General features: G+C 34.6%; 6 protein-coding genes and 1 non-coding gene across 12 annotated transcripts; 4 read left to right on the top strand and 3 right to left on the bottom strand.

Annotated features, from left to right (window-relative positions):
- The first annotated feature begins 1,735 nt into the window (after window positions 1–1,735).
- On the top strand, window positions 1,736–4,396 carry LOC140841196 (subtilisin-like protease SBT1.4). Its single transcript, XM_073208453.1, has one exon. The coding sequence runs from the start codon at window positions 1,779–1,781 to the stop codon at window positions 4,119–4,121; it is 2,343 nt and encodes a 780-aa protein (XP_073064554.1). The 5' UTR covers window positions 1,736–1,778; the 3' UTR covers window positions 4,122–4,396.
- Window positions 4,397–7,317: 2,921 nt separating this feature from the next.
- Window positions 7,318–7,399, top strand: TRNAS-GCU (transfer RNA serine (anticodon GCU)). Its single transcript has one exon. It is a non-coding gene; the product is annotated as a tRNA-Ser (tRNA).
- A 2,840-nt stretch (window positions 7,400–10,239) lies between these two features.
- On the top strand, window positions 10,240–10,795 carry LOC140840398 (uncharacterized). The gene has a single exon (XM_073207600.1). It carries the CDS (start codon window positions 10,373–10,375, stop codon window positions 10,697–10,699), a length of 327 nt encoding a protein of 108 aa, XP_073063701.1. The 5' UTR covers window positions 10,240–10,372; the 3' UTR covers window positions 10,700–10,795.
- A 9,484-nt stretch (window positions 10,796–20,279) lies between these two features.
- On the bottom strand, window positions 20,280–22,208 carry LOC140841195 (serine/threonine-protein kinase RIPK-like). The gene is made up of 5 exons (XM_073208452.1): window positions 21,797–22,208; window positions 21,487–21,622; window positions 21,266–21,402; window positions 21,055–21,178; window positions 20,280–20,892 (listed from the first exon to the last, which is right to left on the bottom strand). The coding sequence occupies exons 1-5, from the start codon at window positions 22,169–22,171 to the stop codon at window positions 20,405–20,407; spliced, it is 1,260 nt and encodes a 419-aa protein (XP_073064553.1). The 5' UTR covers window positions 22,172–22,208; the 3' UTR covers window positions 20,280–20,404.
- A 16,109-nt stretch (window positions 22,209–38,317) lies between these two features.
- On the bottom strand, window positions 38,318–54,696 carry LOC140841194 (exportin-T). 5 transcript variants are annotated; one of them, XM_073208449.1, is made up of 15 exons: window positions 52,502–54,696; window positions 52,292–52,381; window positions 52,125–52,214; window positions 51,850–51,945; window positions 51,507–51,566; window positions 50,953–51,015; window positions 50,787–50,882; window positions 49,948–50,115; window positions 49,545–49,718; window positions 49,352–49,417; window positions 49,182–49,280; window positions 39,724–39,870; window positions 39,039–39,220; window positions 38,888–38,937; window positions 38,318–38,796 (listed from the first exon to the last, which is right to left on the bottom strand). In XM_073208449.1, the coding sequence occupies exons 1-13, from the start codon at window positions 54,230–54,232 to the stop codon at window positions 39,131–39,133; spliced, it is 2,970 nt and encodes a 989-aa protein (XP_073064550.1). In that variant the 5' UTR covers window positions 54,233–54,696; the 3' UTR covers window positions 38,318–38,796; window positions 38,888–38,937; window positions 39,039–39,130. The 5 variants fall into 5 exon arrangements, with proteins under 5 accessions (XP_073064550.1, XP_073064551.1, XP_073064548.1 ...); XM_073208450.1 differs by having other exon boundaries at window positions 38,318–38,788; XM_073208447.1 differs by having other exon boundaries at window positions 38,888–39,220.
- Window positions 42,643–46,199, top strand: LOC140841193 (uncharacterized). Of its 2 annotated transcripts, XM_073208446.1 has the most exons (5): window positions 42,643–42,697; window positions 43,336–44,276; window positions 44,371–45,180; window positions 45,261–45,379; window positions 45,483–46,199. In XM_073208446.1, the coding sequence occupies exons 2-5, from the start codon at window positions 44,150–44,152 to the stop codon at window positions 45,978–45,980; spliced, it is 1,554 nt and encodes a 517-aa protein (XP_073064547.1). In that variant the 5' UTR covers window positions 42,643–42,697; window positions 43,336–44,149; the 3' UTR covers window positions 45,981–46,199. The 2 variants fall into 2 exon arrangements, with proteins under 2 accessions (XP_073064547.1, XP_073064545.1); XM_073208444.1 differs by lacking the exon at window positions 42,643–42,697 and having other exon boundaries at window positions 43,228–44,276.
- Window positions 54,697–63,088: 8,392 nt separating the features above from the next.
- Window positions 63,089–63,619, bottom strand: LOC140840674 (uncharacterized). Its single transcript, XM_073207844.1, has one exon. The coding sequence runs from the start codon at window positions 63,617–63,619 to the stop codon at window positions 63,089–63,091; it is 531 nt and encodes a 176-aa protein (XP_073063945.1).
- Between the last annotated feature and the right edge of the window lie 8,470 nt (window positions 63,620–72,089).

Raw genomic sequence — 72,089 nt, 5'->3', positions numbered from 1 at the left:
AACAATTATTTGAAGAAATTTTTGCAACGCTTCAACATGCAAGATTGTAAACCAAATTCGACACCTCTTCCTGTTAACTTCAAGTTATCTTATATGTGTCCTAGTAGTTAAGCAAAGATAATAGAGATGTCTCGAGTACCTTATGCATCAGCAGTGAGAAGTTTGATGTTCACCATGATATGTACATGATCAGACATTGTACAAGCAGTGGGAGTAGTTAGCCGGTATATGGCGAATCCTAAACGAGAGCATTGGAGCACCATAAAGAGGATCCTTAGATACATTAAGGATACCTCAAATGCTGCATTATGTTATGAATTATCTAACTTTACACTCAGAGGCTATATCGATTCAGATTATGCAGGTGATCCTAATAAGAGAAAATCTACAACTAGTTTTGTGTTTACACTTATAGAGGGAGCAGTAAGTCGGGTTTCAAAACTGCAATCAGTTATGGCGTTATCTACAACAGAGGCAGAATATATGACATCTACTCAAGCTTTCAAGGATGCAGCATTGATTAAAAAGTTATTGAAAGAGATCGTGCACAGACAAGAGAAGGTTCATTTGTTTTGTGATAGTCAGAGCGCTTTGCACATCGCAAGAAATCCAACATTTCATTCCAGAACTAAACGCATTGGATTTCAATTTCAATTTGTTCGAGAAATAGTAGAAAAAAGAATTGTGGACATGCAGCAGATCTATATAAAGGATAACAATGTTGATGTTCTGACCAAGCCAGTGAACCACTCTTTCTTTATCATATTATACGGTAATATAACATAGGAGTTTTAATTGATTAAGAAAGGTTATGCAACTATTAGAAGCAAAAAAAAAAATGATTTTTCGCTTTTGACTTAAAAAAATCATTATTATGTGTTTCTTAAATCCAAATTCTGATTTAGCTTCTGTTAAGATTGATACTTGGATCTAAGTCACTCTCAAAAGCTAGCTCAACGGGAGAGGATTTTCCAAGTCTATATATGCAACTCAAATGGATTTTATCTAACATATGTTGGACAACTAACACACCTCTTCATGCTCAGGAATGAACATCTGGAGCATGAATTTTACAAGTGGCTCAACTATAGACAGAACGAGTGACACAACTATGGACAGTCCAACGCATAAAGGTGGAACTTGGGCTCTGATACCATGTTAAAATTAAGACTTGGATCTAACTCGATCTCAAAAGCTAGCTCAATAGATGCATATTTTCCAAGTCCATATATGTAACTCTCAGATATTTTATCTGACTGATATTGTACTACTAACATCCTCTTCTTAATTTGATTGAAATATATAAGATTGTGAGATGCTAGTTTTTCTTCTACAAAATTGATTTTAGTAAAAAAGTATATGTTAGAATCAATTATTTATCAATCACTAATAAATTATTTATAAATCATTCTTTTATATTCTATCAATTTAATTACATTTAAAATTCTCATCAAAATTATGTGAGTTTGAACTCCATACCCCAACGACTTGTAGATATCATCGTATTATTTTATTTAGTTTAAAAATGAACTTATTTAAAATTCAATTAAAGTAAAATTGAACATAATTTGGATAACTTACAATTTCATTTCTCAGCACGATGTTGTAATAAATAAATAAAAAAATATCTTCCAATAAAAATACGAGGACAAATAGAAATTCGGAACGTGGTCCAATGAAAACCCACCGATCAGTAAACGGTCCAAATTTCTTGGCCCTTTATTTTGCCACCACCAGCGCGAGATTCTTCTTCAACCCCACACTCCACTCCGCTTTCCATGGCCAAACGGAAGCTCTGTCCGATGCCTTTTTTCTCTCTCTTCTGTCTCTACTTTCTCTGTCTCCTCCCCGCCGCTTTCTCATCCGATGGCCAGGAAACCTTCATCGTCCACGTGTCCAGATCCGACAAGCCCGCTTCCTTCTCCACCCACCACCACTGGTACACCTCCATCGTCCGATCCCTCCCTCCGCATCACCGCCCTTCCAAAATACTGTACAGCTACACCCGAGCTGCACGCGGTTTCTCGGCCCGCCTGACCGCGGCTCAGGCCTCAGCACTCCGCCGAGTTCCCGGTGTTCTCTCGGTGGTCCCCGACGCCGTCCGTCACCTCCACACTACCCATACTCCGCGCTTCCTTGGTTTAGAGGATTCGTTTGGCCTGTGGCCTAACTCCGATTACGCGGATGATGTCATCGTGGGAGTTCTTGACACCGGAATCTGGCCGGAGAGGGCGAGCTTCTCCGATGAAGGGCTGTCTCCAGTGCCTTCATCCTGGAAGGGTTCCTGCGTGGATGCCCCTGATTTTCCTTCCACGTTGTGTAACAAGAAAATCATTGGTGCTCGATCTTTTTATTCAGGCTACCAAGCTGCGCGAGGTCAAATTATGAAGGAATCGAATGCATCGTACTCTCCAAGAGATACGGAAGGCCACGGGACCCATACAGCGTCAACCGCAGCTGGATCGAAGGTGGCCAACGCTAGTCTATTTGGATTTGCCCAAGGCGAAGCTAGAGGAATGGCTGTGAAAGCGAGAATTGCAGTGTATAAGATTTGCTGGTCTGAAGGGTGCTACGATTCGGATATCTTGGCAGCGATGGAACGAGCTATTGCAGATGGCGTGCATATAATTTCACTTTCAGTTGGTTCTAGTGGCTACGCCCCGCCCTATGCTTTCGATTCCATTGCGATCGGAGCTTTTGGTGCGGCTGAGCGGGGTATTGTCGTGTCTTGCTCTGCAGGGAACTCTGGCCCAGGCTCGTACACGGCGGTGAATATTGCTCCATGGATTTTGACTGTCGGAGCATCGACCTTAGATCGGGAGTTCCCTGCTGATGTGACTCTCGGAGATGGAAGGATATACGGCGGCGTATCCCTGTACTCGGGCAAGTCTCTAAGCGAGGAAAAGCTTCCACTAGTATACGCTGCGGATTGTGGGAGCAGGTATTGCTACAGCGGCAGTCTTGACTCCTCAAAAGTCTCCGGAAAGATCGTGATCTGCGATCGCGGCGGGAATGCAAGAGTTGAGAAAGGAAACGCGGTCCATGTTTCCGGCGGAGCCGGCATGATCCTGGCAAATCTTGAAGATTCTGGCGAGGAACTTCTCGCAGATTCACATTTCATCCCGGCCACCATGGTAGGCCAAAAGGCCGGCGATAAAATCCGTGATTATGCACGCACAGATCCTAATCCCACCGCCACAATCACATTCCGTGGCACAGTCATCAGTAAAGATCCCACTTCTCCGCGCGTCGCATCATTCTCTAGCCGCGGGCCGAACTATCGAACCAGGGAGATTCTTAAACCGGATGTGATTGCTCCGGGAGTCAATATCCTAGCCGGTTGGACAGGATACATCGGACCAACTGATTTGGAAACCGATACAAGAAAGGTTGAATTCAATATTATCTCTGGTACCTCAATGTCCTGTCCTCATGTAAGCGGCTTAGCTGCATTGTTGAGAAAATCTTATCCAAAATGGTCGCCTGCGGCTATCAAGTCAGCTTTGATGACCACGGCTTACAATTTGGACAACTCTGGCTCTAAAATTACGGACCTTGCAACCGGCTCTGAGTCGAACCCATTGGTTCATGGGGCTGGCCATGTGGATCCCAACCGGGCATTGGATCCTGGGCTGATCTACGACTTAGAAACCAACGACTATGTAGCATTCTTGTGCACCATCGGGTACAGTCCAAGGACCATTTCTGTGTTTACTGCGAATTCTTCTGTCGATTGTAATGCAGTGGGGTTAAAAACTCCAGGGAATTTGAATTATCCTTCGTTCTCTGTCGTTTTCTCCGGCAGCAAAAAGGAGGTAAACTACACCAGAGTTGTGAAAAATGTAGGAAAGGAGAAAGATGCAACGTACGAAGTGAATGTGAATGCTCCTCCAGGTGTCAAGATTAGTGTTTCACCTAGCAAATTGGTGTTTAGTGAGGATAATGATACTTTGTTGTATGAAATAACATTTGAGAGCATCAATAGTACTACCTTCGAACTCGAGAACTTGAGCAGCACAAAGGGTTCACACGGATCGATAGAGTGGACAGATGGTGGCAGCCACCGTGTGAGGAGCCCAGTTGTAGCCTTATGGCTTGACAATTCCGTGGAGGCAATGTGAAAAAAACTACTCTGAGATAGGTTCTTTGGTCTCTGTCTCTGAATTCATTGCCGATGCAATTGTTGATCATGTTGTTTGTGTAATAAAGGGGTGGGGATAGAAAATGGTGTAGACTTGGTTTCATGTGTACAATTTTAGATCACATTCATGGGAGAACCCCGAGATTTACTTACTCCACGCAGAAATTATAATTCACTTGTGGGTACGATGTTAAATGTTTTATTGCAATGTTGTAAGGTACAAGCTCTCATTTATCATGTTAATTTTGTGATTTATCTGCACTGCTACGAATGAAAGCTTAGTTGAATTGTAAATTTTCTTGATAATAATATGAAATGAGTCTTGGAGTAGTTGTCCAGCGAGTCAAATTATGGTTCGAGTTTTATTGACTATGTGTAAAAATAATATTTGTTTTAATTATATTTTACGGTTTATCCAATTGTGGTATTTATTTTATCTGTATATTCATCATATAAGCTATATAAATAAAGTTATTAAATATACAGTAGGTGCCATGAGATCTGTCTCGCAAATTAAGATTAAGAAACTATTAAGAAGTGTATTTTATATTTTAAACAGGTTTATAGTCAATTCAGCCGTCTAAAATAAGATTAAAAGTCACTCGAACTTGAGACTAGTATCTGTGATATAAACGTCATGTTTTTCAAATGGAGAGTTTTCTAGTACATGACTCTATACCTGGAGCAGGGGATTCAAATATCTCTAGCACAAATGTTAAGTCGGGATCATCTCTAGATAAGTCGACTGAAACAAAAATTAATACTCCAGATTCTTATCTCGAGTCCTCAAGTCAACCCTTCACCTCAGGGATGAAGAGGAAAAGATCAACTTTATATCGAACACTGACAACGGTAAATCTAATGTTGATACTAATGAAGCTACAACTTCTACATTACAGGTGTACCAACAAAATTGGGATAAATTGAAAACAAGAGTAGGCATTAACCTAGCCACTACCACGGTTGATTTTGCATGAAAATATCATAGAGTATGTATGAAACCAAATTCATATCCAAAGGAGGTCGAAGCTTGGTATGAATTCAGGGCTCTTGTCTCAGTTTATACCACATCACCAAGTTTCCCAGAAATTTCAGGTCTACTGAAATGGATCCAGGAAGCTGTTCATGAAACTTGGGCAAATAACGATTATTTGTCCAGAGGAGATATTCTGGAGCTATACTTTTATCAAAGATCATCCGTCAGAAGAAACACCCCTTGTTGCTTCAATAACTGAAGATGACATTTCCACCAGAAGAGCATGGAGTTTATGGGTTTGTCTTACTGAGATGGACAAATCAAGTTTCGTTTAAATTTTATCATAATTCGGTAAACTGGTTATTCCTGTTAAATACTATGACAGGAAAAACCACAAATTTTGCAGAAGATCTATTCGAAAAGAAAAGAAATCTTATGTGGAATAGTATGTTGTCGGGGAGTAAAGAAACTCGTCGGAAATTATACAATATGGCTCATATGAGAAGATGGTCAGAACAAATCTACTCAAATGCCCAAATCAAAAGGACCAAAATTTGACACTGGCTTCAAACCTAGTTCAGACAAGAAGCATCTTGCAGAGACAGGACCAGGTAGTGAAGGACCACAGTCACATTTTCCTCGGTGACATCAAAAGTTTAAGATTCCTCGACAAAAATAAATGGACATGTGAGCCTAATCACCTTTCCTAGGGAATAAAAAAAATATAAGATTCCTCGATAAAAGATAGTGGGCATATAAATAACCCAGTACATGAAATAGAAAACTGAGACTCAACTTCACCTATAAATAACAAACAAATGGGAACCAGTAAAATACATAAGTCGGAACCTAAAGAAAATGTATTTCACATATATGAAGGTTTCAAGAAGAAACATCAAGATAATAAGAAGAGAGCTGAAAAATTTCAAAGATTTCCATAAAAAGCTGAAGGAATTAGGAAATGAAATATCAGCTGAAATAATACAAACGCATATCTACTGGTTAATCCAGAGGATAAAATCAGAAGAACGAGTCAATTCTAGATTAATGATCTAGAAAAAAAGACAAATCAAGAAAAGTGTAACCACTCAACCAGATAGTGCCAACCACAGCTTGAAGGCATAAAATTATAACAAGAGTTTGAAGTTCGAAATACAAATTCACGAGGGACTTCTACAAATAAGAAATCAGAAGAAAGATGAAGACATTAACCAAACCTCTTCATTTTTTTTTTTTCAAATATTGTAATATTTTCTTTTTATGTGTGTTTTTATTTCAGCTACTTAAACAATTTTCTCATCCTTTACAAGATGTTACTATGTAATAATAGTTCGTATGTTTGAATAAAAGAATCAAGGCTTTTGCTCCTCTCATATATTAGTTTTAAATTGAACTGTTTTACACTACACCCTGAGGTAAGAAACAAAACAGGGTTGTGCTAAGTGTTGCTGAAAAAATCTGCTTCAGAAACCAACGGCTGCAATTGTGTGGTTGGACTGTGAGGAGCAGTCTGTAAAACTCGATGGATATAACCTGGTGACACTTTGGTCAAAAAGTTAAACTGTTCAATTTATCATACAGAAGCATGATGAGCAGTTTACCCAAAAAAAAAATGATCATTTGAATATGGTGTATAGGCTGGAAACCTTGCGTAACTGTATGTTTTGGGGCTATATGCCTTTAAGAACAAGCTTGATAGATATAACAATGTTACGTACCATAATTAGAGGAAAAGTGTATTATTGGTATTTTCAAAAATTGGGGTAGTAAAAACTAAGTTTTGAGGGGATGGATAGTAAAAAAAAGGTTGAAAGGAAAGATAGGTATTTTTAAATAAGTTGCCCTAAAAAAATCATGTACTTGGTAAATTTGAAAAGGGTATAAATTTTTTATTAGTAAACTCTAGAAGAATTTACGTTGAAAATAAAAGTATGAAATTGATAAGACAACAAATAATTGAGGTGATTTAAGTCTCTCTGTTTTACTATGAGGTAAGCAACGTCAGCAAAACACAATCAATTTTTTCCTCAAAAATCCATATTATTATGAAAAGATCCAAGTTATAAATTACAATAAAAATTATTTGATGGAAATTTACTTTTAACATATCATATTATCTTAAATAAAATTAACTTTAAAAAATTTATTATTCTCTTGATTTATAGTATATATAATAAAGTACCCTTCGCATTACAAAATCGTCGCTTTGGCCGAGTGGTTAAGGCGTGTGCCTGCTAAGTACATGGGGTTTCCCCGCGAGAGTTCGAATCTCTCAGGCGACGAGTTAAATTTTTCTCTGCTGTGCTTCCTTTTTATTGGGCTTCGAAAAGATGTAACTGGATTTTAAGAAATCCAACCATTTTTTATATATACTAGCGTGCTGAATATTTTTTATAATATATTTTGGATCAAAATATAATTATATATAATTATAAAAAACGAGAAATTGTACTTTAATTTTGATATATAAATTAAAAAAATAATAATAATAAAAAAAATCCATAAGAATTGAACTTACAAATTAATGATTAGAAAATAAAGCTCTGTCTGCTCATATACATGTGAATTGTTTTAAAGTTTTAACAGTTTATTAATATATATAATTATTAAAACAGATCATGATATCAAAAGTTTAGTTCTGTCTTCTCCCTTATCATCTTTACTCCTTTTCTTAAGTCATGTCAGTTTTAGTTTTGTTTTCTTGCACTATTTTATATTTAGGATAGGTATGACAAAAATTTGTGTGAGACGATTTTACGGGTCGTATTTTATGAGATAGATCTTTTATTCTGGTCATCCATGAAAAATATTACTTTTATATTAAGAGTATTATTTTTTATTGTGAATATCGGTAGAGTTGACTCGTCTCATAGATAAAAATCCGTGAGATCGTCTCACAAGAAACATACTATATATATATATATATATATATATATATATATATATATATATATATATATATATATAAGGCAAAAACTTGTGTGAGACGGTTGCACAGGTCGTATTTGTGAGGCGGATCTTTTATTTGGATCATCCATGAAAAAGTATTGTTTTTCATGCTAAGAGTATTACTTTTTATTGTGAATATGGGTAGGGTTGACCCGTCTCACGGATCTTAATCCGTGAGACGATCTCATATGAGACTCACTCTATATATATATATATATATATATATATATATATATGAAAATTGCCGATCATTACCTTTGTGTTGCAACCATTTCCCTTCTTTTACGGCCCTAAAAACGGCATTCATGTTCTTTATATGATGCATTTATTATCTTTTTATTATTATACTATCTAATTAAACTCGATACTAACCAACTCCTAATTGATTTGGTAAAATTTTATTTAAAATTAATACTATATTCTAATTATATAACTTTTTTTATGACACTTTTTTTATATTTTCCTAAAATATTTCTTTTTAAAATCTTCAATCCTACCTTTAAATTTATTTTAAATATCTAAAATTTTAAAATTTAAAATTGTTATATTAATCCAAATTTTTTTAAAAAATTGAAAAACTCAAAATAACAAAATTTATCATATTTAGATAAATATTTTAAATATACATGCACACAAAGCACAATAGTATTAAATTAAATATAAATCTCTGAGATAATTTATTTATTTGAACTTCAATGATCTATTCCAACCTGATTTTTTTTATTAATATATATATATATATATATATATATATATATATATATATATATATATTTAAAAAAATATAATAGGTTATTTAAGATTTGGATCATAGAGGGGGGTGGATAATTTTTAAAAAAAACATAGATAGGGTGGATATTGAGACCATTGATAATTTGTTTTACTTGTTAGCTGAAATTACTTTAAAATTTCAAAGAGTTCCAGCCTAATTTTATTATATGTAGGGCTTTTGTGAGACGAACTCACGAATTTTTATCTGTGAGATGAGTCAACCCTACCGATATTCACAATAAAAAGTAGAGTTAGTCTCATGTGAGACCGTCTCACGGGTCATAATCCGTGAGACGGGTCAACCCTACACATCTTCACAATAAAAAGTAATACTCTTAACATAAAAAGTAATACTTTTTCATGGGTGACCCAAATAAAAGATCCGTCTCACGAATATTATCCGTGAGACCGTCTCATACAAGTTTTTGCCTAAAAAGTAATACTCTCAGCATAAAAAATAATTTTTTCATGAATAACTCATAAGATATATGTCTCATAAAATATAATATATAAGATCGTTTCACACAATTTTTTGACTTTTATTATTTAACCATTATTGGGTTTGAATATTATTTAAATTATTACAATCCATTACCTATGACTCAAATTTTTAAATCAGGCCCTATACCACGAGGACTTTGAAAACCCTATACATATATAGCTCCAACTCCTCATACTTATCTGACAAGTTCGTTCTAGTTTCCTTTTCAACCACTCTTGTTTTATTGGAAGAATTTTATTGGGCGATCTCTCGTTTAAGTGTTACAAAAGAAGATTTTCATCAAGCATCCAGGGGTCTTCTGACATTTGTTCGTGATGCAGGTGACGACTCCATAAATTTAATTCTTGTTGTTGAATAAATAATCACTCACCACTCGATTTGACTGATTATCCTCATCTTTAGTAATATATTATCTTTTGGCTACAATCAAAATTAATAAACATTCACATTTTCTTCATTTTATATCTGCAGAAACACTTTTGTGAGAGTCTCAAATATCAATTTTGTGAGTCAGATCTATTATTTAGATTATTCATGAAAAAATATTATTTTTATGTCAAAATATTGTTTATTTTATATATATATATATATATATATATATAGAATTGACACGTTTTATAAATAAAAATTCGTGAGATCGTCTCACAAATGACGGACATGCTATTATAGATGAGTATGTCTCTTGTAAAACAATATCACGAATCTTTATCTGTGAGACGGGTCAACTCTACCGATATTCACAATAAAAAGTAATATTCTTACCATAAAAAATAGTATTTTTTCATGGATGATCCAAATAAGATATTTGTCTTACAAAATATAACTCAGTGAGACCGTCTCACACAAATTTTTGTAATTATAGATATGCATTTTTTCTATTTTGGGGCATTCTATATTGAGTACGTGTCTTGGTACATTGTACTTATAGATCATTGAAAAAACAATTGTTCCAACTTTTTCTTCAACCTCACATAGTCGACTGATCAGATTCAACTCTTCCATTTCCCCAAAGAAGACAAAATACCCACGAAAAATGTCTCCTGAGAAGAAGAACAAAAAAGGCCACCCAATCACCATCTGGACACTCCGCCGTGGAAGGAGGCGGACGCCCACCGTCCGCCTGGGAGGGAAGAAGGCCCGTCGGGGGTTGTTTCTGGTGAGGCTCTGCCGGAGGGTGAAACTCAGGTGGCTGAAGCTAAAGTATTTGTGCATCCTTAAAAAGCTGAAAAAGTACTACGACTCATTCGTGTTGGAAGGAAACACTGCAATGGAATCGTTTCAACAGAGAATGCTTTTGGAGGCATCTTTTGCCATCCCTGTGATGGGCCTTTTTCAATCCCACTACTCATGCAATGTTTAATAGGTCGATTGTGAGAAATCTGTTCGTCTCGGGCGTCAATTTTGTACATATTTATAAAAATAAATAATATTTTTACATAAAAAGTTTTATTTATGACATATGATTCAAATAAAAGATTCGTCGTACAAAATTGAAAATTGACTCGTTAGATGTGATCTATGGTTCATGAATCCTTTGTTCATGGTTTTTACTTGTAACCTAATTTTATGTACAAGACACATGAGTTTTCTCATTTTCCCATATTAGTCGGGGCATTGATTGGATTGTCACGACGGATCGATCTTATCGATATTCACAATATAAAGTAATATTTTTTTCATGGATGGTCTAATTTGGGTGTGTAGGCAGCCTTCTACCGTCTATCCCATTGCATTCCATCGTTTCGTAACCTCTCACACACATTTTTGTCTTCTTTATTTTATTTTTTTGGATTTAGTTTTTTCATGTTGATGATAATTGGATTACATTTAAAAAAATATTAAATTTGATCATTATCCTTTACGTATTGTGTGACAAAGTCAAATTGCTTCCTATTGCGGAATAATAAATCAAATAATTGATTAATAATAAGGGGAAGTTGGTGAAAATCTCCGATCATTATATATTTTTGGGTTCATTTTCTACCCACAAAATTATGGTACTATGTCATACAAAATATGGTACACTTCATGTGAAAATGTGGTACTAAAAAAGTACCTATGGACTGAACACAAAAAAACGGTGGCTGGAGACTGAAGGTCAATTTCCCGTAATAATTGGTTTCGAGTTACAAGAATACGTGTCTGTGTATGTGTGAATATAATTTTTTAGCTTAAAAATGGGACATCATCTTACATGCACATGGGCATGAGTAAAATTCAACATATGGCCAGGGATAGTTGGGATTATATAACGTGATAGGCATCTGTTAAGACGTCATATGTTTCATTTTTTTTTCAATATTTTCAGTTTAAGTTATACCAGACTTGTTTAATATAGTTTACTTGATTAATTTGATTTACAGACTATTACGTTAGCTCTTTGAATTTACTTAAAATACATCAAAAGTAGCAGATTTCAACATACCGGAGAGTGCTACTTTTATTGCAGGAAATGTAATTTGCTATCATACCAAGTATAGTAATCATATTTAGTTATGACAAAAACTTGTGTGAGACGATCTCATGGATCGTATTTTGTGAGACGGATATCTTATTTGTGTCATCCATGAAAAAATAATTACTTTTTATGCTAAGAGTATTACTTTTTATTGTAAATATCGGTAGAGTTGACTCGTCTCACAGATAAAGATTCGTGACACCGTCTCACAAGAAACATATTCTTTAGTTATAGTGTAGGCTTCGTGTTTTATGCATTGTTCGATATTTATGCAAAGTTTTAAAATTATATGTGTATAAGAAATGTTTTATGAAAGTCATTCAAAATTTGATCGAAAAACGAATGTTTATCGGAAAAATTATAAAATCGATTACAAAAAGTACTAGTTTAAAAAGTTCGTTGGAATTTATTCGATACGAAATTTATATTATACACACTAAAAAGCACTTGAAATACTAAACAGAATAAGTATTAATTTGCTGATAATTGGAGTAGCGAACTCGGATTCGACAGGCCAATATACATTAACTACTCCATTTCTTGAAGGTTACGAAATTTGAAGCGATATGTTCAAGTGGAAATGACATTATTGATGATTTGACTAATTTAATGAAAGATGCCTTTAATTTTAAAATCTCGACATTAACTACTTTTGGATTATTCTTCACGATTTAAATTAAATATACATTCCCATCGTTTCTCTCTTATCACGTGTATAAAATAATATAGAGTATGTCTCTTGTATGACGGTTCTCACGAATCTTTATCTATGAGAAGGATCAATCCTATCGATATTCACGATAGAAATTAATACCCTTAGGTATAGTTTGGTACATGAGATAAGGGATGGATTGATAAATAATCCTCCTTATCTCATGTTTGGTACATTTTTAAAAGCTCGTGATAATATCATGGGCCCTTGATAAATAATTTTTTAGAAGGATAAGATAACTCTTCTATTAGGTGTGATAATTTTTATTTAAGGATAAAATACACTACAAATGACTTAATTACTCTCAATTTATAAATGATTTTTGTAAATCTATGCTAGTAGGTAGAAATTAAAATCAAATAAATATTTTTATGTATTTTTATAAATTATATAATATGATAACTATATAAATGAATTCGAGATAATTATATAAATAATTTTTATAAATCTTAATAAAATTATTAGTATAATCCGATTAATATCAAAAATTGATATTTGAATTGACTCACAAAATCAAGGGCTCAATTATCATATTATATAATATATAAAATTAGATAAAAATAAATAAATCATGCAAGCACTATCGGCGTATGAACAAATAAAAAATATGAACTCAAACAACAACTTTGAAATTATAAAATTTATTATGATAAGGATAATTTTGTCATTATAATCTAATATATAAATTTAATCACTCTTATTAAAATCATACCAAACATTAAATATAATATCCTACATCTTATTTATCCTTAACTTATCCTTATATTATATATCACATACTTATCCTATCATATGTACCAAACTATGCCTTCATTCATGACCCAAATAAGAGAGCTGTCTCAAAAAATACGACCCGTGAGACCATCTCACATAAGTTTTTGCCAATAATATATAATATGATTTAAATTTATATATAATTATTACACTTATTTTATTTGATTAAAAATACCAACATATATGAATTCAACATTACTATTTCACCTCAAATAAATACCATATTTTTCAGCGATGACATATTTGATGATGTAAATAACCTTTTTATATATAAAAAAAAATTAAAATCCATTTATAACAATAATTTCTTCCTTTTTTCCCTAAAAATATATGATAAATTTTCGTTTTCCCATTATATTCCACAACTTGAGGATTGGGATCGATTTCGTTGAAGAAAAATGTCTCGAGTAGTGAAAAGTGAACCAAACCATCGAATTGGGCAATGCCCATAATGGGCTGAAAGCATTGGCCTCTTTTGATAATTGGGCCTGTAGTTTAATGGACCATGCCCATAATGACACCCAGCTCTATGCCAAGCTGTCAGGTGTGATGAAAATGTATACAATACTGCGTTGTATATGACATTACAAAACAATGGTTGAAATATTTCACATATAAAATTCATAGATTCTATTGAATTCCCAAGATATCATACACAAATAATGAGAATTGTGAAACAGATCAGAATCCTTAGTTTGTATACAATTTTGGGTTATCATCTTCAGTTTGCAGTTTTTTTTTCGAACTAGAGAGTTTTGTTGATGTGATTATGGTTAAAACTTATTAAGAAGAATTAAAAATGGTAATACCTGTAAAATTGATTGGAATGGTAATTGTCTAACATAACTGATATGTTTTGTAATAGTAAATCATGATAAAACAGTGGTTGAGGCATAAGAAGATAAATCATCTTAATTTTATATCAATTAATAATCTTCGCAGATTGAAACTAGCTGATGAATTACATGATATAGATTTGTAAAGGATTATGTATTGCATGCCAGTTAGACAAACAGATCAGATCTAGTTTTAAAAGTAAATGTAGCAAACTGACAACTAAATGCTTAGAACTACTGCATATGGATTTGTTTGAACCTATACATGTAATGAACTCAAGAGAAATGAAATACACACTTGTTTTTGTTGATGATTATTCTAGATTTATATGGGCTATATTCTTAAGTGGTAAATATCATACAAATGCTCAACTGATTAAATTAATTAGACGGATTCAAAATAAAAAAATCAGTTTCAATAATCAAGATTAGAAGTGATCGAGATATTGAATTAATTAACAAAATATTGGATGAATATTTATCATAACAAGGAATTCAGAACGAATTTTCCCCACCTAGGACTCATCGGAAAAATGGAGTTGTTGAATTAAGAAACTAGACCTTGAAGGAAGATGTTTGGACGATTCTTATTGATTCTTGTGTTTCTCAGATACTTTGGACAGAATCAATTAACACTGCCTACTAGACACAAAACAGAACGATGATTAAAAATGAGGCCGATACAACTCTATATGAAATAAGGAATGAGAGTAAGTCAAATCTGTGTTATTTTTATGTATTTGGATGTACATTTTATATTCATAATAATGACAGAAATCATCATGCTTTTGATGCCACGTATAATATTGGTATATTTCTTGGTTATTTTGTTGTCCGTAACAATTTTCATGTGTTTAACAAGAAAACTTTAAATGTTGAGGAAACTATTCATGTTGTATTTGTTGAAAATAATCAGATGAAAGATATATATTTGGAAGATGATAGCAATGGTCATATCAACATGAACAAAAAGATTCATTGTCACCTGGACTAGAAATGCCATATCAGTCAGCCAGACAGACAGGTTGAGGAACAAGAAAACTACGTTGATAATCAGTCTTATCTAAATCAAATTGACTTGAATTAGAATGATGATATCCAAATTGACAACATCCAAGCCACTGAGAACTAAACTGATGATAACTCAACTGAACAGAATCAAACTGGTTATACTACAAACATTGAAAACACTCATCCTGTTGGATTATGCTACAAATGGAGCAAGAAATCTTCACCATCACTGGTGATCGGTAACCCTTCAGCATATCTCAAAACTAGAAAAAATGATTAATGGATTTTTTTCATGCTCCTTTTATTTTGCAATTAGAACCTAAAAAGATAGATGGATGTCCAACTCCTTGCTGATGTTTTAGCCAAACCTTTGTTGACAAGGACAAGTTCCTTTGACGCCTACAATACTAATAAATTCATTGTGATGACCTCCATTTATTCTGGCGTGAATATTAACTAGGCATCAGTGTTGTTTAAAATACTCAAGGCTCTGGTTTCGTCTAAGAGGCAATCACGAGGATTTGTCATTCACTTGAGCTGACTACTTGAAGACGTCGGTGCACCTCTAAGTGATCCTGTGATTCTACACAAAATCAGAACTCTGAATGCACAAAATATTATTTCTACGAGGTCCAAAGTACAAGCATTGAATATCTTCCATGCAGGCCTACTGGAGATCAAGAAAGAGATTGGGGAAGAATTGGTGGTTGTTAAGAAGCCAACTGGTAATAAGAAAAGCAGCAAGGCTCAGGTTTCCAGGCCTAAAAGAAACTATTGCTGCAATCAAGTAATTCTAAGGCCATAAGTATACCTCCAATTTCCAAGAAGCCAAAGACTCTTAAAACGAAGTCAATTTCAACCCTTTGTTTCCAAAGCATATAACAACAATCCAATTTTCACAAGTCTCGAGTGAACAAGTTTTTCCAACCGCTGCAAAAGCTAGTGATAAGACTGTGGCTTCAAAATCTAAAATTGTCATCGTTCTAGCCCATCAAAGAATTATCAGCATACCAATTACTTCATCAGCTCCTCAACCAAAGGTGTGGTGATTAGAGGCCCAATTCAGGCCACCCCGTCAGGTCTTGACAACAAACTTACCAAGCAGTTAGCCTTCGATAAAAGAAAGGAGAATATAGTTATTTTAGAAGAAGAAGAATTGTTTTCAGTAGTTCAGACTCAAATTGATCTACCAATAGATGAGGTCAATGAATATGCTGATGAGGAGATTAACTTCTTTTATGAATGGGTTCATATTAGAATTGTTCATTATCTTAAAAAGCTCAAGAATAAGGTTGTTTTAGACAAATCAGTTGGACAATAGAACATTGTTATGAAGGTCACCAAGACTTAAGATATTTAATAAGCTATTCGAAAAAGATAGTACTTTGTTGATCTAATGAAAATCCAGAAGTTAACCGCAGTCTGTGATGAACAGACTGAAAACTATGATCTTCAATCTTAAACTGTCTTTGATGATATTGTAGTTATTAATCAGTTAGACATGGATCTCCTTTCCCTGAAAATGAAAGTAAAAACTAGCGAAGATGAGCAAGAGTTGGTTGTACCAGTTACAACAGATGTCCATGAGAATAAGGTTGTTGAACCTACAACAGAGCAGTCAAGCTCGCAAACTAAGCAAGCCTCGCCATCTATTCAAGAATCTATTGAAGTAGTTCCACTAATCCCTAGTGTTGATCTTTTAGGAAGTGTGTCTCCCATTGTAATAGTGATAGTTTCTCCTCCACAACCAGAATTTTTGCCATCTACTCTAGTTAGGGAGATCTCTAGAAAATTTCGATGAGATCGTGCAATTCATTGCACAACAGTAACAAGTTGATGATGATGATGATGATAATGATGATGTGTTCATAGGAAAACTTCCTAAATTATCTCATATTATTGAACATATTGAGAATCTTAAAATCCTAACAGAGTCAACAGTTCAGGAAGAAGAGAGTTGTTCTTATTAGATGGTGAAGAAATGGTGTAAGCAAAAGTTGCAGTATTTCCCGAGTTTGTTGAGGCAATACAAAAGTTTGAGATAAATGAACGACCAATACTGATAGAAACAGTAGATATTGATAAAATAAATGTTGAAGTTGTTAATATCAAGCTGATCAGTCAGACTGAGTTAAGGTGTTGATGTTAGAGCAAGAAACTTCAGTGCTAGAGTCTCACGTTGTTGAAGAAGTTAGGTCGGCTGAACTAGTCAATCAAACTGACAATATTTTTTTGATCAAGCAGGTCGGTCCTTCCTCAAAACAAATTTAGGATCTTTCTTTGTTTGTTACTTCTAAAGAATTGTCAAGAATTATGTATTCTCTTGATGTAAAAGTCCCAACTGACCCGCTAGATGATATTGATGCTAGACTTACGTCCACAACATCTAGTTTTTTTAATCTACAGTGTTGATGGTTGGATTCCTACAATGTAGTAGACAATTTCAAAGAGAAGATGCTTTAAGAAGTCTCCTCACTTCCTAACTTTGTCGGAGATGTATTCATGGACCTAGAGCATCTCGAAAATGCATGTTACATCTGCATCAACTCTTGGAGTACAAATCAAGAATAGAAATTTCCAACTTTCCTCCAAGATCGATGAAGTGAATTAGCATCTTAACTCTAGGATGAATGGAGTTAGTGCCCACTTAGGAGAAGTTCTTCAAATATTGAATAACCCCTTGAGTTTTGACAAAATGAGGAAATAAGTCAGAAGAAGACTGCATCAAATTACTCAAAGGCAACTTATCCAAAGAAACTTTTATAATTGTCGAAGTACTCAGGCAGTTACAAAGAACATCATAAAATATAGTACTTGACCAGTTCTTAAATTTCTCTGTTTACCAGTTTATCTGCTTATGTCTATCAGTCTACTTTGAATCTATTTGAAATCTTATGAATTCAGTCTTTCAGTTATTATACGTATTTTTTCAATAACCTAAAAGGAAAATTTTATTGGATAATTTAAGTTTCAGTTATTTAATAAAATTCTACAGATTAAAAAGAATTATTATAAGACGAGCTGAACTGAATTCATAAGGAAAACAAATTATTCATGAGTTAATGTTTCCATATCTGAACTAATCTCAAAGACTAACTGATATCAAATATGTTGATGACAGATAACTGATTCAAGGACAGCTGATGATCATACCTAACTGAATCAACAATGATTTCTAGTAGACTGTATTTGAAGAATTCCATATCATTCTCTAAGGATCAATGCCTAACTAATAAATTGAATAAGATCGTATAACAACTTTATAAGTTCGTTAAATTTTCAGAATTCATGTGCACTATCAACAATGTATGATTTGTCAGAAAAGACGATGACATGGCATAACGACATCTCGATTTGATAATGGCTTCCAGATTCAAATTGTCAGCCATTTGAATCGAATCATATAAATAGAACAGTTGGATGGACTTTCAAGCTCTCCACAATTTTCTGAATCATCGAGTTATCAAGTTCTTGAGAGTTTAACTGATTAAACAATTCTTCAGCACACTTAATAGTTGTATATCTAATAATTGAGAATCAATTTGTACTTAATATTTTGATTTGAAAATACTTGTAATTGACAGTAAGTATCTTACTGATCATTTGTTCAAGTGTGTGAAGTGTTATAGGAGTTCAGTAGGCAAAAGATAAGTCCTACTGAATCAGGTTTTTACAAATTGGTTGTAATCATCAAATTCTTCAAGTGAATATTTTTTGAGTAGAAGAAGAGGTGACGTAGAAGTTTTTCAAATATTCGAAAATCCAAAAACAATTATGTGATTTTCTACTTTATGTTTTCATATCAGTTTGACAGCCAAAACTTTCTTTTTTATTAGTCGTTTTCAATGTTCAAATGTTAACATATTCTTGCATTTCATAACTGATGGTTTATTGATATCCAACTGACGAGGATTCCAATTTTGTGTTGCTAAACCAACCGAGTTAATTTAAAATTGTTGATATTGTTTATTCACCTCTCTAAACCAATCTTTCGAACCCAACAAATGATTTCTAGTCATGCTTGCAAACTAAGACCCTAACCATTGTTTTATTATTTCCAATTTTGCCCCTCAACTAATAAAAAATTTCATGCCGTCCACACAATAACATCTCTGAAAATTAAGCCCTTCAATAAATTCTATAATAATAAATTACACCACGTTAATTCATGATTTATTTAATTGACATTAATAATTTATAATCATAGTTATAGCCCTAAAATTCCAATATGAGAAACTGCATTTTTCGATCGCAAAATGCATATAAAACACATTATATACACATATATATGGATTACATCGATATTTTAACTATTAAAACTCGTATAGATGCATTGCCACACATAAATTATTTTAATTATTTTATGTGGATCCATGCAAATGGATGGCTCTTGAGAATCCCGATGTAGCAACATGGGAGAGGTCGATAGGGGTGAGCAAAATCTCGGTTAAACCGAAATAACCGACCGAACCGAGCCAATTCGGAAATTCGGTTCGGTTATTTCGGAAATTCGGTTTTGGAAGTTTAAAAAAATCGGTTAATTCGGTTAATTCGGTTCGGTTTCGGTTTTCGTAAAAAAAAAATCGGTTAACCGAATTAACCGAATAATAAATTAATTTTTTTTAAAAAATAGATTTATTATATAATTTATAATATTTTTAATGTTTTTATATTTAATTTTATTTTTTAAAAAAAAAATCGGTTAATTCGGTCACCGACCGAATTAACCGATTTTAATTCGGTTAATTTGTGATCGGTTATTAAAACTAATTCGGTCGGTTCGGTTATCAAAATAAAATTCGGTTCGGTTCGGTTATTGGCAATTCGGTTCGGTCGGTGACCGAATTAACCGAATGCACACCCCTAGAGATCGATATGACAATGAGTCAGGGTCTTAATTTCAGAACCATATATTCTTTCGAAAAATTGGCTTTCAGTCCTCAGTCGTCGATTTTTTTTGTGTTCAGTCTCTGAGTACTTTTTTAGTACCACATTTGCACATAAAGTGTACCATATTTTGTATAACATAGTACCACAATTTTGTGGATAGAGAGTGAACCCAAAGAAATATTTTGATTGGAGATTTTTCACCTAACTTCCCGGTATTCTTTTTTTTTCACCCAAAAATAACTACATTTTTGGGTCCACGTTCTTTCAATTTTTCATTTGGGTATATTGAAATAAGCTAGTAAGGCTCTGTTCCGGTGCGTTCTGAGCTTTAGAACACAGAAAAAGTGTAAAGATCAACGTAAAAAATAGCCTAATTTTGTTCCTTTAGGATTCTATTTCATCTCTCGAGGTGTTGTACAAAGCAGTATCCGAGTAAACCGCACGAGAGCTAAGCCTATGGTTGTGCCTATAACCTTTCCTTATGTTTTCTCGCTCTTCACTCGGTGTTTTCTCGATTTTTTCCACAATAGGCGCGACATAAACAAAGTGTCCAGATGGGATATCCGTATATTCCATGACGGATTCCAGGATTTTCACTACATGGTTCATGTTTGGCCTCGATTTTGGTTTATGGTTCAGGCACCGGTGAGCCAGTGCGGCTATTTTCTTGACTCCTTGGGTCGAGTACTGCCCTTCTAGTCGTGGATCCATTAATCTGTTGATCTTGTGGTGATCTTGCATGTAAGGTTTTGCCCATTCCACCAGGTTCTGCTCTCTGGGGTGACGTTTTTTATCCATGGCTCGTTTGCCCGTCAGTATCTCGAGTAGAACCACTCCAAAGCTGTATACATCGTTCATGGTCGTCAAATGACCTGCAACAAAGTTGGTTTTCAAAATATTTGCATATTCTTGTAGTATCATCATGAATGCTCAGCAGGCAGGAGATGTGTGGTTGAGAGCATGAGATTTGGCCACGTAGTCGTAGTAGCGATGGTGTAGCCCAATTCTAACACAACATGGATAGGTCATACTACCTGTCATGACATATTCTGGTGCAGCGTATCCATGCGTGCCCATAACACGGGTTGATACATGCGTGTCGTCTCCCTCGGGGCCATCCTTAGCTAGCCCAAAGTCAGAAAGTTTGGCGGTGTAATCCTAGCGACAGAAAATTATTTCAATGATGTAGAAGCAGCCCAAATATGATGGTAAAGATTGAATCAAGGATGAACGAGAGGTCATTACAGTGTCGAGTAAGATGTTTGAAGTCTTGAAATCGCGATAAATCACCGGTTTCTCTTCTCCGTGAAGAAAAGCCAGACCTTTCGCTGCACCAACTGCGATCTTTATCCTTGTTAACCAAGACAACGAACTGGTGTACCCTGTAATAGTTCACAATTTTTGTTTAAGAATCGCTACTGTCCCAAAAGGTGAGGTTAGCATACATAGCGTCGAGAAAATCTTACGCCTGAAGAGTTGATTTTCTAAATTGCCTCTCGCCATGTATTCATAAACAAGAAGCCTGTGCTCATCTTCACAACAATAGCCAATCAACCTCACAAGATTGGGGTGCCTCAGTTGCCCCAGAAGGACTACTTCCGTCTATAGTCGAAGGCAAAAGATTACATGAAATCAATATGAATAAGCATAATGATCAAACTAACAGAGCTTCCAGATTTTGTTTTATGTTGAGTGAATACTCTTTTATATCGTGAATTTGCCAAGAAAATAGCCTTCAACACAAAGGGGAAAGGAAAGAAAGAAGACAATGCTTACCAACCACTCCTTGTGGCCTTGCTGCCCATCCAAATCAAGCAACTTGACAGCAACAGGCTGAGCCTTCAATCCAGGCCTGCACTTATCATCAATGAACCCTTTATGCACCGGCCCGAACCCTCCCTCTCCGATGAAATTGCTCGACGAGAAATGATTCGTGATCAAATCAAGTTCTTTGAGGGTGAAAATATGAAGATTGGATGCAATAACAGAATTCGAGAGATCGCTAGGCGACCCCGGATCACTTATATCAGAAAGTGAGAGCCTTAGATTAGAACTTTGTTTAGAGATTACTTGGTTTCTTGAATCCAAATGGTGGCGGCTTTTAGGCCTAAAGCAAGAAGGAAACATTGATTCTTTCTTGAAAATACCCATAGTGAAAAAGGGATGCAATTGATCACTTATTTGAAATAGAAACTTGTGTGTGTGTGTGTGTATAAATATATATATATATATATATATATATATATATATATATATATATATATATTTTATATGAGTGTATGTTAAAGTTAGCCGTGTTTCTGTATCGTGTTCTGGTGGGGTCAGTTGTGCAGGAAGATATGTATCTCAGATCACACTCTAATTTTTACACCAAATACAAAATCTATTTTTAACTCATTTGCGTCAAATTTTACTCCATAAAAAAATATTTTCGAAATATTTTTTATTTTATTATGGTAAAAACTTGTGTAAGACGATTTCATGGGTCGTATTTGTGAGACAGATCTCTTATTTGGGTCATCCATGAGAAAATATTACTTTTTATGCTAAGAGTATTATTTTTTATTGTGAATATCCATAGGGTTGACCTGTCTCACAGATTAAGATCCGTGAGACGGTCTCACATGAGACTCACTCTTTTATTATATACATACATATATATATACAACTTCAAACATTTGAATGGCTATATTCATCTCACAAATGATTAATTAAAGCATTTCGTAGTATGAAGTGAGTATTTTTGTCTTTTATTTTTTTTATAGACCGGAAAATTCTTAAGATTTGATAAGCTCATCAACAACCATTTATACATCCGGAGTTGGTGCTTCTCTCGCATCTTGTATGGATGCACTGAGGTCGCATTCAATAATCTTATTGTGTATTATGATACATGATTTCATTATGTCATGTAAATGATGTTTCTTCCAACCATGTGTTGGGATGTCACAATTACAAATAGTGATTGAAGAATGTCAAATGTGTAATCTAAGTTTTTTCTACTGGATTCTTGTTTAGTTGCAAAAGAATTATTTGTCGGACCCTTTGGATCATGAATACTTTGCACAATAGTTGACAATTTCAGATAAATATCATTAGTTAAGTAATGTATCATAATATTCTTTTCCTCTAATAGTATGATGAGCGGTAGGAGCAATACCTTGGGGTTTTTTTTTAAAATATTATAAATTAATAAAACTATTGTAAAAATATTGCAGATTGTGAGGGTTTGTAAAAATAGTATAATCCGGGATTTACTGTCCCGGATTCATCTTTTTTATTTTTATTTTTTTTTTAAAAAAAAAGGAAAAAAAAAGTGGGGCACGATTTTTTAAAAAAAAGAATAAAAGGGAGATCGGCGACGGTTTATGCAAACCCGTCGCTATTTGCGACGGTTTAAAAACAAACCGTCGCTCTTGGCTACAGTTTAAGCAAATACCATCGCTAAGGCAAATCCGGGAAACTCTGTCACGGATTCTAAGAATCCGTGCCAATACTGCTGATATTCTTTTCAAACCTCCTCGAAAAAAATTGTTCCTCGTATTCATTCTCGCAATTTATTTCTTTCATTCGATTTATATGTGCTAAATCCATATTTTCTACTTCGATCATATATTAATATTATTTGTTGATTTTATCGTCAATTTCATTTGTAGAGATACGATGTTGTAATGTTTAATTTGGTTGATAATATTATATTTACATATTAAGAAGTAATTTCTTTGTGTAATTTTATTTATAATACTTGTCATTTATTTCAGATATTAGCATCGTCTGTTGATATTATTACAAGTTCCGTATAATTACGTTTAAAATGTAATTTAATTAAATTTTTTAAATATTTTGTTTGTATTATTTATATTATATTAATGTAATTATAAATTAAGTATAATTTAGTTAAATAATATATTTTTAATAGTAATCACGATATTAAAAAATAGTTTCAAAATCATATTATGTTAGTAATTTAGTTAAATAGTATATTTTTAATATTAATCACGATATTAAAAAATAGTTTCAAAATCATATTATGTTAGTAAACAAATTTATAATTACATTAATATAATATAAATAATACAAACAAAATATTAAAAAAATTAATTAAATTATTTTTTTAGACTTAATTATATGAAACTTGTAATAATATCAACGGACGATATTAATATCTGAAATAAATGACAAGTATTACAAATAAAATCAGACAAAGAAATTAATTTTTAATATGTAATTATAATATTATCAACAATATTTTCATTACATCCTCGTATCTCTTCAAATTAAATTGACGATAAAATCAACAAATAATATTAATATATGATCGAAGTAGAAAATATGGATTTTGCACATATAAATCGAATGAAAGAAATAAATTGCGAAAATGAATATGAGGAACAATTATTTTCGAGGATGTTGGAAAGAATACCCGCAATCCTACTACACTGACATGGATTCTTAGAATCCGTGACAGAATTTCACGGATTTGCCTTAGCGACGGTATTTGCTTAAACTGTCGCCAAGAGCAACGGTTTTTGTTTAAACCGTCGCAAATAGCAACGGGTTTTTAAAACCGTCGCCGATCTACCTTTTATTTTTTTAAAAAAAATCGTGCCCCCACTTTTTAAAAAAAAAAATAAAAAATAAAAAAGATGAATCCTGGACAGTAAATCCCGGATTATACTATTTTTACAAATCCTCACAATCTGCAATATTTTTACAATAGTTTTATTAATTTGTAATATTTTTCAAAAAAACCCCAATACCTTGTGCAGGGTTGGAGAATAGATCGGACACCTCCAAAACATTTATATCATTATTGAATCCGAGCATACCATAATATGCATGTTATATCCAAATATCGTAATCGGCTACTGCTTCTAAAATGATTGTTGGAGAACCCGCTCAAGTCGTGGGACAATTTTTCCACTTTTGGTGCATACAGTCGAGACTTCCCAACATCCCCGGCAATCCTCGTTGTTCATCAATATAAAGTAGTCTAGCAACATCATCGGAAGTAGGTGATCTCAAGTATCATTCCTTAAAAACATTCGTTATAGCCCGACAAAACTGTTGCATACACTTATTGTAGTAGATTATCCAATTTTTATATATTCATCAATAGCATCCGCGAGTAAAACATATGCTAAAATTCACAACGCAATTATTGTTTTTTGAATAGTCGACAAACCAAGCCACCTCACACCATCATTTCGTTGTATGAAATAACCAACATGATTTTTTGCCGCATCAATGATGCGAAATAACTAATTTCGAGACATTCGAAATCGTCTTCGAAACATTGCTTCATTAAATATTGGATTCTCAACAAAATAATCATGGAACATATTTATTTACGTTAAAAAGGAGATAATTAAGATTGTAATATCATCGTTCGAACATGAAACAAGTTAGCAACAAATTTAAAAAATCAGACACAACAAAAAAAATCTGAAGAGGTAATATTCATATAATTGTGTTTTTAATTCCTGCAGGTCCCTCCCTAACTTGACTTTGAGGAAAAGTAGTGTGAATGTTGAGTTACACTGTATGAAGTTAGGCTTAAGCTTTGGTCTTTAAACCTGAAGCTGAGTTTCCATACCATTTCAGCAATTGTGTTTGGATGACATCCATCACCTTGAGTGACTTACATGGATAGATTTCTTATTTAATAGTTGACTATTTATATACATTTTAAAATTATTAATTATTATTCAAATTAAAACCAATTAATCTTTTAATTATATATATGAAAAAGTATAAAAAAAAAATACTTCAGAAATTTTGAGAATTTGGGAAAGCTGGATTTTAGATACAGGAAATATCTGCGTGACAAATATTTCATTGAATTTTTTTAATCAGATTTTCGATCTAGACATACAATGTTTTTTTAAAAAAATTTATCATCCTATCATAAATAAAATTATAATATGTGATATAATTATTATGTTATTTGCACCAAATTATTTATGAGTAGGTCTCTTGTGAGACGGTATCACGAATCTTTATATGTGAGACGGGTCATTCACAATATAAAGTAATATTATTAACATAAAAAGTACTATTTTTCATGGATGACCCAAATAAAAGATGTGTCTCACAAAATACGATCTGTGATACCGTCTCACATAAATTTTTGTCATTATTTATTTACCAATCACTTATCATGACTAAGAGAAGTGGAATCCAGGGGGTTGAAAATTTTGTACATTCAAAATTCTAACAAATTTAATTTGCAGTCATCCGAGGGTGGAATTATATCCTCTACTCTATTTATTTTTCATTCAATGAAAACTTTTAGTTAAAACTTTTTATGTTATTATTATATGCTCCCCAGAATAAATTAAAACAAAAAAAAAATTATCGAGTCAAGTCGCAGTTTAACAACCTGACTTTTTTTAACCTCGGCTAATTTTTAATTAATGTCAAAATCTGCAATCATTTGTTTTAGTTTTTATTTATGAGTAATTTATTCTTTACAAGGTCAAAAATATTGAAAGTGTGCCCTCTTATTAAGGATTTTAATAAATTTTGCAAACCAGATCTCTTAGTTAGATGATCACTCATGAAAAAGAATGATATTTTATGTCAAAAATATTACTTATTATTGTAAATATGAGCTGAATTGACTTTTTTCACGGATAAAGATTTGTAATATCGTCTCACAAGATATCTATTAAATGAATATTTAGACTAATTATTTCTGCGTATATATAATTAGAGTAAGTCTCTTATGATACGGTCTCACGAATCTTTATATGTGAGACGAGTCAACCCTATCGATATTCACAATAAAAAGTAATACTTTTAGCATAAAAAATAATATTTTTTCATGGATGGCCCGAATAAGATATATGTCTCACAAAATACGACCCGTGAAACCGTCTCACGCAAATTTTTTGTAATGCCCAAGATTTTATACCATGTTAATCTGAGATTATTGATTATGAGTGGACATGATTATAACCCGGACCATTTTGGAGATTAATTTGAGAGGACTAAATTGTTGGGCGAAGATGGCGCGCCCGGGCGGAAGTTTTTAACCGCCCGAGCGCAAGTGCCAAGGAGAAGAGGTCCGAGAGTTACTCGCCCGGGCGGAAGTTTGTGCTCGCCCGAGCGAGACTGCTTGAACTTGCGAGGGCCGAGAGTTACTAGCCCGGGCGGAAACTTATGTCCGCCCGAACGAGAGGCGTGCGTTGTGAAAATTGTGCCACGTTTCTCTCACATGCATGGAGTATATATATATATGTATATACGTGCAAATGAAGGAAAAAGAAAAAGGAAACGAAAGCTTCGAAGGAAAATAGCTTTTGAATTTTAGAATTCGATTTGCGATCAATCCGTCCGTTAGATTTTAAATCCGACTTCGGTACTGTGTTCCTATCAACGCAGGCTACAACTGGACGTAAGTTTTACTACGTTTTGACATGTTTTGAAATTATGATGTTGTTAGAATTGAGCACACGTCATATATGTTATTCTTGACATGTTAGACAACGTAGAATCGAAGTCAGATTAAGAAACAGACTGAATATGGAATTGTTATGAATTTCAGAAGGAAATTGACTAGAATTGATATCAGATTTATATGGTGGTTGATTGTAAATGATTGAAATTGGTATAGACTGATATAGTATTATCAGTATCACAAGATTGTACTGTTGTACTGTCAGAATTTGATAAAACAGAGATGTTGTGATTTGACTAGAGTATTGATACAGAATATGTTGATATTGTCATTGCCAGATTGAACAGTGACAGACTTTGAATCGAGACTTCGATTGTATCAGAGCGACAGCAAGAAAGGTATAGATAAATGTTGATTCAGGATTGCACAACTCGAGTTAGGTTTGACTTGAGTTTCCCTAAATCACATACTTTATTTTATTGCATTGATATTTGCAGATTATCAGACTGATATGTTAATGTATTGACTTAGAACAGAGTCAGATTGATATGTTAATGTATTGACTTAGAACAGGGTCAGAGTCCGAGTCTAGGGCAGACAGCCTAGCTAGGGCAGAACCGCCGAGTCTTTCTCAGAACCGATAAGACTCTAGACTTACGGTGTATCGAAGAGCCTTAGATGTAGATCGACGTCTATCTCAGACACTCGATACAGAATACCAAAGTCTAAATTAGATTGGGATCCCTAGATTTGAGATAAGATAAGAGTAGATCACAAGTCATTGATTCATGTAGTCAGATTAGATACATGTTTTGATGTTTGTTTATGCTTTTATATATGTTTTATATGATTGCATTTAATACATTGTTTATACTGGGATATTTATATCTCACCGGAGTTATCCGGCTGTTGTCTTGTTTGTATGTGTGCATGACAACAGGTGGGACAGGCACAGGGTCACAGAGGTGAAGACAGATCGAGATTAGAGTGGTGATACCGGACTTGGACTAGAACTAGGGTTTAAACACTTGATAGTAGTTGTTGAACCTGAGTGTGTATGTTTGTGTATTGTATCAGATTTATACTTTTATACTGATATGTATAGGAGTTGATTCCATTACCTTCCGCATTTAAAAAAAAAAATTAGACCCTGTTTATTATAATTGATTAATTAGTCCCAATCATGATTAAAAAGATGATTAGCGTCCGGGTCCCCACAACAGGTGGTATCAGAGCGATAGATCCTTTAGATTGAGATAGAAGAGGCTAGTGAGCGGGGTAGATTGATGTTTTCTTTCCTGTTTTTGAATGCTAGCATGTCTTACTGCTTTATTACATGTTACTTATTTATCTGATTTGATATAGTAATATGTTTTATTGAGATTGGATCAGTACTGAATCTAGATCAGCAGTAAGATGATCAGAGGAGGCTTGAAACAGAATTATTGTGTCTGTTGCTAATCGATTTGATTCTCAGATATGCCTCCCAGACGAATTCCAGAACAGGGAAGTGCATCAAATCCTCCAATGGATGTCACTCCGACTCCAATGGAAACGTTACTGAAACGATTTCAGTCATTTCATCCACCGACCCTGAAAGGAACAGAGAACGCTGTGGAATGTGAAAGTTGGCTCGATGATATAGAAATGTTGTTCGAATCCTTGGAGTATACAGATGAGAAGAGAGTGAAATTGATTGGACATCAGCTGCACGATGTTGCCAAAGACTGGTGGATTACGAGAAAGAGAGCCATGGAGCATAGAGGTACGATGATTACCTGGAATATATTTAGAACTGAATTCTATCAACGATTTTTCCCAGTGTCGTACCGAAAGGACAAAGGAGCGGAGTTTGCCAATCTAAAGCAAGGACCGATGAACATAGAAGAATACGTGTCAAAGTTCTCCTCCTTGTTGAAATTTGCTCCACATGTGGCTGACAGCGAAGAAGCTACTGCTGACCAGTTCATCAATGGCCTGAACCCCGACATTTTCACATTGGTGAACACAGGGCGACCGGATAATTTTACTGATGCCCTGAACAGAGCCAAGGGAGCAGAAGCAGGTCTGATACGACAGAAAGGAGCTTCCTTTGTGCCTCCAGCACCGAGACCACCGCAACCACCTCCCATATTTGAGAGTGGTAGCAGCAGTGGAGGAAAGAAAGAATTTTTGAAAGCCAAGGGAAAGCAATTTAAGAAATCGGGGAGTAGTTCTTCCAGCTCCGGCGGTTCCAGACTGAGCCAGAGTTACACTGGAGTTTATTGCAAGAATTGCGGAGGAAGACATGCAACCGAGAAATGCCAGGGAGTGACTGGTAGTTGCAACTTCTGTAAACAGCCGGGACACTTTGCTAAAGTGTGTCCACAGAGAGGTTCTCAAAGACTTCAGGGAGCCGAGTCATCGGGATCAGCAGCACAGACTGAGAGACGATCAGCTGCTGTTCATACATTCCAGCCAGCGCCAGCTCAGTCACAGCAGAGGCCAGGAGGAAGCCAGACAGTTGGTCAGCCTCCGAGACAGCAGGCCAGAGTTTTCGCTTTGACAGAGGAGCAGGCCCAGGAAGCACCAGATGACGTTGTAACATGTAACTGTTCTTTATGTGGTTACTCTGCTTATGTACTGATTGATACTGGTGCTTCACACACATTTATTTCTGAACGATTTGCTTTAAGTCATGCATTGCCTGTAGAGTCTTTAGCTACTGTAGTGTCTGTATCTTCTCCTTTGGGGATGTGTTTGATATCCGTGAATTCGGTTAACCGTTGTGTACTACAGTATGACGGGCATGAGATTGAGTTAGATTGCATTGTACTTGGGTTGTCTGACTTTGACTGTATTATCGGTATTGATATGCTAACCAAGTACAGAGCGACAGTTGATTGTTTCCACAAGATAGTGAGATTCAGACCAGATATGGCTAAAGAGTGGAAATTTTACGGGAAGGGTTCTAGATCGAGAATTCCTTTAGTATCCGTATTATCTATGACTCGATTATTACAGAAAGGAGCAGAAGGATTCCTTGTATATTCAGTAGATGTATTGAAGTCGAGTCCAGCATTGGCAGATTTGCCAGTGGTACGTGAGTTTGCTGATGTCTTCCCAGATGAGATCCCGGGATTACCTCCAGTTAGAGAGATAGACTTCAGCATTGAACTGATGCCAGGTACAGTACCGATTTCTAGAGCTCCGTACAGAATGGCACCAGTTGAACTGAAAGAATTGAAAGATCAGCTTGAAGATTTACTGGCCAAGGGGTACATCAGACCGAGTGTTTCTCCTTGGGGTGTTCCAGTATTGTTTGTAAGAAAGAAAGACGGTTCGATGAGACTCTGCATCGACTATCGGCAACTGAACAAGGCAACGGTAAAGAATAAATATCCTTTGCCTCGTATTGATGATTTATTCGATCAGTTGCAGGGTTCTTCAGTATATTCCAAGATCAATCTGAGATCTGGATATCATCAGCTGAGAGTCAGAGATTCTGATATCTCAAAGACGGCATTTAGGACCAGGTATGGACACTATGAATTTATTGTCATGCCTTTTGGTCTAACGAATGCTCCAGCTGTATTCATGGGATTGATGAACCATGTCTTCTAGAAATATCTCGATGATTTTGTGATTATTTTCATCGATGATATTTTGATTTATTCAAAGAATATGAATGAGCATGTTGAGCATTTAAGAACTGTGTTGCGAATTTTAAGAGCTGAGAAATTATATGCTAAGCTGTCGAAATGTGAGTTTTGGCTAAGACAGGTAGTATTTCTGGGACATATTATATCTGGAGATGGTATATCAGTTGATCCCAGTAAAGTAGAAGCCGTGATATCTTGGCCAAGACCGACGTCAGTACCTGAAATTCGCAGTTTTATGGGTTTAGCAGGATATTACCGTCGTTTCATTAAGGATTTTTCGAGTATAGCTAAACCAAATACTCAGTTGACTCAGAAGAATGCTCCATTTATTTGGTCTGAAGAATGTGAGACCAGTTTTCTGGAGTTGAAGAAGAGATTGACCAGTGCCCCGGTATTGACTATTCCATCCGGTACTGGTGATTTTGTGGTTTATTGCGACACTTCTCACAGAGGGTTGGGATGTGTGCTAATGCAACGAGGGCATGTTATCGCTTATGCCTCAAGACAGCTTAAACCACATGAGTCCCGTTATCCAATTCATGACCTAGAATTGGCAGCCATTGTCTTTGCATTAAAGATATGACGACACTATCTTTACGGGGAGAAGTTTGAGATATATTCTGATCATAAGAGTTTGAAATATCTATTTTCACAATCTGAATTGAATATGAGACAGCGAAGATGGCTTGATTTGCTTAAAGATTTTGATTGTGAAATCAAATACTATCCGGAAAAGTCTAATGCAGCAGCTGATGCACTGAGTCGAAAGGTATGTTCTTTATCTTTGTCGACGATCGGTGTTTCGAATTTGATAGAAGACTGTTGTTTGTCTGGATTAGAATTTGAAACAGATTATAGATCGTTAAGACTTTATACGGTGCAAGCAGAACCAGAGCTGATTATGAGGGTTAAGGCAGCTCAGAGAATTGATCAAAATGTACAGAAATCAGTATCTATGGTCCGAACAGGACATCGATCAGAGTATCAGGTACGTGATAACGTTTTGTACGTGAATAATCGTCTAGTTGTGCCAAATATTTCAGATTTGAAACGACAGATATTGTCAGAAGCGCACAACAGGCGATTTAGTATTCATCATGGTGGCAGAAAGATGTACAATGATTTGAAAAGACAATTCTGGTGGAAGCAAATGAAGAATGACATTGCCGAATTTGTTTCCAAATGTCTGAATTGTCAGCAGGTGAAGGCAGAAAGAAAGAAACCAGGAGGTTTATTACAGAGTTTGTCCATTCCTGAATGGAAATGGGATCATATTTCCATGGACTTTGTGACGCAGTTGTCGCGTTCCTCCAAAGGTTGTGATGCGATTTGGGTCGTGATTGACAGATTGACCAAATCCGCATGTTTTATTCCGTACAAGATGACGTACAGATTTGACCAGATAGCAGAAATCTATGTCAAGGAAGTGGTCAGATTGCATGGAGTGCCGAAGTCGATTGTATCAGACCGCGATCCTCGATTTACTTCGCACTTCTGGCAGAGTTTGCAGCAGGCTCTCGGTACTAAGTTACACCTGAGTACCGCATATCATCCACAGACCGACGGACAGTCAGAGCGGACTATCCAGACACTGGAGGATATATTGAGAGCAGTAGTGTTAGATTTTAGCAGTAATTGGCAAGATACATTGCCTCTTTGTGAGTTTTCATACAACAACAGCTATCAGACCAGTATTGAGATGGCACCATTTGAAGCGTTGTACGGAAAAAAATGTCGATCCCCTCTGTATTGGGATGATATCTCTGAAGTGCCTGAGATTGGACCAGATATGATCAGAGATATGACAGAAAAAGTGAAGCTAATTCAAAAGAAGATGAAGGCAGCACAAGACAGACATGCCAAATATGCCAATGTGCGACGTAGACCATTGGTATTTGAAGTTGGAGATCGAGTATTCTTGAAGATTTCACCTTTCAGAGGAGTTGTCAGATTTGGCAAGAAAGGGAAACTGTCTCCACGATACATTGGGCCTTATGAGATTCTTGAAAAGATAGGAGATCGTGCCTATCGACTTGCTTTACCGTCTTCATTATCTGGAATACATGATGTCTTTCATGTATCATTATTGAGGAAGTACCTTCCTGATGCTTCACATGCTATACAGCCAGACGAGGCCGAGCTTGATGAATCTCTGAGCTATATTGAAAAACCGATTCAGATCATTGATCGTAAAGAAAAACAGCTCAGAACGAAGATGATTCCACTTGTGAAAGTGCAATGGACTCGTCATGGTGTAGAAGAAGCAACCTGGGAAACAGAATCAGATATGAAACAAGAATTCCCAGAGTTATTTCGATGATATAAATTTTTATACAGTTTTGTATATATACTCCTTATTGATATGATTGAATGCCTGTGATTTCGAGGACGAAATCGTATCTTAAGGGGGGAGAAATGTAATGCCCAAGATTTTATACCATGTTAATCTGAGATTATTGATTATGAGTGGACATGATTATAACCCGGACCATTTTGGAGATTAATTTGAGAGGACTAAATTGTTGGGCGAAGATGACGCGCCCGGGCGGAAGTTTTTAACCGCCCGAGCGCAAGTGCCAAGGAGAAGAGGGCCGAGAGTTACTCGCCCGGGCGGAGGTTTGTGCTCGCCCGAGCGAGACTGCTTGAACTCGCGAGGGCAGAGAGTTACTCGCCCGGGCGGAAACTTATGTCCGCCCGAGCGAGAGGCGTGGGTTGTGAAAATTGTGCCACGTTTCTCTCACATGCATGGAGTATATATATATATATATGTATATACGTGCAAATGAAGGAAAAAGAAAAAGGAAACGAAAGCTTCGAAGGAAAATAGCTTTTGAATTTTAGAATTCGATTTGCGATCAATCCGTCCGTTAGATTTTAAATCCGACTTCGGTACTGTGTTCCTATCAACGCAGGCTACAACTGGACGTAAGTTTTACTACGTTTTGACATGTTTTGAAATTATGATGTTGTTAGAATTGAGCACACGTCATATATGTTATTCTTGACATGTTAGACAACGTAGAATCGAAGTCAGATTAAGAAACGGACTGAATATGGAATTGTTATGAATTTCAGAAGGAAATTGACTAGAATTGATATCAGATTTATATGATGGTTGATTGTAAATGATTGGAATTGGTATAGACTGATATAGTATTATCAGTATCACAAGATTGTACTGTTGTACTGTCAGAATTTGATAAAACAGAGATGTTGTGATTTGACTAGAGTATTGATACAGAATATGTTGATATTGTCATTGCCAGATTGAACAGTGACAGACTTTGAATCGAGACTTCGATTGTATCCGAGCGACAGCAAGAAAGGTATAGATAAATGTTGATTCGGGATTGCACAACTCGAGTTAGGTTTGACTTGAGTTTCCCTAAATCTCATACTTTATTTTATTGCATTGATATTTACAAATTATCAGACTGATATGTTAATGTATTGACTTAGAACAGGGTCAGAGTCCAAGTCTAGGGAAGACAGCCTAGCTAGGGCAGAACCGCCGAGTCTTTCTCAGAACCGATAAGACTCTAGACTTACGGTGTATCGAAGAGCCTTAGATGTAGATCGACGTCTATCTCAGACACTCGATACAGAATACCAAAGTCTAAATTAGATTGGGATCCCTAGATTTGAGATAAGATAAGAGTAGATCACAAGTCATTGATTCATGTAGTCAGATTAGATACATGTTTTGATTTTTGTTTATGCTTTTATATATGTTTTATATGATTGCATTTAATACATTGTTTATACTGGAATATTTATATCTCACCGGAGTTATCCGGCTGTTGTCTTGTTTGTATGTGTACATGACAACAGGTGAGACAGGCACAGGGTCACAGAGGTGAAGACAGATCGAGATTAGAGTGGTGATACCAGACTTGGACTAGAACTAGGGTTTAAACACTTGATAGTAGTTGTTGAACCTGAGTGTGTATGTTTGTGTATTGTATCAGATTTATACTTTTATACTGATATGTATAGGAGTTGATTCCATTACCTTCCGCATTTTAAAAAAAAATTTAGACCCTGTTTATTATAATTGATTAATTAGTCCCAATCATGATTAAAAAGATGATTAGCGTCCGGATCCCCACATTTTTGCTATATAACTATTATTTTTTGTAATTCATGTATAAAATTATTATGTTTTGTTAAGATTGGAACTTGGACCTAACTCAACCACAAAAGATAGCTCAAAGGGGGAGGATTGTCCAAGCTCATATATATAACTCCCAGGTTATTGACCCAACCGATGTGGAACAATTAACACACCTCTCTTGCGCCTAGGAATGAACATCTGGAGCTTACAAATGACCCAATTATGGACAGAACGGGTGGCCTAATTATAGGCAGTCCAATACATAACGGTGGAAACCGGGCTCTGATATCATGTTAAGATTAGAACTTGGATCTAACTCAACCCCAAAAGCTAGCTCAAGGAGGGAGGATTATCAAGCCCGTATATACAACTCTCAGATTATTGATCCAACCGATGTGGGACAATTAACATATTTTAATAAAATTATCTTCACCCAAAAAAAATGATTAATACAGTAAAAATAATAAATTGGTAAAGTTCATGTCAATATCACACCTTTCATTATAACTCTCGTGATTTCTACGACATTCATGACAGTTAAAACGACTTTCATATAATATTTAAATATTGATGCATTTCAGTGTTATTTTAATTTTTCTATTAATATCAATTATATTTATCATAATGAAATAGAAATAATATCTTAAAATATATTAAAAAGGTATGGTTCAAATTTCGATTCACGGTTCAAAGAGATTTTTCGTCGGGCTTATCCAAAATATTTCTCGGACACTTGTTTTTGAATAATTGTGTAGGATCAAGTGACTGTTTGTTTTTAAGTCATGGTCGATTGTAGTGATACATCTTAATTTTCAAAAGTATGTTTTTTGTGAGACGGTCTCACAAATCTTTATCTGTGAGACGGGTCAACTACTCAACTCTACCGATATTCACAATAAAAAGTAATATTCTTAACATAAAAATAATATTTTTTCATGGATGACCCAAATAAAATATCTTTCTTACAAAATACGATCTGTGATATCGTCTCACACAAGTTTTTGTCATTTTTCAAAGAATATGTCTCTTGTGAGACGGTCTTACGGATCTTTATTTGTGTGACGGGTCAACTCTACCGATATTCACAATAAAAAATAATAATCTTAGCATAAAAAGTAATATTTTTTCATGGATGACCCAAATAAGATATATGTCTCACAAAATATGATCCGCGAGACCGTTTCACACAAGTTTTTGTCTTTTTTTTTTCAAAAAGTACAGCAACACAAGTATAATGATCTGATCAATATCCTAATATTAAGAATTATTTTTTCAAATAATCTCAATTACTGAGCTAGATGATTATATTTTTATCAAAAAATTGTAGTTAACGACGACAATACAACTGAAATAGCATATTTTAACCGTAACTGAAAGAGGAATAATTATAAATCTCACGAAGTAGAAACTAGATTAATTAATTGAGAAACTATTTGAACATATTAAATTTGAAGTGGAAAATCCAGAAAAAGATTCAGACGGCAAATATTTCTACCGTATAGAAATTGAAGTCCATTAATTTGTCTTCGAAAATTGGAATACATTTTCCAAAGTCTAATTTTCACAATAAAACTGAGTTTACTCGTAAAGGTGACAGTTGGATACAAAGCAGCTTCCTAGTTTTTTTTTTAATTTTTTTATTATTATTTTGTTATTATTTAAAATGAATAAGCACATCATTAAATTCTTTGACTCGCCAAAAATACATAGTATATATGAACCGTCCAATATTTAATATATTTCCATTATTTACAACTTTTTTAATAATTTTTTATGAGTTTATCTCACTAATCAATTTTATGATACGAATCTGGTACCCAACCTGACTTATAAAAATATTATTTTTTACCTATAAAGTATTTTTTTCACTCTATTTTGGACATAAATTTTTTTTCCTAAACACAAATCATACCCTTACCTCTTTTTTAGACCTGATGATGGTTCGAAGACATGCAGTTGTAATTTTCGGAGAAAACACTAGCAAATTAGATTTCGGCTTGTTTGGATTTATTTTACGTTTTTTTTTCAAAATAAAAAGGACTGAAAAACTTAGGTTGTTCACATAAATAATTTAAATTGTACAAGTGGAATTGCAGGAATTACCAAACTATATCACAATTTAAGTAATTTTATATGTTTTTAAAATTCAAACAACATTGTAAGATACTAATACGTGATAACTACGTAATTCAAATCTTTTAAATTGTATAACAATCCAAATAACCTCCGTCAATCGTTCTCCTAGCAGTATCGTTTGTTGCACCCGACACGAATCATAAGTTATTTGTGCATAAAAATTAAATTTCGGTTGAAAAAAAAAAAAAAACAAAATCAGAAATGTCGACAACAAGCGTAACATGTGAAATGTCTGTCATGGGTTGGTAACAAGTGCAAATACCAAAAGCAGGACGTGTGTTGACTTGAGCACCAACATACATATAGTCAGAAGTCCGATAGAACCGTGCGACTCATTCGATTATGACATTACAACATTTATAAATAGCTATTGATTTGTTTTTTTTAAAAAAAAATTTATTACTAAATAATTATTGATTTTAATATACCTGTACATTAATTATCGATCTGACCATCCCTTTCATGAATAGGTCTTTTGTGAGACGGTCTCATAAATCTTTATCTGTAAGACGGGTAAACTTTACCGATATTCACAATAACAAACAATATTCTTAGCATAAAAAATAATATTTTTTCATGGATGACCCAAATAAGAGACATGTCTCATAAAATACAACTCGTAAGACCGTCTCATACAAGTTTTTGTCACTTTTCTTCATCATTTTCGTCATCCATGAAATAAAAACGGAGAGCAACCATAAATTTTAAACTTATGATTTAGATTCATTTTAAGTACGCTCATTTGTTAATTTATGTAAATATAATGATAAACTTCTTTTCAAATTCATTATTTAAATCTCTCTCCGTATCAAATATTTCTATATAAAAATCAAATCCTTATAGCTGAACGAACTGGAGTGAATTGCATTGACCCGCACAAATGTGTGTGAAACTTATTCACCAACGGCAACCATTTCTTAAAGTATTCATGCAACAAAGGATGGGGCTAAGAATAACGAACCATCTCAAAGTATATGAAGCATCGTAGAGTCGCTCTACAGATCGAACCTTAATAGCGACGCTATAGAATAGACAAATCCGGCTGAACAAGACCAATTTCTCAGGAACACAAAATAAACAACAAAATACTGCATTCCAGGAAACGTTTGAAGATAAATAAAAACAAGTTTCCTTTCTCAACACAACAAAATTGCTCTTATCCACACTTGTCCCCTCAGCTCGAAAACAAATCAAATCAAATCAAATCAAAATAAAAAGAGCGACAAAATCGACCACATGACAAAAATATTTGTACATCCCAGGGACAAAAAAATATCAATCACTATGAAGTGCAATTGGCATAATCATAGCTTCCTTGCAGGTCCTTAATGGCGTCGATAAATAACACTATGGTAGATTGCTGTAAGAGGACTAACGGGGCCATTCTCGCTGAAACTTATTTTAAACGCACAGCAGCGGCAATGAAACATGTAGATATTTCTTTCTCAAAAGAATGAGATTCCAGATAACTACACCTGTTACACTTGCGTCATGAAAACTCGTTATCACCTTGAATGATAAAATTTTGTTTTAAGATTCTACCATCCATGGAAAAACATTACTTATATGCATACCTTGTCATGTTCGTTATAGGCCAAATAAATGGTATTTACAGGAAAGAAGCCTGCATTTTTTTGGAAATCAAGGCACCAACGTAAGCTTGGTCTCTGTCCATGCAAATAATTTGACTGCGAAAAATTCATGTGCGAGCTAACTGGTACGAACCCTTAGATGAAGTAAAAATGGACAGCACAACTGGTTACAACATTGCAAAATTGACGGAACAAGGAGCTTAGAGCTTAGAGATGATCATATGGTTATCTGAACACCAAGCTGCCATTTTGTTGGAGTCTCAACTTTTCAATGAGTGACTGGTAGAAGGATTTCAACTCCTTAACATCGTTTTCCTGACAATATATACAAATTAAGAAACCGATGATGGGTCTAAAAATATAATTGCAGCAACCCATAGTTGTGATTTTACAGCCTCAATTAGTTAACAACCGAGAAATCAATTCTTAGCTGAATCACATTTGTATAAAGCATAACTATAACTATAGCAAAGGCACATTAGGTATCATAGAAGCATAGGCATAAGACAATCATATTTAAAAATATAAGAACTTCCAGATAATTCTATTACATATAATTCAATATGTATTGTACAAAATATAAACGAATAAAACAGCAGCTATTAGTCTAGAAGTAAAAATAAATTGCCATTTTTTGTATTTAAATTTGGATTTGCTATCCCTATATTCAAGGCTCCTTAAGCCTTAAAGTAAAGGGAAGGTTAGGCCACTTTATCAAAGGACTTGTTTCAGGATATAAACTCCGAGTGGCTAACATTTTAACTATGTGCAAACCCGGTGGGGTTTTAACTATGGTACAAAGAATTGAAAATTTATACCTGCAGCTTTTTGTAGTACTGCTCAGCCAAGTCTTGAGGGCAATGCACATTTGATAAACCTTTTGAAACAAAATGAACAATGAAATCGTTGCCAAATGTCTCATACATGACCTTTTGAGCCAACACAAGTTCTCCAAACAAGACCAGCTGCCAAAGAAATCCAAAAGAATAATTGGTGTCGGTGTGAAATTAGGTAGCCGAAAATGTTCATAGAAGCCAACATAAAATTAGTAAGATATTCAGTTAATCAACATACATTTTACCCACAAACAACTAAGCTGTTCAAGCATAGAGTAAGATTGCCAAAAAATAATAATTACAATATACTTTCGCACACAACTCTCACACTTGGATTCTAAATTCACCTTATGCCCAATAACATTATAAGATAACAGAACAGTCTAGATCTACTTGACATATCAATGAGCAAGCAAGGAACATTTCATGGATAAAATAGAATCAGACAAGATTCTAAATGGAAGCAAACGACAATAAAATGTAACATTTAGCAGTAAATGTAAAAAATCTAAAATAACTTAACCATTTCATAATTTTTAATCAATTCTACTAACCACCATTTGGAATGCCACTTGTCATCTGTTAACACCAAAAGTACATAATTAATCTATTATACAAGCCATTACAAAGATTTCAACTACAATAGATGCCATCGTGTCGAGACCACTTTTCCCAAGAGCTTACCTATTGGGAAAGATGATTTCAACATGCTACCGATGCCAAAAGGTCGCATGTTTAAAACCCATTGAATGCAATCATCGCTATTTTCCTAAGTTTGTCTTTAGTAACCATTGTTGCCTAATTGTTAGTTCAGGCGGATCAAGGTGTTTTAAATACTTTTCAAATGTGACACAACTGTCAAATATGGTAGCTGCATTTGGTTTTCATACACACGGGGAGCTCTATCCATCTCAGTTTATGCATCACATCTTCTCAAAGCATCCTTAAATAGAGACAGCAAATAAAAATAAAATAATTTCCTTGAGTGTTCTCTCGTGTGAGGTAGAGAAAATATATTTTCGGTCATACTCAGAGTTAAGATTTTGAGAGATTGAGTATTTGTTGTATGCACTTGTAATATTTCTTCCAATAAAGATTTGCAGTAGCTCCGTGGATGTAGTCTATATTGGATGAACAAATTAAATCTTTTTGTTCTTATTGATTATTTTATTCCACATTTTTGGTACTATATTATCATTGTGATCATTATCGCTTTGGCCTAACCAAGAACTGGTATCAGAATCTTGTTGTAAAATTCCTCAGAATTATGAGTATGCTATGTGATTGCAACTTTGTATGATATTTCAGATCTGAAAAAGATTTTTTAGATTTTTTGCTAAGGCCAAAGAAGCGATGACTGGAAATGATGAATCGGAACCGGAAGTTCTGGCGGTTACAGATTAGAAATTATATGTATAGCGAGAAGTTGCATCAATCTCTATCGGGAAAGAAGCCGAAAAAGATGGAGGATGATGATTGGGAGCTCCTTGACTGGCAGGTGTTAGGTGTAATACGATTGACCTTAATGAAGAACGTGGCACATAACGTGGCGGGGGCACAAACCACAGAAGAGATGATGTTCATTTTATCGGACTTCTACGAGCAAAGAACAAAGTACATCTCATAAAAAAATTATTCAACTTGAAAATGGGAAAATGTGTTTCGGTGGCTAAGCACGTTAATGAATTCAGCACGATTATTTCTCAGCTAACATCGGTTGAAATAATTTTCGATTATGAGATTCGTGCACTTATTCTTTTGGTGCTTTTACCAAATAATTGGGAACCGATGCGAGCATCAGTTGGCAAAAGAAAGCTACAATTCAATGATGTCATGATCAAATTCTTGTCGAAGAAGTTCGGATTAAAGTGAAGGGACATCATCAAGATCTGCTCTAAATCTCGAGAACAGAAGAAGAAGCAGGAGTGGCGAAAAAAGTTCTAACAGATGGCGCGATAGATCCAAGTCAAGAAATAGAAAAGACAAAAATACTTTTGAAAAGAATTTGAAGTGCTGGAGCAGTTGTGAAACTTGGACATTTGAAAAAGAATTGCAAATCAACAAAAAATAATGCAAATGTTGTTACTGAGGAAGTACATGATGCTATATTGATTCTCGGATTATGGACTCAGGAGCTTTGTTTCATACCACTAGTAATCGTGATATATTCGATAATTACATCGCTGGTGATTACGGAAAGGTTTTCCACAAAAGTTTTCATGGCTGGAAAGCCTTTAGAAATAGTTGATATGGATGATGTCCGGATGAAGATATCAAATGGATCTGTCTGGAAAATTAACAAAGCTAGGCATGTACCGAAATTTACACGTAATCTGATCTCAGTGGGACAGCTCGATGACGAAGGCCATAATGTGAGCTTTGGTGATGGTTTCTGAAAAGTGAGTAAAGGAGGCATGATTGTTGCTCGAGGACATAAAACTGGGAACTTTATATGACTTCCAGTTGCAGAGATACATTAACAGCGATGTATGCTAGAGCATAGTTGTTAAAAGCGCTTGTAGCGCTCGCTATAGCGTGTAGCGAGGCGTAACGTTGCCCCGTCGCTACAGGGGGCTACGCACAAGCCACTTGCGAATAGCGAGCGCTATCGTCGCTTTCCTCGCTATTTGGGCGTTGCAGTAGCGATGATATAGCGCGCTATGTTGAAGAAGGCTGTGGCCAGTTTTTTCAATTAATTTTCGGCCCATTTGATACTGCCAATTTTAGGCCCATGTTGCTCAATTATTTAGGCCCAAGTGGCTCAAATGTTTAGGCCCATTATGCACAAACCTACAGAGTTTCTACATCGCGTCTTCTTCTCTTCTCCACGCCTCCAAGCATCAACAACTCGCCCAAGAAATCTTGCCTTGCACCGCCGACCGCCGTACATCTGGCCGCCAACCGCCGACCGCCGGCCGCCGGACTTCTGGACACTGTTTTGCATCGCTGCACTTCGGTAATATTCTGCTCTTCTTTTTTTTTCCTTCTGATATTTTATTTTTTTGGACACCTTGTTGAGATGAACAATCTCTATAACATATTAATTCTATGTGCTTATAAGTTGATAATCCAGACTATATTGTCTATTAAAAGTTTACTCCCAGCTAGCAAATTATATATAAGAGCTTATTTATTTAATGGAATACATTTTTTCAATTTACGTCTGAAAAAATTTGAAGGTAAAGAGATGTATCAATAATCATTTGTATTATTAAATATATTGACCATCATTTGTATTACGTGGATCATAAAATTTGTACAAGCTTGCATGCAGCTAGCATAAAGATGTATTGACCATCATTTCAATTGTCATATATATCTCTTATTCTAAACTGGTTATGAAAGTTCCAAAAGCTTGCAGCTCTTTGATTCTATAATATTAGTTACTGGCTTACCGCCATTTGATTATTGGAATATTAGTTATTGCCTTTGTACTTACTGTAGCAAATGAATATTGATTCTATTTCTGAAATATTAGTTAATGTCATTTGCTTATTGGAATATTGGATTTCTGGAATATTAGCTACTAACCTACTGCTATTTGCTTATTGGATTTCCTCAATGTATAATCAATTTTATTTTTCTTAATTTCAGAGTTTATAAGATGGAAAATCTACAAGAAGAATTGAGAAAAAAAGATATTGGATGGAACTATGGGAGGATGGTTAATCCAGACAAGATTTCTGATGGAATATTATGCAACTTTTGCCAAAAAGTTACAAAAGGTGGGATAACAAGGCTCAAACAACATCTTGCGGGAGGATTTAAAAACACAAAACTTTGTCCAAAAGCCCCAGCATGTGTTAAGCAAGAAATGAAAGATCACTTCGAAGAAAAGTTAGCCCAAAAAACTGTCATGGATTCCATGATGTTTTTGATATAGAAGAGCAAGGAGATGATATTGATCCACATGTAGATCCATCCTCTCGTGGAAAGCGGTCGGCATCTACCTCGGGCAACTCGTCAATGTTAATGCCCAGAAAACCACGGTCATTGGGTCCTATAAATGCTTACTTTAAGCTAGACGCAAAGAATCAAGGTGGTAAAGCACCTCAATTTAATGAAGTTCAGAAAAAGTTGAGGTCTGATGCAGTTCAAAAATTTGCAAGGTGGATGTATGATGCGGGGATCGCATTCAATGCGGTCAAATATGACAGCTTCAAGCCAATGATCGAAGCTATTGGACAATATGGTCCTGGGATGAAACCACCTGGTTACCATGAGGTGAGAGAACCACTTTTAAAGGAGGAGATCAACCATACAAAGCTGATTTTGAAACAAAATGAAGAGGAGATGGCAAAGAATGGTTGTACTTTGATGGCTGATGGGTGGAGAGATAGAAAGGGTAGATCACTTATCAATTTCTTGGTGAATACCCCAAAAGGCAGCATGTTTATTGAATCAGTTGATGCATCTAGCTACTCTCACACGGGTGAGAAGATGTTTTGAGTTGCTTGACAAGTTTGTGCAAAAAGTTGGGGTGAATAATATTGTTCAAGTGGTCACCGACAGTGCATCAAATAATGTTTATGCGGGTTAGAAAATCTAATATACTAAGTTACGTCTTTTAACTTTCGTTGATTAGTTTCATTTTCATTAACTATCATTTTATTCTCTTGTTCTTTACAGGAAAGAAGTTGATGGATAAATATCCAAACTTGTATTGGGCCCCGTGTGCAGCACATTGTTTGGATTTAATGTTTGAGGACATATTCAAAATGCCAGATTTGAAGAGGGCACTTGAGCGGGCAATTAATGTTAACGGATATATTTACAACCGAACTATGTTGTTGAACATGATGAGAGAGTTCACCGGCCAAAGAGACCTTATCAGGCCAGCTAAAACTCGTTTTGCCACCGCTTTCTTGACTATGAGAAGCTTTCAGCAGCATAAGCAACATTTGAGAAAGATGTTTACTTCAGAAAATTGGAGTAAAAGCAAATTTGCGAAGGAACAGACTGGTAAGCAAGCACAGAAAATTATTTTGATGCCTTCGTTTTGGAATTCTATCATTTATGCTATGAAAGTTGGTGGCCCATTATTGGAGGTACTTCGGTTGGTGGATGGGGAAAAGAAGCCTGCCATGGGTTATATATACGAGGCAATGGATAGGGCTAAGGAGAAAATAGCAAAAGCCTTTGGTAATAACGAAGATAGGTACAAAGAGGTTTTTGAGATAATCGACAATAGGTGGCAGTTGCAACTCCATCAAGATTTGCATGCAGCGGGTTATTTCTTGAACCCTCAGTTCTTTTACTCAAATTCTGAGATAGAACAAGATGAAGAAGTAGTTACGGGGTTGTACAATGCAATCAGTAGGTTGACTTCTGATGCTGAGACGGAGAGAAAAATACATACAGAGTTGTTAAAATACAAACAAGCCGAAGGTCTTTTTGGGAAGGAAGTTGCAATCGAAATGAGAAAGGTTGTATCACCAGGTATGAAAATCAAGTTTTTCTTTATTTTTTTTGAAATAAATTAAATGAGAAATATTAATATAACTATTGTTATTGACTAGCTGCATGGTGGAACTCATATGGAGCTGGTGTCCCAAAGTTGCAAAAACTTGCCCAAAAGATACTCAGTCTCACTTGTAGCTCCTCTGGTTGCGAGCGCAATTGGAGTGTGTTTGAACATGTAAGTTTTTATAATATTAAAATTTTTATTTTCTATTACTGTGAAGTTTTAAGAATTTGTTCTCGTGCCACGTGCCTTGATAAACATATATAAATTAATGCAGCTTCATTCCAAGAAAAAGAATAGATTGGAGCAAAAACGCCTGAATGATTTGGTGTTCATCAAATACAACAGAGCTCTGAGGCGTAGATACGATAGTCGTGATACCATCGATCCTATCATATTGACTGAAGTGGATGATGGCAATGAATGGCTGCTAGGGAGACCGGAGGATGAAGAGCCTGACTTTGTTCATGATGGTGATGATTTGACTTGGCAAGATGTTGCAGATATTGTTGGAGTAGATGAAGCTCCTTATACATTGAGGAAATCCAAAGGGGCCTCGAAGGCGACCCCTACATCTACAGGAAGCTCGAAGGCGGCCACATCTAAGTCTAGAGGGAAAAGGCCAATAGAAACATCTTCCACACTTAATTTTATAGATGATGATGAATATGACTTTGATGAAGAAAGTGAAGAAGAGAATGACGCCGAACGTTATGCAATTTCAAATGAAGAAGATGGTCTCGATCTTGATGAAGAAGATGAAGATGAATTTTAAATTATATTTTTTCTAGTTTTAGAATTGAGGTTTTATATGTTTTGAACTTGTATATTTGTTATTTAACAATGAAACATTGAATTGATGTTAGTATATGCTATATATTATATATTTATATGCCTGTGGCGCTTCACTTTCAAATAGCCCTCGCTACGCGCTTCGCTATGCGCTATAGCCACGGGCAACCTCGGCGCTACAGGGCGCTACGCGCGATTGACAACTATGTGCTAGAGCTAACTCAAGCCTATGACATGTAAGCTTGGGCATATGAGTGAGAGGGGAATGAAGATGCTTGTATCAAACGTACCAGAATTAAAGATTGTTTAACACAAGCTTTATGAAAGTTGTATCTTTGTAAAGCAGAAAAATGTGAGTTTTTCAAAAAGTGATAGAAAACCGAAAGCAGCAAAGTTGGACTTGGTTCATACTGATGTATGAGTACCATCTTCTGTGACATATGACATCTCGAGACTCAATATATCATGTCACATTTATGGACAATTCGAGCCGGAAAGTTTGGGTTTAATTTCTGAAAATAAATCTGATGCTTATGAGACCTTTCAAAGAAGGAAAGTCATGGTTGAGAATGAGACCAACTTGAAGGTAAAGTGCTTACGATCTGATAATGGTGGTGAATACGAAGATGATGAGTTCAAGAAATATTGTGCACAGAACGGGATCAATATGGAGCAAACCATTCCTGATTCACCTCAACGGAATGGCGTAGCTGAAAGAATGAACAAGACCCTGAATGAACGTGCTAGGAGCATGAGATTGCACTTTGGATTACCGAAATCATTCTGGGTTGATGTTATTAACACTGGTTAAATGAAGAACATGATGGTAGCAAGCAGTACAAGGCAAGACTTGTTGTACAAGGTTTCCAACAAAAAGAAGGCATTGCCTACACTAAGATTTTCTTTTCAATGGTTGAGTTAAGCGCTATTAGGACTGTACTCGGATTAGTGGCAAAAGAAGATTTACATCTGAAGCTGTTAGATGTAAAGACAACATTTCTTCATGGTGAACTAGATGAAATTTATATGATGCAGTCATAGGGCTTTGAATTACGGGGAACAGAAAAAATGGTGTGCAAACTTCAGAAGAGCTTGTACGGTCTCAAACAAACTCCAAGACAGTGGTACAAGAAGTTTAATGGATTCATGAGTAATAATGGTTTCCTGAGGTGTCAGGCTGATCACTGTTGTTACGTGAAAAAGTCAGATGGTTCTTATATCATTCTACTACTATATGTAAATGATATGTTGATATCAGAAGCTTATCTGGAGACTGGAGGAGATTGATAAACTCAAGAAAGAGTTATCAAAAAAATTAGTTATGAAGGATTTGGGTGCTGCAAAGCAAATCTTGGGAATTAAGACCTTAACAGATAGTGTCAATGGAATCTTGAAGTTATCTCAAGAAGATTACGTGAATAAGGTGATTAGCAGATTTAACATAGACGAAGCTAAACCTATGAGTGCTCATTTGGCTAGTCATTTTAAACTAGTCAAAACACAATCACCATCGACGGAGCAGGAGCGGGCTTATATGAACAAAGTTCCTTATACTTCTGTTGTCGGAAGCCTCATGTATGCAATGGTATGCACAAGACCAGACATAGCACATGAAGTGGGAGTTGTGAGCAAGTTTATGAGCAATCCGGGAAAACAACACTGGAAAACAGTTAAATGGATTCTCAGGTACTTGAAAGGTACTGCTAGTTTATCTTTATACTTCATAAGGTCAAATTTGGGCTTACAAGGTTTTGTCGAAACCGATATGGGTGGTGACTTGGATGGAAGAAAAAGTAACACTCGGTACGTGTTCACATTAGGTGATACAGTAGTAAGCTGAGTGTCTAAATTGCAAAAGATAGTTTAGATTTCGACTACTGAAGCTGAGTACGTTGCAGTTACAGAGAATATCAAGGAGATGATATGGTTAATATCCTTTCTGGAAGAATTGGGTCAGAAGTTTGAAGGTAACACGTTACATTTTGACTACCAGAGTGCTATTTATTTAGCAAAAAATCTTGTTTTTCATGCCAGGACAAAACATATACAGGTTTGGTACCATTTCATCATGTTAGTACTGAAGATGGAGTCTTGATGTTTGAGAAGGTTCCTGGAAGTAAAAATCCAGCCCATATGCTCACAAAGACCATAACCATTGACAAACTGCAGTTGTGTTCAATTTCAGTTGGACTGCAAGTATAAATGAGGATATATGAGTTGCTTCATTAATGGTATGAAGACATAATTGAAATCAAGTCTTCAATTGGGAGGAATGTTAGATGAGGTGGACCAAGGTGTTTTGAATACTTTTCAAATGCGACACAATTGTCAAATATGGTTGGTGGTAGCTAGCAGCTGTATTTGATTTTCACATGCACGGGAACCTCTATAAATAGATCTCCCTCCATCTCAGTTGAAGCTTCCCATCTTCTCAAAGTATCCTTAAATAGAGAGAGCAAATAAAAAAATGGTTTTTCCTTGAGTGTTGTGTATTCTCTTGTGTGAATTAGAGAAAATATTTTCTCGATTATAATCGAAGATGGGATTGTGAGAGATTGAGTTTTGTATACACTTGTAATATTTCTTCTGATAAAGATTTGCAGCAGCTCCGTAGACGTAGCTTATACGAAAATCTTTATGTTTTTATTGATAATTTTATTCTGCATTTTGGTGTTATGTCATCATCGTGATCATCTTCGCTTCGGTGTAATTAGCCAACACTAATTCCCAATCAACTAGCACGTACATACAGTTATTAATTTGGACAATTATCTTCCAATATCTGGTTTACAGGGATCAATGTATCATCAAAACAGAGCACCACATATGTAATGATATGCTGAATCACTTATGATAGATATAGGCAAGGCAATTAAACAGGATAAAAAGTTGGTCAAAATAACAAATCAGATATGTTTTATGTAGCCGCATGGCAAAAGAAATTCCTCTAATTCAAAAATTCAAACTCAGTCCCATCCAATCAGAGATCACCATTAACATTCAAAATTAGTGTTCTAAATTCAAAGATTACCAATAAAAGAAAAACTTAGCATAAAACCATATCTTAATGCAATTTTATACTTTTTCAAAAAGATATCTAGTTTATGCAGGAAACACACAATAATGCAAGTTATTGCCATATAAAGTGCAAACAATTTATTATAAATATCAGCCATGAACTTACAGTATTTGCATCGCGAAACTCGAAGGATTTATCAAGCACACTCAGCAGGCAGCAATTTGTTGCAAAGGCCTCAATTATGAAACTCTGGAAACCAGGTACCTGAAAAGTAGTTTTTCCTTAGTACTCTGAAAAACCATCACTGCTGAAATGGTACCCTGACAGTAAGATACCTTCTGTTTGTCATAAGAACCAGTACACCAATCTTTGATTAGCCTGACAATTATCTGAACACATGCCTGTATCATGTGAAAATTTGAGATTTTACCACGTCTCCGACTTTCCAAATACCACATGATTTAGTAGCAAATCTCAAATCAAAAAATTCGTAAGATTTTGAGGATGTGAAAAATATAGCAAACACACCTTTTTTATCAGAATATCCTTATGATTACAGCATGTGTATAACAGCAACTGCATCATCAAATCCAAGTATCCTCTACTATTTGGAGAGAGAAAAACTGATGAAAGATCATGCATAGCAATCACATGCAGGAATGTAAAAAAGGTTCTCTGAAGATCTTGCAATTCACGGATTTCCTGAAAATCGAGTAATCATCAAGCTCGAGATACAAAAAAATAAAACTACAAAAGGCATGACTAGATAAGCATCTCAAATATCATAATCAGATAATCTACATATTATATTTCATGACGTATATCCGCACTAGTATCCCCAAAATTTCTTGGTTCTTACGGCTAAGTTCAGTTGAAAAGAGTCAATTTGTCAATTAAACAGCTGAAGGGAATACCCAAAAACTTCACATACCTCAGTACATCCACCACCAGATCCTGATAAAACATCAGTCCTGGGGAGAATATTGAATGCCCTGCCAGCAATAACAGGGTAAACTTCTTCCAATATGCCATGAACCCCGATATTAAATTTGCAGATGAGCTGATTAAGCAATACCAAAAAACCCACCAGTTCCCTTGGCTGCACATTGTCATTAGAAAATCAACCCTCAACTTTCTAATACAAACTACGGAAGAAAGAGTAGCTGATAAGTAGAAAACACTTGAAATTGCTATAGGGTATGTTCATGTTGTGACAATCACTAATAAATGAGAGTAACTATTGAAGTCCACCCACCCACTCCTAATCTCCACAAGTCAAGAGGCACCTGATAAATAGTATTAAGAAACTATCCTAATATACACAATATAAAACTACGCCTACATCTCCATACCCTAGTTGATAATATGTTAACATAATAAGTTAGGAATTAGAAAGCCTCGACCATAGGCATAATAACAGGACATATAGTGCAAGCAATGGCATACTCTTCCATCCTTACAAGGTATTTCAATAAACACTTATACAGATTACAAAGCATTATCAATAAAAAAAAAAAGAATCATAAGACACTTTCAACACCGATGATGTTTTGTCCAGAGTCAAAACAAAACAAGATTCGTCGGAGTGAAGAAAAAAGGGATAAAAAAGTTGTAGCCAGTAACAATATGAAGAGTAAAGACGCCCTCAATCTGCTTAATTGCTATATCAGTTCAATCACCAACAAATGATTAAAGTGTAAAATTAAATTGAACAAGAGTTAAGATAGATTTAAATGACAGTGTGACAAAAAAAGAAAGTCGTCTATATACCTCACTTTCTGGAAGCAACTGTTCCAGTGCCTTTGGAAGATAAGGGAATACAGAAACTCCTAGAGTGTCCACCATACGGTGAATGAAAGATGTAACCTGTAAAAGGGAGAGCTCCATTAGACGATATATTTTATTTAATTATTAAGAGAAAACCCTGAATTCTTACCTTACACCGCACAGGTTCAACTTTTGGGAAGACGACAAGTACTTGTAGAAGAATATCCAATGTCTGTGCAAAAAAAAAAGGTAAATTCTGTTTTTTTTTCCACAAAAAAAAAAGAAAAGAAAAGAAGAGCTTGTGAAAGTAATAAGAAAGACTAAGACAAAATATCAAGTACTATGAATATTTAACAAAGATGGTGAGCTCAAGTCAGATTCACCGTTTTATCCAAATTTCATATGAACCACTGGACAGAAACATTATCTAGCATTCTTTGTTTTGTGCAGAGGTATGTAATTGTTATCCATAAAAATAAGCTCAAAGAATCTAAAGAAGATGCACAAGTAATTTGTGGGGGAAGCATGGTATCTGGGCTGTGTGTGTGCAAGTGGATGAGGGGGGACCAAGTCTAATTGCTGATGATTCAAACTTGAATTGACTGCATCGAGTAACTAAATAGAATGATAAAAACAAAGGAGTAAACTGATGGTGACCAACAAGAATACTACTTAAAGAAACTTAATAATCCATAATTCGACAGAGTCAAGACTTGCACTAACCTGTTTGAACATGAGACCGACAGCCGGGCGACTTGCAGTAACGAGACGCTCACTAAATCCCTGAATCAGACAAAAGCCAAGTGTCTATGAATGCAAATGAACAATGGTAAAATGAAAACAAAAGAACAATAGGAAACTACCAGTATCAACACACTATTTACTTACTGTCCAATAAAAACAACTAATGACAATAAAACAAAATCCTTATCCATCTCATAATATTGCTCGGCTTCTTGTGTTTCACCAAATAAATGACAAGATTCTGAAATGACAAACATGGAAAGAAAAAATCCCAGCTAAAGCGCACAGTGTATGATTGTAAGCATGGAAGGACAAGATATACCTTGCTAATAGCATTAATTGCTATAATTATTTGCTGGATGCTTCCTACATATGAAAGAGATTCCTCGGATTTGGCATTGGAGAGGACGACGTCAACCTAAACAAGCACCCAGATTTTCAGCTTAGTCATTTTTATCCAAAACTTACAATGTGATTGCCGGTCTTACAGATGAGAGTAAATTCAACACCAAAATCATTTCTACACGAGGACAAGGGAAGCGAAGCTAGAGACAGTTTAAAAAACGTCAATACATGCAAAAAAAAAAAAAACTTGACCTGCTGACAAAGTGGAGTAAGCAGTGAAGAAAGATATTCCAATTGCTTCTCTGGAGATACATTTTCCATCCCAATCAACAAACCTATTGCCTGCAGAAATCAATAAGTACAGAAAAATTAACTCTTGGTTATGCAAATTATTGTTAAAACACAGATTCCAAAATTACCTCATAGATATGGCTTCCATCTTCAGCCCCTGAGGATGGCTTCGATGAATTGTTCAGTCTTGTAAATTGGGCCACGGTGTCCTGTAGACTCTGAAGTTTAATATGAATAAATTAGATAAACCAAAAAGATTAGCATACAATGGCAGTTGTATTCCAATTTTCAGTGACAAATATCCAAAAACTGCAGAAAAATTTATGAATTATTTATACCTGCAAGATTGTCTCAATGTAAGGTACAAGCTTTGCTTTAAGCAATTTCACACACCTCATGAAAAGATAGCTCGCTCTTCGACTCACATTGACATTTGGATGGTGTATACCTCTCTCATCGAGAAAGGCGCCCAATACCATCAGAATATATTGACTGTTCTCCTGCACAAACTTCATATATCTTGTTATCGTCTCCAAATACACCAGTGCAACAAGCCTATTAGAATGGCATGGAAATCTTGTCGATAAAAGCATCGGGACCAATTCTCCTAGTACACCATTGCCAGTTCTCAGTGCATCATCATTTAATGATTCTCCAAGTGCATAAAACAAAGAAAGAGCTGCTTCCACTTCTTCAGTGTTTCTATCCTCAGAGGATGAAACAGCTCGATCCAATGAGTTTCTGATAAACATATGGGTTACATCAGGTGCAACACGACCTATATTGCGAAGCAATACAAATATATCCTTCCGAAACTCCACCATCCTATCTTCTTCTTCCCTCCCAATCTTGTCCAATATGTTCAGATTATTACGATACATGGGATCAAACTGAATCAATGACCGGATCACTTCCAAGATCTTTCCCAGGTGAAGCAGCTGTGTCTCTGTCAATGTTGAATGGCTCTTCATTGTACCAACATAACATGAGAGAAACTGCACAATGCTGAAAGCCGAATCAACTTCACAATTCTGCATGACATGAAAAACTGAGGGTAAAACCCCATTCAGGAGATCCGACGAGAGCTCCTTGCCATCCTCGGTGGTCAAGTGTTTAAAACATTCTAAAACCTCAGAGGCATATCCCGTGAGCAAAGAAGCTAAACTGGACATGAACTCCAAGTCAGTATCATCTGCTACTAATCCAAAAACCCTTGATATTTGAAGGCTCTGAAGAAGGGCAAGCTTTGGTTTGGGATCCATCCTTTTTGAAACAACCGCAAGAACAACACCAGCAGCAGAAGCACGTAGCTGATCCGGCAATCCATCAACCAACATTAATTCAAACAATAATCGGGTAAATGTATCGTTTGCAATCAATCCAATATCAATCCACAAAACATACCCCCTCATTGAATCCAAAACACTTGCACACAACTCAGTGTCCATATTTTTATACATGGAAACAATATCATACCAGGCCCCTACAATCTGGGGCACGCATTGAGCCCTCATTGCGTCCTTGATCCTTCCCGACACCACCACCTCTTCACCACTGCGTGGATAGTCAAAACTTATTATTTCATCGTCCAGAGCAGTCAAAACGCGACAAAACATATCAATGACCACAGTTCCTTTACTTAAATTTGGCAAGAAATCAATAAAAACAGATGGCCAAATTAACGGGTACTCAAAGTAAATTAATGTCACGAAAACCTGAGCCAGCTTATTCTTTACAAAGGCCGGCCCGTCTAATACTCTCACATGATTATTACCATCGCCATTGACAGTCTCATAACATGCCATTGAAAACACAGATTTTCTAATGAAAGACTTCTCCTCAGGGCTCATGGATGAATATTTAATCTGAAGCACCTCATCGAGGCACTGCAAACACCAAAACTGAACTTGAACCAGCTTAGAGAAACACAGTTTCTCCATACATATGCTACAAATTGATGGGGTCTCCTTAATTTGCTGAATAAAGGCAATAGCTTGTGATTTTAGCACCGAATCAACCCCACCGGATTCATCAAAACATATCAAAATTGCCTTTTCCAGGTCATCCATCACAATCCCAAAACCCTAAACCCTACCAAAACGAAAAACAGAATTACTCCAAACACTCTCTTGGTTGCGCAATTCACCGAAATTGAACAATGGACAAAAAGAAGACAATCAATTCCCCGCTCCTTCACTAAAGTTTCATTCGAATGGAATCTGATCGAATACACAAAATCTCCGTAAAACCCAAATAGAAACAAACTGACAAAGCTGAGATTTGGCGAGCGCTACAACAGCATGCAGTAGAAATCGAAAAGCTTCAGTTTGTCCGACGATAACAAATTGGTGCTTAGGGTTTCTCAGCGTCAGGTCTCGTTGATGAATGCAAGTAAAATGTTGAGGTGTGTCCGTATATAAAGAGGGAGTCACATAGATCAATGGGTTTCATAACTGTGTGCATAAAAAGGAGGACAGGGGGTGGAGGCGCCTCAATAGCTCATATTTTTCATTCTTATCAATCCCCCACACACACACAAAAATTAGCAAGGATGTATACAAGAGATTGTTTTACCGCGATTAAATAAATAGATAATCGAGTACGAAGACCGTGAGGGTCAAATTGAATCTGAATTATAATCTACCCGAATACCTGATTAAATTAATATGTGTGTGTGATTTTTCGATTACGACGTTATTCTGATATGTTTTTGTTGAATGATATTAGTTGAGTGATATAAAAGAAATTATTAGTATATAATTGATGTTATTTTTGTTGGATAATGTTGTTATAATAAATTACTCTTAATATTTTGTTATTTTTTCTATAATATTTAATTTGTTAATTTTAATATATTTTTTTGCTTTTTTTCTCAATAATTTAGTAAATATTTTTAACTTACTCGAAATAATTCAAATTTGAGAAAATACATTGATATGTTGTAATTGAATATTTGGGTATGATATAATATTCAATCCTACAATAAGTATGTGGATGAAAGGAAATTGAATACCCGGTGAGGATGATGATGAATATAATAAATAGAGATTGGGTGAAAGATATGAAATCTTACTCAAACTCGACACATTGTCATATCTATAAATAATAGGCAAAAACTTGTGTAAGACGGTCTCACGGATCGTATTTGTGAGACGGATCTCTTATTTGGGTCATCCATGAAAAGTATTACTTTTTATGCTAAGAGTATTACTTTTTATTGTGAATATGAGTAGGGTTGACCCGTCTCACAAATTAAGATCCGTGAGACGGTCTAATATGAGACCCACTCTAAATAATATTGTCATCTTGAATAAAACAAAATATCTAGTTCGAGATAAAATAATAACAAAAAAATTTCATACCATGTCATGTAAAAAAATAAAGGCCCGACTAAATTATAGGTTACAAAAATTATATTGATTATTTTTATATTTATTATAAAATTAAACTATTTACAAATATGTATATATACATATTTATAAATAACATTCAAGTCAAGTCGGTCCAATCCAATTCCGATCTTTGAAGATTATCTGTTTTAAACTTGATGATCAAGATTTGGTATGATATTCTCCCCGTTTCGATTCAAACCAGCAATTAGCTCAAATTTAAGTATTAGGTTTCTACATATTTGTGTTATTGTATCGCTTATAATTGAATGTCTAGAATCTAGATTAATTTTTTTTAAAAAAAAATTGATAATAATTACATTTGTCACTTATCATATAGATATTCTATTGTTCCAAATTTATAATTACAAAAAATGCAGAAGTTGTAAGATCACATTTAGACGATGACAATACTTAGAAGAATTTTGGAAATAACATATTTGATGCAGAAGTTGTAAGATCACATTTAGACGAAGTTTATGGCTGAAGATAAAATGTGAAAAACTCAATGAACACAAGTTTATTCTCGATATATATTCTAGTAAGAATGTTATACGAATAATATAAGACATAATATTTTGCTGCTTATATTGATTCAGTCGGTGGAATCTGTACAACAAAAAGAGGAGTTTTTCCAAATAATTTGGAAGAAGATTTACCTAAGATTGCTGGAAGATATTTCTCTAAAAGGATTTTAATCTTATGTAAAAGGATTAAAATAACAGAAATCGTGATTGGAGGTGCTGGACAAAAACCTTGGTATAAAGTAAAAACACCTCCAATTTATTTTCATGATACATGAGCTGACATTCTGTTCAGAAATAATTTCCTACAAATGTTTATGTCCTACATGCAAGAAAATGAGACTAGACGCTTAGTGTTCACAACTCTTTGTGATCACAAAATCATAGTCCAGAGACTAAAAGAGGCATTTTACAGAAAATTGTCAATTCAGTTTTCCTGCAAGCGTGATGACGAAGAAAAACTTTTGAACCAAAAAAATGAATGATTCTAGCAGGTTTAGAGAAACAATACTCCAACTAAGAACGGATAAGAAGCTCCAATTACAAAAAAATTGAATGCCTCAAGATAGCTCTACAACAGAATGAGGTAGAGTTTGAATCAATGGTATGATTAGAAAATGTCAAGAGAAGGATAAAAAAAATTACAATGAAGATCCTTTTGCATGGTAGAATAAAAATCAACTCAAAGCTTGCCTTAAAATTAAGGAAGGTAAAGAATATGAATTTGTCTAATGCAAGCTATCTCGATGAACATAGTTAACCAAAGAGATATGCAAATTATAATCAAGGAACATCTGGACATTGTTTTGATCAAAGCATGAATTTCACCATATAGCAGCCCAGGATTTCTTGTAAAAAATCATGGTGAGATAAAAACAAAAAAACAAAATCAGACTAGTTATTAATTATCAATAAATTAATAAGATTCTGGAGTTTGATATGTATTTTATACATAGTAGAGAACATCTAATTAGTTGCATACGCAATGCAAATATATTCTCTAAATTTGATTGTAAATCTGGTTTTTTATCAGATTCAGATGCAGGAAGAAAGCAAGAAATTTGCATATTTCTCCACACCACATTGACACTATATCTGGGAAGTATTACCAATGGGATAGGCTAATTCATCTCAAATATTTCAAAGCAAAATGGATAATCTATTTAAATATTATTTCAAATTTATGTTTATCTATATTGACGATGTTTTAATTGCGTCTAAAAATATGAAGGAACATATCAACCATTTAGAGATTTTCTCTAAAGTTTGCAAGGAAGAAGGACTAGTTTATCTGAAAAGAAAGTAGTCATTGCCACAAGAAAGATTGAATTCCTCGGAATAGAAATCGATGAGTCTGAAATAATTTTGCAGGATTACGTAGTAGAAAAGGTGCAAAATTTTACAAACGAGCTAAAAGAAAATAAACAAACTCATGGTTTTCTAGGAGTTGTTAATTTTGCTGGGATATTTATTAAAAACCTAGCAAAACACAGGAAAATGTTCAGTCCATTACAAAAAAAATGTGAAATTTATATGGAAGAAAGAACAAACCCGTGGACTAAGCCAACTCAAGGAGATTTGTAAAAATCTTCCGAAAATGGTTATTCCCCAGGATGAAGATGATCTGGTATTATATACAGATGTCAGTGATCATTGGTGGATGACCTTTTTCACCAAGCTCACACCAGATGGAGAACAACCATGCAGATATTGCAGTGGACTTTTCTCAGATGCAGAAGTCATAAGATGGTATATCAACGAAAAATAGTTTTATGCAGTAAAAAAAGCTTTTGAAAAATGACCATTATTTTTACTTGCAAAAAAATTTACGTTAAAATTTGATAACACAAAGGTAAAAGTTTTCTTGAAGAATAGAATAGAATCTAAACTCGAGAAAGCCAGATTATTAAGATGGTAAGCATTATGTCAAACTATATTTTTTATATTGTGATTATTAAATCTCATGAAAATATTCTTGCAGATTTTTTAACAAGAGATCGACATCGGTGATATCAACGTCATCATAAAAATGCAGAGGCATTTGAGGGAACACCTTGAAATGTTCAAAACGGGTATAATAAGCTTGCCCTAAATGCAGAAGTTTCGGGTAGGCTACAACGGATCATTCTTGTTAAATACTATGAAGGAAAAACAACAAGTTTAGCAGAAGATTTATTTGAAATGAAAAGAAATCTTTTCTATAATAGCAAGCTGTCGGGGAGTAAAGAAACTCGTCGGAAATTCTGCAACATGACTCATGTAGGAAGATAGTCAAAACTGATTTTTCAAGAGTGTCAAATCAGAAAAAGCCAGAATTTGACAAGGGCTTCAGACTTATGTCAGAAAAAAAAACATCTTGCAGAGACAAGACCAAGTGGTGAAGAACCACAATCATGTTTTTTCCTCGGGGACACCAAAAGTTTAAGATTCTTTGACAAAAATAAACGGGCATATGACCACAGTCACTGTGGTGCCCGGTTTAGGAATTCATAATGATTCCCTTACTAAGTGCCACATTTACCTTCAATCTTTCTTTATTTAACTTCTATTTTTATTTTTACCATTATTATTATTAGAAAGATATTGTAGATAAAAATTTAAATATTTTTTACTATAATTTAAAGATTATCTACAAATATTTACATTCTTATTTCAAATATGTACAATTATTTTACAGCGGAAGTTTAACATTCATATGTACAGCGGAAGTTTAACATTCATTTATAAACAGATCATCCCAACTTTCAAATGCTCTTATTTCAGCTTCAGTTATTTTCTTCTTGTTCCAATTCGGGGGTTCCTGTGTCTGGAAATTACAATAGACGAAAAGAAACAGAGGGTTAAGTCTTTGAGGACTTAGTGAGTTTAAATTAGTATATGGCTTTTAAATAACACTTCATCATAATTATACATGAAATAATAGGCATATACAATTTAGATATTATGAATGATATGCAATGAAATAATAGATAAATGAAAATTCCATAAATTAACATTGGTGGCTCTAATTGAGAACTTTTTACGAGCCAGGTGAACCATTCTCCGGACCGAAATATTCGGTGCGCGTTGTTCAGATGAACCATATACCCGGGACTTTTGACCCGTTGTTCATTGGACTCATTTTCCGGACCGAAGCCACGTTGTCCATTAAGAAAATATATCAGTAATTGAAATGAACTGAGGATGATATTTGAGCATTAAATATATGCTATTGAAATTTCCAGGCCAAATGCCAAAGGCTTTAATAGAAAAATGAATAGTAATTTCCTCACCTGGTAACTTACAATTTAAGCTTGATTAATACTCCGAGTTCCTGGAGCAAGTCCTAAAAATATATTATGAATGATATTTATGTGTTAGAGTTTTTAAGTAACTAGCTGATCATTTCCAGATTATTTTTTGTTCAAAATTTAATCCGGTTGATTTTAATTAAATTTCAAAAATTCATATTAATTAGAAGGTATATCCAAACATTACGAAAGTTGGCCAAAAAGTCGGAAATAACCTCAGGAACGTTCGGCCGCCGGAAGATCGCCGTTCCGGCGGCGCGTGGCCACCGGCCCGTTTTTTTCAGCATGTGTAACTTTTTATGATCTAGAATTCTCTTATTGAAAGTTTTGTCAAATTCCTAACCGAACGATACCAGAATTAAATATCGTCGTATGGCTAACGGAGGTACTCCGACATTCCGGAAATCTTAGTTCCGGCAATATTTTGGGATGACGGGCGGTATGTACCTCATCTATGCAACAAGAGGTACAACTTTGTTATTCAAGCCGACCTCTAGTTTGGTGTGTAGCTATAAGAAAAATAAGCGTAAAGTACCTAGCCTGAATACAGGATACCGTTGCCGTTTTGCGGAATATCTTTGTTGGATTTCCTTGTTTTCGGTCGATCCTCTTACGTCACCTCCAGCACTATATTATTTTATGATATGAGGTGAATAGTTGGTGATTTATTGGGATTTTTCGGAAAGGGTATAGCTTTTCCTTCTATTTTTTTTCTTCCTTTTCTCCCTTTTCTTTTCTTCTCCCCTTTCCGTTTCTTTCCTTCTCGGCTGGTCTCTCTCTCTCGATTAATTACTTAACATATATGTGGAGTTTAATTATAATATTTTATTATATTTTGGGTATTTGATTTTGGAATGAGAACTTTATAGTGCTTGATGAATTTTTAAGTGTATTGTGATGTATTTTAATGTATTTCTAGATACTTTGGACAAATAAAATTTGTACCGAAAAATAATGTGATAAAATTTTAAAAGTGAAAATAATAAAATTTATACTAATAAAAATGCATTTATGCACCTTTGTTTTTAGGGTGTCACAATATCCCCTCCTTTTAAAAATCTGGTCCCCAGATTTAAGACTTATTGGAATAAATGAGGATATTGACATCTCATATCTTTCTCTGTTTCCCACGTTGCTTCTTCAATGTTGTGGTTTTTCCATAAGCCTTTTACCAACTGAATTGGTCGACCACGAAGTTCCTTTATTCTTTGGTCCAAAATCTTCACAGGTTGTTCTTCATATGTTAGATTTTTTTCCAGATCTATCTGTTGGTGGTCAATCAATTGGGCTGAGTCTACTTTGCATTTCCTTAATTGTGATACGTGGAATACGTTATGTATACCAGAGATATTTTCTGGTAAAGATAGACGATAAGCCACAGTGCTTATTCGTTCTATCACTTCAAAGGGTCCAACAAATCGAGGATGTAACTTTCCCTTCTTTCCAGTACGCTTGATCCCTTTTCTTGGTGATATTTTTAGTAATACGTAATCTCCGACTTCAAATTTCAAATCTTTCCGCCTCTTAACTGCATAACTCTTCTGTCATCTTTGAGCTGTTTGTATTTGTTGCCTGATAAGTTGTATTTTGTCTATAGCTTCTTGTATAATGTCAGGCCTGATTGCTCGTTCTTGTCCATTCTTTGTTCCTCTCCATTCATCCATATCCCAGTTAAGAAGAGAACGACATTTTCTTCCATATAATGCTTCATATGGCGCAATTTTTATTGAGGATTGATAACTATTGTTATATGAGAATTCAACTAGAGGCAAATGTTTTACCCAGTTTGCCCCAAAATCCAGCACACATGCGCGAAGCATGTCTTCCAATATTTGAATGGTTCGTTCAGACTGACCATCGGTTTGCGGATGTGCTGATGTGCTAAAATTTAATTTGGTACAAAGGCATTCTTGAAGCTTTTTTCATAATCTTGACGTAAACTTCGGATCTCTATCAGATACTATGGTAGTGGGAATACCATGTAACCATATAATTTCCTTTTGATAGAGTTCAACCAGTTTTTCTACCCCATATTTGTGACTTATGGGTATGAAATGTGCTGACTTGGTCAAGCGATCAACGATTACCCATATGCTATTAATACCTCCTGGGATCTGGGGTAATCCGATCACGAAGTCCATAATTATTTTATCCCATTTCCATTCTGGTATAGGAAGTGGTTGCAAAAGACCTGCTGGTCTTTGATGTTCAGCCTTTATCATTTGGCAAGATAGGCATTGTGAAATGAAATCTGCAATATCTCGTTTCATTCCTTTCCACCAGAAGTGTTTTTTAATCTCTTGGTACATCTTAGATCCTCGTGGATGAATGCTGATCCGAGAATGATGTGATTTTTCCATTATTTCTTTTTTCATTGAGCTAGGCACACAAATACGGTCATGATAACATAGTATTCCTTGTAAATTGGTGACGAAATTGGTATCAGTACGGAGTTTTGAAACTTCTTGGTCCAATTCTTGATTTTGCTTAATTCTGGTATGAAATTCAGGTTCAATTCTTAATCCGGCCAAGTTCCCACGAGAATGGATGTGTACCCATTCTTTTACTTCTTTCATTTCCAAACAAGACATGCTAACCTTTCTACTTAAAGCATCAACCACTACATTAGCTTTACCTGATTGATAAAGAATGGAACAATCGTAGTCTTCCAAAAATTCAATCCATCTTCTTTGTCTCATGTTCAGCTCTTTTTGAGTAAATAAATACTTCAGGCTTTTGTGGTATGTATAAATATCAAAAGTGGAACCGTACAAATAGTGTCCCCATTTTGCTAATGCAAACACTATTGCTCCTAATTCCAGATCATGAGTGCGATAATTTAACTCGTGATTCTTTAATTTTCTAGATGCATATGCAATAACTTTATCGGTTTGCATCAATACACATCCAAAGCCTTCTTTTGAGGCATCTGTGTAAACCGCAAATCCTTCTGTTCCTTCTGGTAAAGCTAATACAGGTGCACTGGTAAGCATTTCTTTTAATTTGCAAAAACTTTTCTCACACTCATCATTCCATAAGAAAGGGTTGTCTTTGCGAGTTAGCTGTGTCAGGGGAACAACAATTTTCGCAAAATCTTTAATGAATCTTCGGTAGTATCTTGCTAAGCCGAGAAAACTTCTAATTTCTGTGATGTTGATTGGTTGTTTCCAACGAGATATGACTTATATTTTTGCAGGATCTACTTCCAGTCCTTTCTTAGAGATAAAGTGGCCAAGAAATGACACTTTTTCTAGCCAAAATTCACACTTACTGAATTTGGCATACAATTGATGCTCTTTCAAAGTTTTGAGAATCAATCACAAATGTTGAGCATGTTCTTCATGACTTCTTGAAAATATCAAAATGTCGTCTATGAATATGACAACGAATTTGTCCAAGAATGGTTGAAATATTCGATGCATCATATCCATGAAAGCTGTAGGAGCATTGGTTAATCCAAATGGCATTACCACAAACTCATAGTGTCCATAACGGGTATTAAAAGTCGTTTTGGAGATGTCATCCTCCTTAATCCTCAATTGGTAATATCCTTGTCGCAAATCAAGTTTTGAATATACTTGAGATCCTTGTAAAACATCAAACAATTCTTCGATATGCGGGAGAGGATATTTGTTTTTGATGGTAACATTGTTAAGTTCTCGATAATCAATGCACATCCTTAGAGTTTCATCTTTCTTTTTGACAAACAATACAGGAGCACCCTATGGAGATGTACTAGGCCGGACGTACTTCTTGTCCATGAGCTCTTGTAATTGAAGTTTTAATTCTTTTAACTCTGAAGGTGCCATTCTGAATGGAGTTTTAGATCTGGGTTGTGCTCTAGGTATTAGATCAATGGAAAACTCTACGTCTCTCTGAGGAGGTAAAGTATTGATCTCTTCAGGAAAAACCTCTGGAAATTCTTGTACAACTGAGATTTCTGAGATCTTGAGTTGATCTTTTGGCTTATTTATCAAATAAGCTAGAAATCCTTGTCCGTTGTCTTTTAGTATAGCTCTAGCTTCTACGGTTGATACTATTCCCATAGTATGGTTAGCTTTGGAAATGATTGGATGAGAAGTTTGAAGATAAACTTCTTTGGTATAGCAATTGAGTTGGGCTTGGTGTCTAAATAACCAGTCCATTCCAAGAATAATATCATAGTTCTTGATAGATAATTCAATCAAATCTGCTAGATATTCTTTTTCTTGGAAGTTTAAGGAACAGTTTCTGTAAACGATGTCAGTAATCATCGTTGTCCCTAAAGGTGAACTAATTTTGAAGCTATATGGTAGCTGCTCAAATAACAGTGGTAATTTATGTGCAAAAACTTTTGAGATAAAAGAATGAGTAGCTCCTGGATCAAATAAAGTTTTTGCAGAACTGGATAATATGGTAACAATACCTTCTACGACTGCAGTGGGGTCAACTTCCTCCTCTTGGTTTCCTAAGAGGGCATAAGCTCGAGAAGGTATCTTTGGCTTTGTTGTAGGTTGAGTCTTTTGCGTTCTTCTTGGACAATCTTGAATACAGTGTTGCTCACTTCCGCAAATAAGACATTTCCCACCTTTTCTCCAGCACTTTTCTTCTTCATGATTTGGTAATCCACAATATCCACACTTTTTATTGTTGTTTCTTGAACTTTTCCTTTGACAGCTTTTCCTTGCCTGACTGGTTGTGTTTTCTTTTCAAATTTTCTTTTCCGGGTATTATTCTCAAAAGGGTCGGGCTTCCTGATTTTCTTTTCTTCTTCCTCTTTTCTAAGAAGTGTCTTGATGTCTTCTTCCACTCGTAGGGCTTGATTAACAGCAGAAACATAACTGGTAACTTTTGTTGACAGTGTTGCCCAACGAATATCGAGCTTTAACCCTTGAACAAATTTTTTCATTTTTCTCACCTCATCTTCCATGTAGTGTGGTGCATAATGTATAAGACGGTGGAATTCTGCCTCATATTGAGCTACGGTCATGTCACCTTGGACTAAATCCATAAATTCACGTTCTCGGGTATTTAATATAACTTGAGTTATATATTTACCTTCGAACTCTTGCAGAAAATTTTCCCACGTTTTTGGGGTGTGATTCTTTGTCCACCTATGTTCCACTGTACGCCACCAGTTATGAGCTGCTTCTTCAAATAAGTAAGTGGAAAAATTCACCTTTTGTTCTTCAGGATATTTGAGAATAGAGAATATTTTGTTGATTTTGCTTAGCCAAGATTCTGCTTGACAAGCATCTGGTTTTCCTTCAAATTTTGGCGGTTTGAATCTCAAAAATCTCTCAAGAGCTCGATCATTTGCCTCAAGGTGATGTTCTTGAGCTTGATCATGAGGTCGTGGTTGATTTTGCTGACAAAACTGCACAAATTGATGCTTTATTTCAAACATATTTTGTATGTTTTGTTCTTGTGGGGGATTGTGTTGAGCGTTCCTGGAATTTCCATCCGTTGCCGAGTTGTAGTCATCTTGAGGGGGGATGTCTTGTCTGATTCTGGCTTGAGTACTATTTTGTGAAGACGTCATTCTAAACACATAAATATAAAATATGAACATATCTTGCAATGAATGTACATAGTTATGTCAGAGGGTAAACAGTCAGTTTTATTTATAAACAAGGCATGTTTCAAATCCAAGAAAAATACAAACAGAACAAGCAAACTGAGTCATCCTGAAAGGAAAACATTTCAATTATGAAGACAACATAAAGATTAACGTATGACATTATAATAACCTTAGACTCCTGTCTCTAGGATCTAAGAAACCTAGGCTCTAAGAAACCTAGGCTCTAATACCACCTCTGTGGCGCCCGGTTTAGGAATTTATAATTATTCCCTTACTAAGTGCCACATTTACCTTCAATCTTTCTTTATTTAACTTCTATTTTTATTTTTACCATTATTATTATTAGAAAGATATTGTAGATAAAAATTTAAATATTTTTTACTATAATTTAAAGATTATCTACAAATATTTACATTCTTATTTCAAATATGTACAATTATTTTACAGCGGAAGTTTAACATTCATTTATAAACAGATCATCCCAACTTTCAAATGCTCTTATTTCAGCTTCAGTTATTTTCCTCTTGTTCCAATTCGGGGGTTCCTGTGTCTGGAAATTACAATAGACGAAAAGAAACAGAGGGTTAAGTCTTTGAGGACTTAGTGAGTTTAAATTAGTATATGGCTTTTAAATAACACTTCATCATAATTATACATGAAATAATAGGCATATACAATTTAGATATTATGAATGATATGCAATGAAATAATAGATAAATGAAAATTACATAAATTAACATTGGTGGCTCTAATTGAGAACTTTTTACGAGCCAGGTGAACCATTCTCCGGACCGAAATATTCGGTGCGCGTTGTTCAGATGAACCATATACCCGGGACTTTTGACCCGTTGTTCATTGGACTCATTTTCCGGGCCGAAGCCACGTTGTCCAGTGGACTCAATTTCCGGACCGAAATCCGTTGTCCATGACTCCATTCATTCATGATATATCAATCCATTCATAAATATGCAAGAAAATATATCAGTAATTGAAATGAACTGAGGATGATATTTGAGCATTAAATAAATGCTATTGAAATTTTCAGGCCAAATGCCAAAGGCTTTGATAGAAGAATGAATAGTAATTTCCTCACCTGGTAACCTACAATTTAGGCTTGATTAATACTCCGAGTTCCTGGAGCAAGTCCTAAAAATATATTATGAATGATATTTATGTGTTAGAGTTTTTAAGTAACTAGCAGATCATTTCCAGATTATTTTTTGTTCAAAATTTAATCCGGTTGATTTTAATTAAATTTCAAAAATTCATATTAATTAGAAGGTATATCCAAACATTACGAAAGTTGGCCAAAAAGTCGAAAATAACCTCAGGAACGTTCGGCCGCCGGAAGATCGCCGTTCCGGCGGCGCGTGTCGTACACGCGCCGATGGTGCTGGCGCATGGCTGGCCGTCCGGTGGCCACGCGCGGCCCGTTTTTTTTCAGCATGTGTAACTTTTTATGATATTGAATTCTCTTATTGAAAGTTTTGTCAAATTCCTAACCGAACGATACCAAAATTAAATATCGTCGTATGGCTAACGGAGGTACTCCGGCATTCCGGAAATCTTAGTTCCGGCAATATTTTGGGATGACGGGCGGTATGTACCTCATCTATGCAACAAGAGGTACAACTTTGTTATTCAAGCCGACCTCTAGTTTGGTGTGTAGCTATAAGAAAAATAAGCGTAAAGTACCTAGCCTGAATACGGGATACCGTTGTCGTTTTGCGGAATATCTTTGTTGTATTTCCTTGTTTTCGGTCGATCCTCTTACGTCACCTCCAGCACTATATTGTTTTATGATATGAGGTGAATAGTTAGTGATTTATTGGGATTTTTCGGAAAGAGTATAGCTTTTCCTTCTATTTTTTTCTTCCTTTTCCCTTTTCTTGTCTTCTCCCCTTTCCGTTTCTTTCCTTCTCGGCTGGTCTCCCTCTCTCGATTGTTTTCTTATTTGTGAATGGAAGAAGGTATATATATAGCCGAGAATCATACTTATCTATTAATTATTATTTATTTTATTTATTTATTAAATGAAAAAAATATCATGTTTATCCAAACTTAATATTATTATATTCGTGTATCTAATTATTGAACTTAATTATTTTATATTGAACTTAATAATTATTGTAATTAATTACTTAACATATATGTGGAGTTTAATTATAATATTTTATTATATTTTGGGTATTTGATTTTGGAATGAGAACTTTCTAGTGCTTGATGAATTTTTAAGTTTATTGTGATGTATTTTAATGTATTTCTAGATACTTTGGACAAATAAAATTTGTACCGAAAAATAATGTGATAAAATTTTAAAAGTGAAAATAATAAAATTTATACTAATAAAAATGCATTTATGCACCTTTGTTTTTAGGGTGTCACAGTCACGTTCTCCTCAGGGAAACCACATGCTAAAGATTCCCCGACAAAAGCAAGTGGGCACATGGTTTTCCCACTATCAAAAGACTTGGACCCAAATACAACTATAAATAAAGAGTAAATAGGAACAAGAAAAATACATCAGATTTAAAACGAAGTTTGGAACCAAATAAAAATGTATTCTACATATTTTAAGGTTTCCAAAAGACGGATTAAGGTGATAAGAAAGCAGTTGGTAATTTTCAAATATCTCTAAAAACAGTTAAAAAAAAAGCAGAGAATGAGATCTCAGTTTATATGATACATATACATATCTACTAGTTATGTCAGGAGATAAAGATGGAAGAACAAGTTGTTTCTAGATTAATAGAAAAAGACAATTCAAGAAAAGATGGGGGGATCATTCAACCACCCACTCAACACACTCAAGAGATTGTGTCAACCACAGCTGGAAGGCATTAAAGAAAAGCTAAAGCAAGTTTTGAAGTTCGGAATTCAAATCCGCAAAGGACTTCTATAAATATCAAGGCAGAAGGAAGATAAAGGTATCATTCAACCTCTTCATTTTCTTTCAAAACATTGTATTATTTTCTTTCCAATTTATATGTGTTTTAACTTCGGCTGCTATAAGTAGCTAAAAACGTTTCTCCTCCTCTACATGATGTTACTATATAATAATAGTTTGTATATTTGAATAAAAAGACCAAGACATTTTGCCCATCTCATGTATTAGTTTCAAATTGAACTACTTTACTATATACCGTGAGGTAAAAATGAAACATGGTTGTGCTAAGTACTGTTGAAGAAATCTGCGTCAGAAGCTATCGGTTGCGATTGTGTGATTGTGCTGTGAGGAGCAATCTGTAAAAATCGGTGGATATAACTCGACGACACTCTGGTCAAAGAGGTAAATTGTTCAATCTATTAGACCGAAGCATGATGTGCCATTTATTTTTAAAAAAAAAAATTGATCATCGGAACATGGTATGTGAGCTGGAAACCTTGCGTAGCTGCATGTCTTAATACTATATGTTTTTAAGAATATGATCGATAGGTAAAACAATGTCTCGTACATAGAATTAAGGATTTTTTGGGAAATTTTGAAATATTGGGGAGTTAAAACAAAGATTTGAGGGGATGTGGAGTGAAAAGAAAGTTGAGTATGGAGATGAGGAGTGAATACCAAGTTGCCCACAATATAATTAGTTATGCATATCAAGTTCTCAGAAGAGCAAGAGTTGTTTAACCAAATCAAAAGATTGAAGAAGCTTCGTATCAAAGAAGACTCTATAGTTTTTAATAGATTTAGTTGGTATATATTCGACTCAACACTTTGAATTTTTCTAATTGTTCAATATTATATCAAATTAGAAGAAAACCCTAACAGTCGATCTAGCTTATCTAGTGACTTAGAACGTTACTCGACTATCATAAAAAGATCGACATATCACTAGGAGACACATTTTTTTTGTCAAATGATAATCAGACATGTGGACTTCAACAACCACTTTTGCAGATATAGTATTATGAATTAAATGTACATCAAATGACAGTTGTATTATCAATACCAGAAAGAAAGTTCGTACTCTGATGAAGATTTGAATGTCTGATATGTCGGTAGCTATTGGATTGAAGGCTATAAATACTCATGATGAAGTCATTTATTAATTGACCAAGATTTTGAGATCAAGATCATTTAAGAACATTCAATACACTTAATACAAAAATTTGTTATATATGTTTAAGTATTAAAAAATCGTATATTAGTGTCAGATTTGGATCATTTAGTATTCAAATATCATATGTTAATACCATATTATCCAGATTTTGAACCGAATTTTTTCATCCAAAAAGACATGTAATTAATATTAAAAAAATTATACATGTTTGAATACTCACAAATAATATATTAGTATCAGATATAAAACATTTAATTCTGAATAATCATATATTTGTTCCATATTTTCAATTTTTTGTAAATAATTTCATTAGAAAAAACACATGTGGACCCAAGGAGTGCAAAAACATTTTTTTGGTTAGTCATGAATTGCAAGAAAAAAAATCGATTTGATAAAGGCTGAACACACATTTAATTATTGGGATGAGAAAGATTTAATGATCATATGCTTTTTCAAAAATAATTTTTTATTAAGCCTCAAATAAAGACAAGTGTTGAAAAATAATATTTAAAATGTGTGTGTTAAATATTTGAATGTTGAAAATAAAAGTTGTAAATATTGAAAATTAGTGTGTGATGATGTAGGTAATGATGTATTTTATTTTTGGATTATTTGTAAAGAAATTCTATAAATAGGCTCACCATTTGTGAAGAAATTTACAATTGAGTAGAGAGAAAAATATTATAAAGTGTGTAGTTTGATAAATTTTGAGAGTTTGAGATTTTTACTTTTTACCATAAATTTTTACTTTTTCACAACACGTTATCAGCACGAAGCTCTAAAAGTCCTCCATACTTTTCCAAGCTCCAAACATAAGAAAAAGATAACAAAAGTAATAATATTTATTTTACTGTTATTTATTTATTGGGTATATATTTAATATATAATATAATGTTATTATTAGAAATAATAAAAATATTTTTTTTCAAAAACTTGTTATAAATCCTAGGAGGATGTTAAGACGACATCTCACACTCTCGGTAAGGGATACGACATGTATAAAAGCCTATAAGATTTTCAACAGAATAAATTATGACACCTCATTATAATAATGTGATATGATATACATAATTATTTAAACATGTCTAATATTATATACATCATATTATTACCATAAAATTATACAAATACATAAATTTATTTTTTGTATACCAACGATCATAAATGGTAACAAAACGGCTAGTTTTTGCCCTATAAATATGATATCACAAACACATTCAATCACTACAACTTTTTCTTTTTCTCTAAAAATTATTCTTCATCAAATTTTTCGAAGAAAAAAAAAAGATGACTTTCTCAAGGTTATTTTTAATTATTTTGGTTATCATATTCACGAGTCTTGTATTTATCGGAGAATATCATCCTCGTGTGTTTTCTTTATTTTTATAAATGCTTGTACCTGTTGTTTATCCATTACTTTGTATTGCAATACTCATTAACTAATAAAATGCATCGTAATTTTTTTAGTACCACCATTTCAAACTTGACAAAGCTCGAATTTATCGCTCTTGATTTTACGGGGAAAAATTATATATCATGGACTCTCGATGTAGAAATGCATCTTGAGTCATTGGGTCTAAATGAGACCATAAAAGAAAATGACATATCGACATCACAAGAAAAGGACAAAAGCCATGATATTTTTGCGTCGACATCTCGACAAGGGATTGAAATGTGAATATCTAATTGAAAAAGATCACATGGCTTTGTGGAAGGGATTAAAGAAAGATTTTAACATATAAGGGAAGTTATACTTCCGACCGTCCGGAATGAATGGAATACGTTGAGATTCCAAGATTTTTAAAAAAAGTCAGTGATTACAACTCGGCAATGTATAGAATAATCTCGCAATTGAAATTTTGTGGGCACGAGATTACTGAATTGAAAATGCTTGAAAAAACATTTTCCAATTTTCACGCATCGAATATAACTCTACAACAACAATATAGAGTGCTTGGATTTTCGAGATATTCTGAACTTATCGCCTATCTCCTTGTGGCAGAAAAGAATAACGAGCTGTTAATGAGAAATCATCAAGCACGACCCACTGGTTCAACGGCATTTCCTGAAGTAAATGTCGTAAGCAAAAATGAAGTTAAATCTGAAAACCAAAATCAAAGTTATAGACAAGATTTTGGTCGAGGAAGAAATCGAGGGCGTGGTCATGGATGTGGAAGTGGTCGTGGACGCAGCCGTGGTTTTGAAAATAATCGAGATAGTTACTTCTATAACTCATCTCAAAAGAATGTCTCAAATCATCTACTGAAAAAGGATCATGAGAATATGAGTGTTAATGAGAATCACTCAAAAAGATTTGAAAGTTTTTGTTTCAGATGTGGTACTCCAGGACATTGCACTACAACAAAAATGGTTTTTCACAGCGCGCAAATTCTCTTTCCGCGGCACACATTGCACGCTGCAAAGATGAAAGCTGTCGAAAGTTCAAGATTATCCGCAGCGCACATATGCACGCTGTTAATACTATTATCAACGGCGTGTATATGTACGCCGTTAATACACTATCCGCAGCATTCAATGTATGCCGTTAATGTTAAAAAACATCTAAATATTAGCGACGGTTTATAAACCATCACGACGGCATTTAATTTTAGCGACGGTTTGTAACCGTAACGACGATATTTAAATTTAGCGACGGTTTTATAAATCGTCGCTAAAATCTGCGTAAAAATAAAAAAATTGCTCTTATAAATTAGTAAATTTAAAAAAAATACAATACACCTATGATAAATAAACTCATGATCTTAATTAAAACATTAAAAATGTAACCAAAAATTGAAACAAAAAAATGTACCTAAATCGAAATTTAAATCGTATAAGAAAGGAAAAATAGTTGTAAAGTAGTGCGGAGGAAAGTGGAACGGAAATCGGTTATTTATAGACAATTTGCGACTATGACCGACGGTTTTGCAACAAACTGTCGCTATTAACGACGGTTTAAATAGAATTGTCGCTGATTTACTGCATTTTGCGACGGTTTAATAAAAACCGTCGCTACAAGCGAAAGTGTTTTATTATACCATCGCCAATTTAAAATGGCGACGGTTTATATAGCGACGATTTCGAAAAACCGTCGCAATTGTT

Source organism: Primulina eburnea, chromosome 9, assembly GCF_022965805.1.
Source record: "Primulina eburnea isolate SZY01 chromosome 9, ASM2296580v1, whole genome shotgun sequence".
NCBI lineage: Eukaryota > Viridiplantae > Streptophyta > Magnoliopsida > Lamiales > Gesneriaceae > Primulina > Primulina eburnea.
Note: the sequence above shows the minus strand (reverse complement) of the source record. Positions and strands in the feature narration are given on the sequence as shown.

What these genes read in the sequence shown, in the direction of transcription:
- LOC140841196 (XM_073208453.1), top strand. Translation starts at nt 1,779, where the DNA reads ATGGCCAAACGGAAGCTCTGTCCGATGCCTTTTTTCTCTCTCTTCTGT.
- LOC140840398 (XM_073207600.1), top strand. Translation starts at nt 10,373, where the DNA reads ATGTCTCCTGAGAAGAAGAACAAAAAAGGCCACCCAATCACCATCTGG.
- LOC140841195 (XM_073208452.1), bottom strand. Translation starts at nt 22,171, where the DNA reads ATGGGTATTTTCAAGAAAGAATCAATGTTTCCTTCTTGCTTTAGGCCT. An exon ending in AAGGCCACAAGGAGTGGTTG is followed by an intron (nt 21,623 to 21,796) that starts GTAAGCATTGTC and finishes CTTCGACTATAG; the next exon opens with ACGGAAGTAGTCCTTCTGGG. An exon ending in CAAACATCTTACTCGACACT is followed by an intron (nt 21,179 to 21,265) that starts GTAATGACCTCT and finishes TTCTGTCGCTAG; the next exon opens with GATTACACCGCCAAACTTTC.
- LOC140841193 (XM_073208446.1), top strand. Translation starts at nt 44,150, where the DNA reads ATGCATCTAGCTACTCTCACACGGGTGAGAAGATGTTTTGAGTTGCTT. An exon ending in GAGAAAGGTTGTATCACCAG is followed by an intron (nt 45,181 to 45,260) that starts GTATGAAAATCA and finishes GTTATTGACTAG; the next exon opens with CTGCATGGTGGAACTCATAT. An exon ending in ATTGGAGTGTGTTTGAACAT is followed by an intron (nt 45,380 to 45,482) that starts GTAAGTTTTTAT and finishes AAATTAATGCAG; the next exon opens with CTTCATTCCAAGAAAAAGAA.
- LOC140841194 (XM_073208447.1), bottom strand. Translation starts at nt 54,232, where the DNA reads ATGGATGACCTGGAAAAGGCAATTTTGATATGTTTTGATGAATCCGGT. An exon ending in TTACTCCACTTTGTCAGCAG is followed by an intron (nt 51,946 to 52,124) that starts GTCAAGTTTTTT and finishes GTGCTTGTTTAG; the next exon opens with GTTGACGTCGTCCTCTCCAA. An exon ending in AGGATATTCTGATAAAAAAG is followed by an intron (nt 49,418 to 49,544) that starts GTGTGTTTGCTA and finishes CACATGATACAG; the next exon opens with GCATGTGTTCAGATAATTGT.
- LOC140840674 (XM_073207844.1), bottom strand. Translation starts at nt 63,619, where the DNA reads ATGATTACTGACATCGTTTACAGAAACTGTTCCTTAAACTTCCAAGAA.